The sequence below is a fragment of the Mercenaria mercenaria genome, chromosome 12, assembly GCF_021730395.1.
Source record: "Mercenaria mercenaria strain notata chromosome 12, MADL_Memer_1, whole genome shotgun sequence".
Lineage (NCBI taxonomy): Eukaryota > Metazoa > Mollusca > Bivalvia > Venerida > Veneridae > Mercenaria > Mercenaria mercenaria.
Genome location: NC_069372.1, coordinates 73,245,723 through 73,317,811, shown reverse-complemented (window position 1 = coordinate 73,317,811; position 72,089 = coordinate 73,245,723). Strand labels below are relative to the sequence as shown.

The window sequence follows — 72,089 nt, the reverse complement described above, 5'->3', positions numbered from 1 at the left end:
CCATTAAGGTGTACACTTCATTGTACCATTTAAATGCCGTCATGTATAGGGTAAAACAAATGTTTTAGAGAAATACTGGAAAATCTTTTACAGTTCTTAGATATCTATTGAAAGGGTGCAAATATCAGTTTCTTTTATTGTATGGGTCTTTGGATGAGTAATTTGATTTGTATACATGATTACGTTATAAACTGTTATGTAACAGACAAAAGATTAAGGTAGTTAATTTTAATGTTCCCTATAAAAACATACAAAAATGATTCGTTGAGCGGCCTCTCTTTTTAATATAAATCTATTGCCCTATTTATTACATGTATATAATGTTTACTTAAGCGCGATTCATGGATTTGCCGATCCTATTCTGTCGTTCATTTCACATGAACACCGAAAAAAATATTTTCATTTCTTGTATTTATATTATATTTCCTTTCCATTTGTAAACTATATAATATTATGAATTGCATATAATTTGTAGCATTTAACATTAAAATTAGCTTCCCGGTCATTCTGTTCACCAGACGGAACAACTGCAACGCCATCTAAGGAACGTTCTCCCTGACTATATGCGGACGTCGTCAAAACAGCGGTCGGTTATCACTGTATATTTGTCAATACGAAATAGTTGTCTGTCCATGTCAGCGATATTTTATCCATGTTTGGAACATACAAAACATTACTTTATAGATTAATTTCAATTAAAAATAAATTCAAGATATTTTCTCCTCCCTTTTTGTCTAGACGACTCCGAATTTTGTTTTCATCCGGTGTGGTTTCTTCAGGAATGTCTCATAATGTAAAATACTACATGACTACATTGACTAAAAAGAAATCTGCATCACTTCTGAAGATAAATACTTCTTTGAAAGTCATTAAAAATGCATTGAAGGTTAATCTAAATTCATCGTTCACTGAAACTGTTAATCAAAACGATTATCCCACCCCTATTCTTAATAGTATAACTGACAGTGTCAGACCGTCGCCACAGCCTTGCAGTTCTCAACTTGAGAGTGTTAGTCCGCAATCTCAGAGTGTGCCACGCAGCTGTCAATCAACAACTTCATCTATCTTAGCAGTCAAACATTTTTTTTTTATTATTTTCTCAATTTTAGGATTAATCGCGCTAAACCTTCCCAATTTCATAGGCAAGTAATTGCATTATTTTCAAAGAAAATCACTGAAAGTCAGTAAGACTGGTCAGAGAGTAGTATTACATCCAGTTTTGCAGTTCAGCTGCTTTGTACCGATGACGATGTTGTTTCAACTGACGTGGTAGTCATCATTTGGTTTTATAGATTTGTGGACTTTATCATTTTTTTAACTTTGTTGCCAATATAAGACAATTCGCAACTGTTTGCTTGGGAAAGAAATAATGACAAAATCTTGGTGACACCAAGTAGAACTCAATGCACGAAGTCTGGAACGATTCCTTTTACTACATTGAACCAAGGCAGTCCAAAATTAGTGAGACATACCTTTTATACCTTTTACATGCTTTGCACGCACACATCCCGCCAATACTTGGACATCACATTGCAGTGCATCTGAAATGATAACAACTTAATTAGTGAATATTTGCAGGTAACATGCAGTGCGAGACATAAGTCTGATTCATCACATATTAGACGCTGCTGATGTTAAATAAAGCCATTAGATAATTTTGGTTTTATACTAGTGTAAGAACACTTCGATGATGACGTTGTTCTACGTATAGAAGATGTTTATCAATTAGGTTTGCTCTGTGATACTGTAGGTAAGGAAAGAAGAACGTTTGATTTTTCACAGGAGAAACTAACATGTGATAAAAAGAATATTACAACATGAAATTATTAAACTTGTGGCATAAAATTTCCATCAATCGCAGCTTAAAATTTATTTAGTGTTATTTTATGTTTGAGATGTACTATTCACCACCAAACAAAGCAAAATACACGTTCCATATTCAACAGCAACACTTTTTTCTTAGCTGTTTGACTTGTCCAGCTGATGATAATGTAGCACTTTATTTATAATTGCCTTAGTAACCGTCATTGATATATGGACAGGCAAGAAAATACTAATAAGTTACACAAATTATTAAAGATTACATACTAAACATTATTACTTATTCTAACTGATCTGCTGCAATTACTAAAAATTTAAATATATATATCGCATGACCTATGAATGATCCTGCTATTAAATAAGCTCGGCTTTACATTTACCTTCTAAGATTGTAACAGAAGGGATTCTACCTCAACTCCGTTTATATACAAACTATTCCAGTGCCAAGTGGCAATAAAGCAACATTTCAAAAGCATTATCACATAAATATCATATTGAATGTGCAGGGGCAGAAACCAGACTGATATCTGCGATATTCCTAACAAACAAGATTCAGCAGTGACGTCATGATGATGCACAAGTAAAGAAACAATATCGCAACATGCTTTTTTATTCAGTAAGTTTACTGATAAATAGTTTGTGAAGACAAGTATATAAATTCTCCTCTAGTTGTGTCTGTTGTGCTTGAAGTGAATTGCAACAGCCTATATACTGAATGATAAAATTGATTTCAACAGTTAATGTGTAACTGTTCCTGGTTAGAACTAAACTAAAATATCAACTGACATAATATGGTTCTTAAGCAATAACTTTAATCACGTACACACGCACACACACACACACACACACACACGCACACCAGGGGCGGATCCAGGATATTTTGCGGGGGTGGGTGGGGGGAGGAAGTCCAAATGGAGGTAGGTGCGGGAGGGGCATCCCTCGGAAATTTCGGGGTCAACGGAGAACATATTTCGAGCGTTTTAGAGCAAAACAAAACAAGAATCTAAATCCAAAAAATGTAGTCATCACTTCGAAAATTAGAAATCCGATATTATTTTAGATCTACAAATTTTCCCATGATATGAAAACGATCATAGTGATGGAACGGATGAGCAAGGATGAAAAATTCATTATACCTATTTCTTCCGGCTCGCACATCACTAATTATAAGTGTGCAAGAAAATGTAACAATATCTTCGCACAGTGTAACCGGTGCAAGACACATACTCAGACTGAACATTACGTCATGTAAAACAAAGTATGACTTAGTAAATACCACTCCAGTATCGAATATACCATTTTAATAAAAGTAAATCATTGTTAGATATAGGGGTGTACAGTTCTAGACGAGTTAATTTATCCTTGAATTGAATTTACGATACACAGCAAGTTATGTTTGGATTCTCGGTGCCGCAGCACGTTATAATATGAGTTTTGTACTGTTTGTTCAACTGTGAGAGTGCGGCTTTAAAAGTGTTCACCATTAACTTTGAAAATTCTAGGGGGGTCCGGACCCCCTTACCCCAACCCCCACCCCCCGCTGGATCCGCCCATGCACACGCGCGCGAGTGCACGCACAATACTTGTCCATATTTATTTAGCTGAAACTTTAAATCTTGTCAGAAAACACTTGCCCTATCTCAAAATGTAGAGTTTCAGTGGTAGACCATCTAACAAAACTGTTCAAGCATATACATGTCAGAGTTATGGGACTTGATTCTGTGAGGTTGGTTATTAACCAAGAATAAAAAAAATAAGTCTCAAAGCTATATGCCTTTAAATAATAGCTATATGTATTAACATCCAAGACTGTAACCAGGATTTTATGTCTGAAAGGGGCATAATTCGGCTATAAAACATGTCAGAGTTATGGGACTTGATCCAATGAGATTGTTATTGATTTAGAAAAAAGCAAAATAAGTTTAAAAGCTATATGCCTTTAAACGATTGATATACGTACATGCATGCAGAACTTTGACCAAGGAGTGACACTGGCGCCGACGCCAGGATGAGTAGAATAGCTCATACTAGTCGAGCTAAAAAGGACTATTACTTAGCCAAAATCCATATCCTAGTTATGTAGTCTTGTCTGCATATTGAGACTATGATGGTAAACAGGTAGGCAGAGTTTCAAAGTCATAATTATGTAAAGCAATTTAAGCAAAATATTGGGTGGTACGAAACTTTTAACTGATTTCCATGTTAAAAGGAGCCAAAATTCAGCCAAATATCTTTGACATAGTTACATACCCTTGACTATAGATGGAGATCATGATGATTAACAAGTGCTCAAAGTTTCAAAGCTTTGACTTGCACAAACACTTAACCAATTTCCATGTCTAGAAAGAGCAATAATTCGATCAAAATACTTGATAGAGTTATGTACTCTTACATACAGATAGAGAATGTTAAAATAAACAAGTGATAAAAGTTTCAAGGCCATATGTCGAACAGTTTACACAAAATATAAACTGGTAAAAAAGCTTAATCAAGATTTGTAAGTGAAAAGGGGGCCATAATTCAGACAAAATCATTGATGGAGTTATGTACTCTTGCCGAAAACTTGACATGATGATAGTACAGTGTAAAGTGTTGAAAGTTTCATAGCTACATGTGAGAAAGGTTTTGTCAAAATGTGGACTGATTTGTAAAACTTTAGGTGTGACGCCGGTGAGTATGATAGGTCTCCTCATTCTTCGAATAGACAAGCTAAATCAAACATTTAGACGTCAAAGTTGAAATTATAATTTTCAAAATCTGCATGTTTTCACAAAACGTTGATACCAAACATAACGTATTCATATTTGTTCTTAAATAAAATGTTACAATATGGAGTTTCTAAAAGGGAGGGCAAGTGTCAGATAAGGATTCGAACCTGAGACCTCCCCATAACATTGTAATAACATGATTGGGGTGCTCAAACCAATTGAGCTACCTGACACTAACTGTCTACATTGTAGAAATATGGGAATTTGTAATTTCCAAACAAGTTAGGAGATCTTTATATCATACATATGGAATGACCACATTAAATCAACAACAATTTTCGAACATTACAGTATAAATTTACCATTCTGATATCATAGCATCTCCTGTGAACAGAACTGTTTAATTAAAGGTGGTCGATCAAATTTGAGCAACATTTTGTGACAAATTTTAGTATATTCTATTAGAATCTTATTCAAGGAACAAAATGACCCATTACATAGAGTTAGATCTGTATTTAATTTATAAATGTATGTTTTATTATTTTCATAAAACTTTGAAAGTACCCCCCTTTAATACGAAAATATTAATAATGTGGACTATTGCTTTTGATTTCAACGTAATTTCTAATTGTACACTTGCATTTAGTAGATATTGGAATATTTCAACAATCTGAACGAAATGGTAAGTTTTGAAACAGTGTATAGATTTGGAATTAATATATTTCGGATTCATCCTGGTTGCGCAACCAATATAGGTAAAGGGACGTAATGATATACATTTGTATTTACAAACTTGCATTTCTAATGAATGTCGGCTACATATATATTTTTCAATAGTTCTTATGTTCGTGTGCTTTCTTATGCAAATTATGTTTGTTTGTGTGGTTGCATTCTATGCTTTCAGGGGATTTTTTTTACAGATTTTACTTGTTAAATTATACATATACTTAAATAACTATATCTCTGTAGGGCAATCATTGCCAACCAGGACAGGCAAATCAAATTTAAAAATACCTACCATGTAGCGAACACAAATATGTTTAAATTGTTGAACTTTCGAGCAAGTCCATTACTTGATCAAAATTTGATTAACCACCTTAAGAATCCTATTAACTAACAAATATATAATGTATTGCTACATTTTACATGTTTAACACATTAAAAGATATCAAAGGTACCTAGGTAATGTGTTACAGATGTTTTTGTATTGATGAATAATTGATTCCTGTTTTAAAGTCTTCAGTTAATTCCTTTTTCATTATTGATGTAACCTAAGCAAGGATATAACAATAAAAATGTATTTAATCTATTGCAATACAACTTTTTTCTAGGTAAATTAAAGTCATAACACAAGTACTGTAAGGCAGTTTTTGTACTAAAAATCTTCATCTTACATGCTGCAGTGTAAAGTGCACCTTTTTATACATTATTGAAAACTGACCGCAAACAATTTAATTGGTTACCGGACGGCTAGACACTGCCTTAGAACTGAGTAAAGGCCCACCAAATCTAGTAAACATTCACAAATCAAGGACAGGCAGTCCCAGCACTGAGCACTCTTTGCTAATCTATGCAAGTGTACATTATATCATTACATGTGTTGCGACAATTCTGATAAATACACATTATCTAATGTAACACATGGTGATTCAGTGGTACAGTAAAACGTTTGGCAGTCAATCCAGAGGTTCAAGATTCAAATAATTGTCTAGATGTTGGAAATTTCTAAGGCTCTCGAGTGTCTTCCATCCAAATATGGGGACACTATTTGTTTATTGCAAGAATAGAGGTTTGCGCGAATATTACACCAAACACATAGAAGAATCAATGTAGAAAGCTATTTTAGGTTATCGCAACAGACCACTTGTACTTGCATGAATCTGTCTCTCCAGTATACTGCACCTGCCAGATAGCTAAATCGCCCCAGTCATAATCGTTGTATACTGCGCTTGCCAGATAGTTAAATCGCCCCAGTCATAATCGTTGTATACTGCACCTGCCAGATAGCTCAATTGCGCCAGTCATAATCGTTGTATACTGCGCCTGCCAGATAGTTAAATCGCCCAAGTCATAATCGTTGTATACTGCGCCTGCCAGATAGCTAAATCGCCCAAGTCATAATCGTTGTATACTGCGCCTGCCAGATAGCTAAATCGCCCCAGTCATAATCGTTGTATACTGCGCCTGCCAAATAGCTAAATCGCCCCAGTCATAATCGTTGTATACTGCGCCTGCCAGATAGCTAAATCGCCCAAGTCATAATCGTTGTATACTGCCAGATAGCTAAATCAACCCATACATAATCGTTGTATATTGCCAGATAGCTAAATCACCCCATACATAATCGTTGTATACTGCCAGATAGCTAAATCACCCCATACATAATCGTTGTATACTGCCAGATAGCTACATCAACCCATACATAATCGTTGTATACTGCCAGATAGCTAAATCACCCCATACATAATCGTTGTATACTGCCAGATAGCTAAATCACCCCATACATAATCGTTGTATACTGCGCCTGCCAGATAGCTAAATCTTGTACTTCTTAGAAACAAAATATTTCCAGTTTGGACTTTGATGATTTATGGATTTACATTTCATTGAGGATTTATATACTTTGGATATACTCAATTCAGTTCAGATTATGTGTGAAATATTTGGACTTGATACTGATTGGATTTAAGTATTTGGACTATTCTGTTGTATTATATTTGGACTTTACGGCTAGTTAACATTCTCAAGACATTTGAATTGTTACTTTTCTAAATAAACTTTGTTATTGTTAATAGTTCCTGTTACCTGTATATTTTAAGTAACAAGCAATTCATTTAGATTTTATTACCCTTTGACGAAACACAACATAGGGGAAGGACATCATTGGGAACTGCCTTGAAACCGTCAGTGACAAAACATTAACGTGGAATTTAAAGCATTTAATGGTGTGCACCAACAAGACCTGTAAATTTGTTACGAAATTTTTTCCGTAAAAAAATGTATTTTTGTTCAAAATTAAGTCGTGATTATTTCAAATTTACACCTGTAGATTTAACAAACAACATTGATTTTACAGTTGTAGATTTGACTTAACAGAAGTAAAACGACTTAAAACAGTTCGACTAATGCAAACTAGATACAGCTGTAAAAGACCTACATCTGTAAAAAATGAAAAAGTGACAGCAGTAGAAAGTTTACAGGTGTTTAAAACGGGGAATTATTTAAAGGGACTAAAGCAGAGGTACAAAAAGTTTTAGGATGAATTTTAATTCTCTAGAAATGGTAGTAATTACTATAAAAAGACAAAATAAATGACTTAGCCAGTAAAAAAAACAATATGAAATATATTTACAATGTTTAAATTGCAAAATTCAAGAGTTACAATGTAGAAACTATGCTTTAGATATTGTTTATAAAAAATATGTGTGCCATGAAAACATATTACAATGTTTTATTTTTTTCTTTTGAACTCAACAGCTTCAAATATATTGCAAATAATAAATTTCTGTGCTTATACATGTCCTTGTACGTGTAAAACTAAATAACATTTTTAAACAATTACAAAATTCTACCTGCCGTCTATGGTTCAATGCAGTTTTGAAGATGTTTTAACCGCTCTGCAATTAATTTCTCATTTTTTTTAATTTATACAGATTTAAAACATTAAGTACATGTACATACAAAACTTGAGAATTCTGATAGATTAGATAATTTATTAGAACGTAAAATTGTAGAGTTAGAGCAATACTATATTTTACCAAAGATCTGATTAAAACTAAAAATCTGGAAAGTTATCAGTTTTTCCTTTTCAAGTACTTCATGAACACAGATATCAGCAGTTCCGCCTCCAATGTCAGCAAGAATGTATTTTTGTCCTTTGGATAAACAGTCGGCTGTTAAATTTCCAGTAATCTGAACATGTTGTTCTCGGCAATACATGGAGGCAGTTTCGGGTTCCAAGACAAGTCTGAGGTGTTTTTCATCGATTTCAGCGTAATTGGCGGCAACACGCATGAACTGGCGGACTTCATCCGGCCAAATTGCAGGGATACTGAGCATCCATTGGATACGACCTTTCATTGGCCCACTTTCATTTTCGGTGCAATTTTCTCCAGAACATATGGCCAGTTTGTTGTAAACGTCAACCTTGGACAATTGTATAGTTTCATAAACAAGCCCTTTGAGTTACCATATAACCATACTGAATATTGTTAAAGCTGCAACATGCCTTCCTCTGTTGTCAATTAATAGCAAACTGCGTGATAGTCTGTTTGTTCTATATAGTTCCATTTTGAAAGTTCTGAAGAATAAGTATTTTCTCCTTTCCACAGGTTTAAGTAGACTGTAAACGTTTTCAGCTTCATATACGAACGAATTAAACGTCTCATCTGGATTCAAAAGGACAGTAGTTGGAACTCGGTCCTGTTCCAGTAGAGAGCAGTGTTTACCAGTGATAATATTTTTCTCATCTCCTTTGAAAGAAACAGCGTATCCTGTGTAAGTTGTGCCAAAATCTGTTGCGCCAACAGCCAAAATATCTTTGTCTATTTCAGTTTCTTCTTCACTGAAATGACTCGCCATTTATAAAGAATCATTTATCCTCGTCTTATCGGATGTGCACTTTAGTAGCTATATATCCGAAATAATACACGGACTACATAGATATCAAACAGAGTGTTTCTTCATGTGAGGAAGCCATCCAGCTGGCTTACGGAAGGTCGGTGGTTCTACCCAGGTGCCCGCTCGTGATGAAATAATGCACGGAGGGGCACCTGGGGTCTTCCTTCACCATTAAAGTTGGAAAGTCGCCATATGACCTATCATGTGTCGGTGCGACGTTAAATCCAAAAAAAAAAAAAAAAAATCAAACAGAGTGTAGGTATGTAAATATTAACATTGGTTTTGTTATCAAAAGAATTTTAAATATAAGATATTTATGTCATTCATATCTATTCATTTTCCAATACGCTCAAGATACGTGTTTGCAATTTGTTAATAGCACTGAAATATTAAGCATAAAGATATATTTTGTTTGGTTAATTCTTTACCTCCATGTGAAGTGTATATTCTATCGCTCTATCGCACAATGACAATGAGATGACGCACTTGTATGTTAAGATAAAGGCGTTTAAATACAAGATTGTAATAATTCAAAATATCAATGAATTGATAATAGATCATATATTTAGCTACGAATTTATAAAACGGCATACCTCATTGTGTTACCAATGGTAGTAAATCTTGAAATTACGGACTAAATTCGTTATAAACGGGTGAAATGTCATGTTGGGACATAGAAATATGTTCCTTATAACCAAATTTTCGCTACATCCGAGTTCATTAAAGGCATTTTTAGCCTATCCCGATGTTGAATTTGATGTCGTATGCCGATCATTTATCGTTTTTTTTCTCTCAAATGCATTGTAGTATACACAGGTTACTTAGATACACGGGTGTGGCAACAGGATATGTATTAGCCGGAAGCACTATACATTGTGTTACTAAACAAATGACAAAAATGAAGGTAGCAGGAAATAAACAAATACAGAAATATGTGGAACCGCATTCCTTTTTCATCATATGTGAGATACTACGTTTGAATATAACACAACGTTTAGATGAGACAATATAGAAACGATATTCGGTCGACGCGTGATACGAATAGCAAACATGACTTAGACCTCTATATGGTTGCACGAATGTCGGTCGATCGGTCGGTCATATGACAGACTGCCGGTCCGATCAACATATGGCTTCCGAACAGATACTACGACCAGCGTATCAGGTAGTTATAGTGTTATGGATACAGAATAAGTAGCGTTGTCTGTGCGAAAACTGGAGATCGAACCAATAATGGCCATCACCGCAATCGTGTTTTAAACAGTGGAAATCTATGTGTCAACAGTGGCATAGATTTACTGGAAGGGATGTTGATAGAATAAATTATTTTATATTGATTTTCTCTGTTTGTTTAAATACGAGCGGTACTATGTGCAGGAACTGGCAATTTGACTTTAACAAATATATGGGAAAGATTGATTTACTAGAATGTGCAAGGCTCTGTGTAACAATGCCGTCTAAGTCATTTTGTGAGAAAGTTGTACAGAAATCCAATCTATGTATCTGTATGAAGTTGAGTGTAAAGGACTGTTAAACAGTAATGTAAGCCGTAATGGAAAAGATTGCAATAAAATTGAGAACCTATAACTTATTAAAACAGGACTATAAAACACAACATTATTGTAAAATATTTTTGCAACGAAAATATAAATCTGCTTTTGCCAAATTTAGATGTGGTACTGGCTCCTATAAAACTTGAGACTGGTAGATATGAAAATATTAATGTTAACAGCAAAATTTGTCCTATATGTTAAAATGCAATTGAATGTGGAAAAAAACATGTTTTATTATTTTGCAACGCATTTGAACAGATACGATTACACTTGTTAGAGAAAGCAAGTGAAGTAAATCCAGACTTTGTAAACGTAAGTCGTTACGAATGTTGAATATTTCCAACAATAATATGGTTAAACTGACAGCAAACACTTGATATGATGTTTCGCTATTATAATATTTTATATAGGTAATGAATACTGGGTAATGTTTTATATACATGTAGTTTAGGTAATGTATATTTAGAAGACCAAGCGCCAACGATCGTCTTGGCATAAACCATACGACGTGCGTCAAATAACAATTCAGATCTGTGCTTAGTGAGATGAGATCCTCATTAACGTAGGTTCCAGAGTAACCGTTGTACTTGAGAATGACCTGCTTCTTATTAAACGAGTCACGTGAATGGTGAGAAACGAACTTCACTAGCAGGTCACGAGGTTTATCGTTAGATTTGATCTTTCCGACCCGATGTGATACAGCTATATCACTGCTTGAGAAGTCCAGACCAACTGCAGTGGCAATATAAAGGACTTTTTGGTCAGTGTCCTCACTATCCTCCACACGGATGCCGGAAATAAGACTTCAATGTCCACTTGCCCTTGAAATTCTAATTTCGGTAGTGATAGATTTATTCCTGGGCTTGTTAGCGTCAAAATATAACGGTTAATGCTGAGATTGCTACTGGCAAAGCAATTATTCGTTCTCTTTTCCACAAATTGTAAACATTAGTATGACGTTTCTGATTTTTGACTATTATCTGCATTTCGGGAGAAATTTATTCATTTAGATTTTTACATTTTATCTGCAACGAGGTGAGGCATGGACGGGTGAAAAGCTATCAGGACAGGCTTAATGTAAGATACAGCAATCGTCTTGGCATCTGCAGTGATAAGAAATAAGACTTCAATGCCCACTTGCCCATGAAATTCAATTTTGGCAGTGATAGATCCATTCCTAAAGAAAACAGCTAATGCTGAGGTTGCTACAGGCAAAGCAATCAATTCATTGTCTTTCCAACAAGTTGTAAGCATGAGTATGACGTTTCTGATTTTTGACTATTATCTGCGTTTCGGGAGAAATTTATTCATTTAGATTTTTACAATTTATCTGCAACGAGGTGTGGAATGGACGGTAGAAAAGCTATCAGGACAGGCTTAATGTAAGATACAACAATCGTGTTTCGTTTGTTTCTCCATGATTCAGGTATTAATGTTAAGGTCTTGGCATCTGCAGTGATAAGAAATAAGACTTAAATATGCCCACTTGCCCTTGACATGCAAGTTTTGTCAGTGATAGATCTATTCCTGCGGGTTCGTTGGCACCAAAATATATGGGCCTAAAGACCTATATGCATCGAGACTCGTAGGCATCGAGACAGTTACAGAGACGAATATAGCATAAATACTCCGAACAGGATAGAGGCTTGGAGCGCTTAAGACGTATACCGCCCTAGATACTGGTCACAAATAATTAATTATTAAAGACACAGGAATAAGTAATATGCCATAGTTCAGCAGTGTGGACCGGACAGTGATTGAATAAAAGAGCCAGAGATTCATTTGGAGCACTTAAGACGTATACCGCCCTAGATACTGGTCACAAATAATTAATTATTAAAGACACAGGAATAAGTAATATGCCATAGTTCAGCAGTGTGGACCGGACAGTGATTGAATAAAAGAGCCAGAGATTCATTTGATTTCAATAATAAATAATTATAGATAATTGTTATTGCATACTAATTATTTACAAATCATTTATCTCAAATCATACAGGCAAGGAAGCCTAGAGAAAAATCTATTATCTGTAAGTATAGTTTTAGCAGTTGTCGTGCATAACGCTTGGTGCACATTACACGACAAAACACAATATCCAATGGACATTTAAACAAGTCATGGTCGAAAAAAAGTGTTGCGACATTACGCAGTTTAAAATAATTTGTGTGGCGCGGAAGATCAGTTTTACGTCTTTTTGTGATTTTAGTTTCATAAATGATCTTAGCTGTGGTTTCAAGCTCATAATTCTTTCATAGAACAGTCACAGGACATCTGACCTACGCTGTACAAGAGACCACCAAGCGTTGAAATTTTGATAGTGACTTCGTTGAACAATTTTCAATCTGGCGTACATCAGCTATGGTGGATACGTGTTTTATATTTGCATTCTCTTTTGATGTTACATTAGTATATTTTACGTAGGTGGAGATACGATTTAAATGAGTATTTCACAACACGTCGCTGGTCAGCTCCACCCCTAGATATCAAACATTGCTAGGTGTCTCGGGTAGCTGTCCATGTTAATCATTCCAAGAGGCTTTTGGACATTCATAATTTGTGACTATTTTGACCATTTCTGCAATTTGTTCAGATTTGTCTGAAGTGTGACATTGTCTGTATATTTGTCATCAATTGTCCAATAACGTCATATGTGAGATCTTACTTTCAGATAAATCGTTAACATATACCAGAAAAGGACTTACTCTTTGGAAACTGTTGATGTAACCGGTATTATATTGTCTGAATTATCAACCTCAAGTACAACTGTCTGTGCCCAACCACTCAAAAAGGCTCGTATCCAGGACAATGTAAACCCTCGGAAGACCTTTTTATGTACAGTAAACTTTGGCAATAGCGGACTCCTCGGGACTAGCAAAATGTGTTCTTTTTAGCTGATGTTTGTTATAAACATCGAAATAACAAGTTCTTTATATACATTATATGCATAGCATACTGCTTCGTTCATTTAGCTGATTGAACGTACATAGAATTTCCTCATTCTTTTATGTGATTGCTTATTTTGTAATAATCATGGACAAGTGGAATATTAAAATCATACGCTGTTTATGCTAACTGATTTTAAAAGGGCAACTTTCTGTGATAAATTATAAACATTTTCAAATGTTTATAAATTGGTGGTTCTAATTACACTGAAATCTTAACTTGCCTCGCATTCTTTTCAGATATCATAAGTATGTTTTAAAAATATTAATTATAGCTTAAATTTATGAAATGATAGATTATTCAATGGTCGCAAGGTTGTAGCAAATAAAATCCATTGTATTCATAGAATTAGAGATCAAATAATTACACCAATTTGAAAGTAAATCCTTATGTTCCTGTATGACACCGGTATAAAGTATGCAAGTATTTGACAACCAGTTCACGGTAAGATAATTTTATTTATTTATAATTGGTGGGTACATATTTTCAGTTGCCTAATAGGTAGGGCTATTTGCAAGACTTACTACAGAGAAACTAAATTACACGTCACTATTTCAGAAGACCTTAAACTTATGACTGTTCATAAGTTTCGACACAGATTGATGCGTTTTACCGACATATTGTACTTTACACCCTTTACATATAATTAGATACATAACGTCACTGGATGTGCAGTTTCCATCGAAAGAAACATTCTGCTCTGTATTTGTCCTCGTCATGTAGTACTTCCAACGCGTACATCTGCGTCTGTTACATCTAGTTGTTTTAGAATCCAAAGCTGTGTTTTTTGCGGCGAATAAGTAAGAGAATCTTGCAGATTTGTGGGTCGTTTGTATCCCAGATCAGGTTTATAGTTAGACAAAATACACTGTTATTGTCGGACAATTTCAAAGGACGGGTTATATTGGATCACAAATGTATTGCCTGTCTTGTTATTTGCTGTAACATTTGTTATAGAGCTTATCTTTATGAGACTTAACAATTCTCAATGTATCAAATCTAATTTTACGTTACACGGTTTAAATGTCATTGAGATAGACATAAATCATGCAATTCTTAAGATTAGTTATAATTCAAATTTTCGTACATGTTATGTAAAATTCCAGAGCTTATAAAAAGTCTAATTGCCTTTTAACGTTTGACATAAGATGTGTTCATTTATAGATAAGCATTTACCATGTACATTATAACAATTTTACTTATAAAAAAAAGGGCTAAAATCGGACATTTAATTGTATAGAGTTTAAAGGTGTAACAATCGAAAACGTTTTGTGAATTTTCCTCCATCACTTCAGCAAAGCTTTAGTCTCCTAAATAATTTGACTCAACAATTTATTTGTATCGTTTAATTAGCAAAAACTTAATACAAGGACACATACTTAAGCAGGTTTCATATTTTTTTGAAATGTAAGAGTATAAATGAGATTAAAGGTATTACAAGGAAAGTGAGTTGGCAATTTTTTATAGCCTGCATAACTTCGCAAGACACTATATGAGATTGCAGTCAAATTTACAGAAGTTTTGGAACCAGAAATGTAATATTAATTCCAATGACGACATGACCCCAGTTTTAACTGTCTACGTCATGAAAATCATTGTCATATACTGCATTTATTTGAATTCACTACCAACTATCATTTCATAAATGAAATTTTCTTCTTTTTTAAAGAAATTAAAATGTTCACTTTCTATAATTGGACTTTAAATGTGAAAAAAGTAGTAAAATGCTGTGACGTCCATTCCATACAGGCGTCATTTAAGGTCTGACTTGTGCTTTCTGTTAGGTCCAATCACGCTATTGTAGCGACCGTTTGATCTTGATAAAAACTCTACCTGCTGTCTATGGTTCAATGTAGTTTTGAAGATGTTTTAACCGCTCTGCAATTAATTTCTCATTTTTTTTAAATTTATACAGATTGAAAACATTAAGTACATGTACATACAAAACTTGAGAATTATGATAGATTAATAATTTATTAGAACGTAAAATTGTAGAGTTAGAGCAATACTATATTTTACCAAAGATCTGATTAAAACTAAAAATCTGGAAAGTTATCTAAGTTTGGATGAAACATAAATTATTATATAAACAATAGTTCTGTCTTGCCACTATTTTGTGATTGTTAATTCAATGATACCCAGAATACAAGTTTTGACAGAACGGAGGCAGCCCAAGTCTGCTTTAAATTAACATTTCTACACGCATTGTAATTTTTCTTTCACGAGTTTTTGTAACTCTAAACACAGTTAAAAAAGAAATTGCAAAATTAATTTTGAGAGGACTTCATTTTTGCCTTACGAGAGCAAAGTGTCATTTTCAGTGTATATTGTTAACATAATTATGGAATTGTAAATATAACATCACATTACGCATTTACAGGCAATTATCCTATAATGTTTAACGACTGTAGGGCGAAGTGTTCCTTACTTATTGAGCAGAAACCAGTTTCAATCTAGAGGTCACTATGACCTTGAATTTTGACTTACTGACTCCTTAAACAACAGAGGTCATCTACTGACCAGCGGCATCCTTTCAAAGAAGTTTGAGGGCAACGGACAAACGTATTCTTACTCCTTTTTGTTTTGTTAATTGTTTTCATTCTCGAGGTCAATATGACCTTTTCATTTGACCTACTGACCTCAAAACAATATGTTTTATAATAATTTTACGTAGTGACCCCAGACGACCTAGTTTTGAAAATGACCTAGATTTTATAAGGACAAACATTTAGATCTGGATTCATAAAGACCAGGTAAAAAATATGGCCTCAAGTGTTGACAAAGTTTTCCTATAATAAGATCCAGTGCCAGGTTGACCTAGTTTCGGACTAGATAGAAAATATGGCCTCGTGAGTGTTAACATTGTTTTCTTTATAAATTTTGACCTAGCGACATAATTTTGTGACCCCATATTACTCAGTACCGAGCTTCGAAATACTCTTGCTAGGATCATAAAAGCCAGGTAGAATATATGGCCTCTATGGTGTTAATAAATATTTTCTATGATTTGTCCTAGTGACATAGCTTTTGATTGCATTTGACTTGAGTTTCGAACTTGACTTAGCTTTTATAAGGGCACAATGTTGACAAAGCATTTTGAAGATCAAGTAGAAAAAAATGTTGCGTCTAGAGTGTTAAAAGTGTGTTTATCTATTTGACCTAGTGAACTAGTTTATGACCAAGATGACCAGGTTTCGAACGCGTCCGAAATGTAACAGACTGATCATGCTGTTAAGGTAAATATTCTAACTAAGTTAAATATGTTAACAGTAAAATTAATGACGGCGGACGACGACGGTCGGCGGACACAGGGCGGTCACAATACCGGTAGCTCATCTTGAGCGCTTTGTGCTCATGTGGGCTAAAATGTAAAAGGGATTTAATTAAGTGTAAAAGCAAAAGGCAAAAATGAAAATAAGTATTGAAATAAAATACTTCACAAGTTTAATACTGAAAAAGAGAAAAAGGGCAGTAAAGTAGAAAAAAAGTAGAACAAAAGATAATATGTTGCCTTGAAACCCATGCACGTGTATGTCATTAATTGACATTCTATAACAGGGGCCAAGATTAGTCACTGAACTGTCTTGTTTCCTTTACATACTTTTGTACTGTCTTGAATATTTGTTAATTTCCTTCCTGCAAGAATGAACTATCACCATAAAGTAGTTTATTGTATTGAGTGAGTAAAACAATCTATTCTCTCTAATTAGTTTGACTCTTTCATCTCTATAATTTTGACATCTAAAAAATCAGCTGTGTATTCAAGTTGGTGAGTTGGTGCGTCAGTACGAAACAGATCATTGTTTGAATTACTACAAAAATTACATCAGGCAAGTGATATCAGGCACTTTGCATAGCAGTTGCATGATAAATAAGCTATTTAGCGACCCTACATGTCGTATTGCTAAAAATTGTAATGTTGTCCTGCTAAACGTCGTTTAAGCTGATAGGCGAAGCGCGTAGAACGTTTTCATTACGCATAACCGGCGCAGACTGTTATTCATCTGTCATATTTTGAAATCGACCGCTAATGTTCGCACCGATAGTTCACTTGTTTAACTGAAAATATGCAAAAATGCAGCAACTCGTCAAGGCGATATGAACCGAAAGTATGACGTCATTAAGACACGGGAGGCAGAAGTAAACAACGTTCAAACTAAGTGAGAATTGCTGTTTATAACGCATGTAATGTTGTAATAGACTTGCATATTTACTCAGATATTTGTAAAGATATATAGAGATAACTGAAATTAATAAATTAATGAAGAAGACGCCACAACAATGTTCACTTATCTGTGTAGTGATCTTTATGTGTTACAAACGATTCTCAAATTACCCAGAACTAAGGTCGAGGGAGAAAACAAAAGCTCCGTGTTTCGATGTTAACGTCAATTTGACGCCTTGGATAAAGACCAACTACTCATAGTGCAAACTCTGACTGAGATGCTTTGCATAAGTGTTCATACTGCTTAACACTATTCTAACCAATCAACTTAATATGACTAGGGTATTGTTTATCGTCGAAATATGATCACCGTGCGCCGGGGGTATTGTTTATCGTCGAAATATGATCACCGTGCGCCGTGGGTATTGTTTATCGTCGAAATATGATCACCGTGCGCCGGGTTATTGTAAGTAACTATTTTTGAGGGGGCGTAATTCCTGACTGTATGATAATAATCGCGTCATATTTGCAGTGAAGTTAGTAGAAGGATTGCGAATCATGATGGTTATTTTTGTTTTGCCTCAGTAAAATACATAAAAGCTAGAGACAAAATCCACATTATTTTTGAACATCTCTCATGTACATTAATATTATGTAAGCGTAATACGTTTGGTTATGTTGTAATATTAAAGAGCCAAATTAACCGTTCCTGTGATATTTGAAGGTGCCAATGTAAAACGAGGAAGAGTACCTGTGTACCTGTATATAAGCACTCCATCCCAACTTATTTTGACTTTATTGACCTGAATGTTTTGTATAATGACAAATCTACAGTGGTTGTCAAACCATGGACATGAAATCAGTGTCAATTTCTTTCGCAAAAATGTTAAAGGGACATACCGCCAGATTATCATCAAAATTTCAAATAAAAGGTCAGTCGATATTAGACATAAGTATTTTTCAGTGGATATTTGAGTATATATGATATAATCGAATTTCAAAATCGTGGCTATTGACAGTTTGTTTTATATATTGTATTGATTTAAACGGGTGTTTTATTGATCTTTGAAAATATTTTCTTATCTATTGTATCTACTAATTATAACAGTAATTTCTAAAGACAAAAATCTTGAGGTCGAATAATTCAAATCTATTGAAAAGCAGGCCGAGTTCGTAATAATGTGATAACCTTTGAGCCTGATCATTTACAATATATCCTTGGTGTTAGATTACTGTAATAAGGTTGTGTTTATATAACAATAAACATGGCAATTATATGACAAAGAATGCTTAAGAAACACTTCGCAATTTACTTTATCACTCTAATTATACGGCTCGTTTTTTCTTCTTTTTAAGGCAGAGTTTTATCTTTTCAGCTAGACAAAAATTTCAAATACGTGACAGACCTCTTAGAAACAAATTACACGCACCTTCAAATACACGTATTTGAGCAACTTTAAACAAAACATTACACATTTTTTATATTAAGAGCGTACCAGTTTTGTTGAAAGAAATAAGTCTATGTTACCGTTAAACGACCGAGAATGTGAGTTTCCTCTAAACCCTAACCATGCTTCCGGGAAATCTACTCTTACCTATTAACTTTCCTATTCACTTATCCATTTGCAGCCTCATTATCAATCTATTTGATCACTGAAGCTATAAACTTTTGAAACAAACATAAAACCGTACAGTACAGTCGAACTCGTTTGCTTGAATTCAGATGATATAATAATATGCAAATTTCTGAATTTGCTATCAAAGCAATTTTATGAATATACTATCAATAACGCTTTCCAGTATTAATTTATATAATTGTTCAGCGCCTCGACGTAATATGGCTGTAGACCTCTTTTCTGGATGCTTTCTGGATGTGTGATATAAAAATCGAAGTCATACATCAAATGCTCAAAAGTCACATTATAGTTTTATTGACGTACCGCTTATCCTTCATTCCTTCAGAGCAATTTGATAACTACTGCAGAGAGAAATAAATTTTAATCCTCCTAGGAGATGTGTAGTCATTATGAAAAGGCATTTTAGAGCTGTATTCTCAATTTTAGGTTTTTAAACAGTAATTGAAGGGAATACGTCTACTTGAAGGGCACATTTCTCAGAGGCAACCACGATAGAAATCTTTGAGAAAAACGAAACATTTTTGTGTTCAGCCTTGAGATAATAATTATTTCTTATTATATTTATTATCTTATTATCTAGGCACGAAGACTTTAAAATTGTTAATTCGGCTGTAATTGCATGCTCCACACTGATCATCCACTATTAACGTTTGACTAATTACAAAATATGCGTGTTGCCTTTATTCCAAAGATTTAGATTTTACTATCTCGTTAAATATGAAAACCGAAACAGTTTACAGTGTGATACTAGTATTTCAATTTGTTTGACAATTAGTTTTACCCTAAAGTTAGATTAACAAATAACTTATTGGACTACCCATTTCTAGCTGAGCGTGGCATAGACATGGTGGAAAGGGTCGTCATTGGAAACATTCGTCATTACGCTTTATCACAGTTTGAACAACGATAATTCATTAACTCTTTGGTGTAAGATATATATTCACGGATATATTTATATACTCTGAGGTAACAAAAAAACGTTTTATTGCTTTTACATCGTCTTTTTAAGAATAACGACTATTCCTTATTTTAACTATCAGTCAATTTTGCCATCATAAACAAATAAAATATTACATGTAAAGTCTGTTCCACCTATTACGTTTACCTCGTTTTTGAATTATCAGTATCGATAAAATCGTCCAAAAATCATATTTATATACCATACATCAATATCTCTAGACCTTTTTTTCATTTTTTCAATAAAGTGTATTTTAAAGATATAATCTTGGATTTTTCTTTTTTCCCCATAGGCCGTAATGCTATATGACGTTACGTCGACTTTCCAATATGGCGGCGCCCGTAGCGCCACAAACTAGGGATCAACTCAAAATTAAAACGCCCGAGTTAATATTTGAAAATACTGTGTTTGTTATCGTATTATGTTAATTCTTGGGGAATTCATGTCAGGCCACCTCAACATGAATAAATAAATAAAGAAAGAAAGAAAGAACATAGAAAGAAACAAACACAAAAATCAATGACATTCTAAAAACGAATGTGCGTGCGAACGTCTCGATATTTTAATAACACATGGGCATTCTTCTAATATTATGTTTTCTGTTGTTAAACCGGAAAATTATATATAACTTGACTTCTGTTGATTTGACCTAGATAGATATTATCTCCCGGAAGTATTTTTATGGATTTAATTAATAAAAGTGGAAACTAAACTTCGCAGTCCGTCAGGATATTCCCTTTCAATCACGTCACATTAATCTGAACGGACAGGGCAAGGAAAAAATTGTTTTAAACATAAAATGGTTAGATGTCTACTACTCGAAATAGGACCCAGATCTAATCTATAAAGAAATATCAGTTTATGTAAATGTTCCACTGAAAGGTCAAATTTTTATATCGGACCAGTGAATAGTCGGAAAACATACAGAAAAGTAATAACGTAAACACATTTTTTCTTTACGACTCCATATTTATGTTGCATGTAAACTCCTTTAGTCACCACTGTGGATAAAAAATGTAGAACGGACAATGGCCTCTTTTTCAAAGGTAACAATTTAACGTTTTATAGTGTTATTATTAAAATGATATTTAATAGCAACATTAGTTAATCTTTATAGTTAAAATTTCGATCCGCATCTTGTACATGTTTGTCCTTGAAAACGGAGAGTATATGAGCTTGTAGAGTACGAGATGTACAGGGATATATTAAACATTGCTCAGCTGGCAATTAATTTTTTGTCCGCCAGAATAAGTGAATGGTCTTTTGTGATTCAACTTGTTGTCCTTTTTGAAGTTTAACGCATAATCAAAATATTAAATTTCCGAAAGAAATTTTTCATAAACATCTAGTTACCGTCGTACAGAAACGAAATTCATTCACGCTCAGAATCGCGCATTTTCATTTGGTTAACTTACAGAACAATTCAAGATTACGTTCTTTAATAAAATCAGAATCGTTAGTAGTATAGTAATTGTTTGTTTTAGGCCAATCTGACCCCCCTGACCCCTTGTCCCTATTCTATAAGTGGACTTTAATCTTACCCTAAACTTAAAATACTAACTTGCTACCCTTGATACCCTAAAAATCTTTTAAATCTTTAGTTAAACCGAATGAAAACCTTTGGTTTAACCAAAAAAAGATTTAGTCTTTGTCCAGACTGACCTCTTGCCCCTATTCTAAAAAATCCAATGTCGGACAATTTAAAATCCACAGATTTTAAACCAACTAAAAAGTTTTAAATACATATGATACAAATGAGTTTACAAAATAAAATATATTGTTTGAAAGAAAGAAAATTTACAGATAATGTAAATCCCCACTTTGTTACAACAAAAAGCAGGAGGTTAATGATAAAAGCAAAATATAAATCTTGTTAAAAAATGAAATCAAAGTTTGGCAAAAGTATAATTTATATCTATAAAAAATTGATTTTTAAATAATTTTAAAAGAAGTAGGTAATTTAATTTATATATGGATTCAAAAAAAATTAAAAAACAAGCAAAATTAAAAACTGAAGTTAATAAAGAAATAAAAAAAATAAACAAGAAAAAATCTAAAAAAGATAAAAAAAGAAGAAAAAGATAAACAAGAAAAGAATGTTCCAACAACAAATGGAATTTCAAAAAAATTACATGGAAAATAATAAATAATTTTAAATAAATCTTAAATAATTTTTAAATAATTTTAAAAGTTATCTATAGTAAAGTATTAAATTGATTTAATTTATTTAATATTTTAAAAAAAAATATTTTAAAAATAAAAACTCAAATAACAATCTATTGAAATTATTGGACTACTATAACTTTAATTTATAACTTACATTATCTTACGTTATTTAACATTATCTTACATTATCTTTTTTTATACATTTATGTTACTTAACATTATCTTACATTATAATTTTACAAAACTTAAAACATAAAAAGATAATGTAAAATAATATTACATAATCAAATCTATATATAAAGTTTATACAAACTTAATTCTTAATTTATTTTATAATTGAATTCATATCTGGTATATAACTTAAATTTTCTATTAATTTATATTTCTTCTTTTCATCTTTTTCTTTTATTCTTTTAATTATTTTTTTTATTTTTTTCTTTGTTTCATCTAATTCTTCTTCTAATTCTTCTAATCTTTTTAATTTTTTCTTAAAGATTTTTAATTCTTGTAATTCTTTTATTTTATTATTTAAATCTTTTGTTAATTTTATATCTAAATTTTCAGTATATACATCTGTCATTTTAAGTTATATAAATTTAAATTTTTTATTTAGTTTTTTTATTTTCAACTTTCAGACTTTAACTTTATAATTTAGATTAATAGAATAGATTTATTTAATAAAACTTTTACTTTTAATAATTAAAATCTAACTTTATAACTCTAAAATCATTCCAATAATAAATCTTTTAAATTAAGGTTTAAATTTAAAAACATTAAACTAAAACATTAACCTAAAACTTAACTTAATACATTAAACTTTATTTATTCTTTATTCTTTAAACATTAAAACCTTAATTTAAAAACATTAAACTAAAATATTAAACTAAAACTTAACTTAATATATTAAACTTAAATCCAAAATATAATTAAAAATATAATCCAAAATATAAACCAAAATATAATTCAAAATATTATCCAAAATTTTATTCTCTAAAACTGAACTTAATATATTAACTTAATATATTAAACTAAAACATTAAACCAAAACAAAAACACAAAACTCAAAAGATAAAATCAAAAACATTAAATCTTTATTCTCTAAAACTTAACTTTATATTAAACTAAAACATTAAACTTCATTTATTCTTTATTCTCTAAAACATAAACACAAAACTCAAAAGATAAAATCAAAAACCTTAACTCATAAACATTAAACTAAAACCTTAAATCTTTATTCTCTAAAACATTAAACTAAAACCTTAACTTAAAACCTTAACTCACAAACCTAAAACATAAATTTATTTATTCTCTTAAACTCTCCTTATCCTTTTAATAAATTAAATTTAAACTTAAACTTAATTTTATAAATTTAATTTTATAAATTTAATTTTATAAATTTAATTTTATAAATTTAATTTTCAGAAATCACTTTATAAATCACTTTATAAATCACTTTATAAATTTAGTTTTAAAAATTAAAGATTAGATTAAAATATTAAATTAAAAGATTAGATTAAAATATTAAATTAAAAGATTAGATTAAAATATTGAATTAAAAGATTAGTTTTATTTATTCTTTTATTTATTGAAATTTACTGTAGATTTATTGTGAATTTAAAATAAATTTATTGTAAATTTAAAATGTAGAATAACTATTCTTTAAAATATTTAAAAAATTAAATTCATTTAATTTTAAATTTAAAAAAAAAATATTTCTGGATTTGAAAAAATTAAACTTAAAATATATAATAATATATCTTAAAGAATTCGCGTGAAAAATCTTTAAGATATATTATTATATATTTTAAGTTTAATCTTTTCAAATCCAGAAATATTTTTTTTTTAAATTTAAAATTAAATGAATTTAATTTTTTAAATATTTTAAAGAATAGATTAAATTAATTTGCAGTTAAATCCACAATAATTCCCACAAATAATTCTACATTTTAAATTTACAATAAATTTATTTTAAATTCACAATAAATCTACAGTAAATTTCAATAAATAAAAGAATAAATAAAACTAATCTTTTAATTTAATATTTTAATCTAATCTTTTAATTTAATATTTTAATCTAATCTTTAATTTTTAAAACTAAATTTATAAAGTGATTTATAAAGTGATTTATAAAGTGATTTCTGAAAATTAAATTTATAAAATTAAATTTATAAAATTAAATTTATAAAATTAAGTTTAAGTTTAAATTTAATTTATTAAAAGGATAAGGAGAGTTTAAGAGAATAAATAAATTTATGTTTTAGGTTTGTGAGTTAAGGTTTTAAGTTAAGGTTTTAGTTTAATGTTTTAGAGAATAAAGATTTAAGGTTTTAGTTTAATGTTTATGAGTTAAGGTTTTTGATTTTATCTTTTGAGTTTTGTGTTTATGTTTTAGAGAATAAAGAATAAATGAAGTTTAATGTTTTAGTTTAATATAAAGTTAAGTTTTAGAGAATAAAGATTTAATGTTTTTGATTTTATCTTTTGAGTTTTGTGTTTATGTTTTGGTTTAATGTTTTAGTTTAATATATTAAGTTAATATATTAAGTTCAGTTTTAGAGAATAAAATTTTGGATAATATTTTGAATTATATTTTGGTTTATATTTTTGATTATATTTTTAATTATATTTTGGATTTAAGTTTAATATATTAAGTTAAGTTTTAGTTTAATATTTTAGTTTAATGTTTTTAAATTAAGGTTTTAATGTTTAAAGAATAAAGAATAAATAAAGTTTAATGTATTAAGTTAAGTTTTAGGTTAATGTTTTAGTTTAATGTTTTTAAATTTAAACCTTAATTTAAAAAGATTTATTATTGGAATGATTTTAGAGTTATAAAGTTAGATTTTAATTATTAAAAGTAAAAGTTTTATTAAATAAATCTATTCTATTAATCTAAATTATAAAGTTAAAGTCTGAAAGTTGAAAATAAAAAAACTAAATAAAAAATTTAAATTTATATAACTTAAAATGACAGATGTATATATTGAAAATTTAGATATAAAATTAACAAAAGATTTAAATAATAAAATAAAAGAATTACAAGAATTAAAAATCTTTAAGAAAAAATTAAAAAGATTAGAAGAATTAGAAGAAGAATTAGATGAAATAAAGAAAAAAATAAAAAAAATAATTAAAAGAATAAAAGAAAAAGATGAAAAAAGAAATATAAATTAATAGAAAATTTAAGTTATATACCAGATATGAATTCAATTATAAAATAAATTAAGAATTAAGTTTGTATAAACTTTATATATAGATTTGATTATGTAATATTATTTTACATTATCTTTTTATGTTTTAAGTTTTGTAAAATTATAATGTAAGATAATGTTAAGTAACATAAATGTATAAAAAAAGATAATGTAAGATAATGTTAAATAACGTAAGATAATGTAAGTTATAAATTAAAGTTATAGTAGTCCAATAATTTCAATAGATTGTTATTTGAGTTTTTATTTTTAAAATATTTTTTTTTAAAATATTAAATAAATTAAATCAATTTAATACTTTACTATAGATAACTTTTAAAATTATTTAAAAATTATTTAAGATTTATTTAAAATTATTTATTATTTTCCATGTAATTTTTTTGAAATTCCATTTGTTGTTGGAACATTCTTTTCTTGTTTATCTTTTTCTTCTTTTTTTTATCTTTTTTAGATTTTTTCTTGTTTATTTTTTTTATTTCTTTATTAACTTCAGTTTTTAATTTTGCTTGTTTTTTAATTTTTTTTGAATCCATATATAAATTAAATTACCTACTTCTTTTAAAATTATTTAAAAATCAATTTTTTATAGATATAAATTATACTTTTGCCAAACTTTGATTTCATTTTTTAACAAGATTTATATTTTGCTTTTATCATTAACCTCCTGTTTTTTGTTGTAACAAAGTGGGGATTTACATTATCTGTAAATTTTCTTTCTTTCAAACAATATATTTTATTTTGTAAACTCATTTGTATCATATGTATTTAAAACTTTTTAGTTGGTTTAAAATCTGTGGATTTTAAATTGTCCGACATTGGATTTTTTAGAATAGGGGCAAGGGGTCAGGCTGGACAAAGACTAAATCTTTTTTTGGTTAAACCAAAGGTTTTCATTCGGTTTAACTAAAGATTTAAAAGATTTTTAGGGTATCAAGGGTAGCAAGTTAGTATTTTAAGTTTAGGGTAAGATTAAAGTCCACTTATAGAATAGGGACAAGGGGTCAGGGGGGTCAGATTGGCCTAAAACAAACAATTACTATACTACTATCGTTTCTGTTGATATGAAACCATGACGGCAACATGAAACTTTATGTTAGTGAACCGTTGAGCGCAATATAAAAAACACGTGCAGTTTTCCCGCCAAAATAAGGAACAGATAGAATATAACAATACATATATATAGACAGATTAATTCCCGCGGAATCGCACGACAAAAAGCCTGTATGATTATTTGACATATATTTTGCATGAACAAGGAGAACTGTGCTTTTTAATCATCTTCTGTCCGATTTAGGTCCCCAACGTGCATGTTTTTGTTTCGGTTTCCTTTTTATTTCTGTTAAGGTCTCGGCGTATATATGAAAACCTTCGTCAGTTATAAAGCATTCTATTTCTATCAGGTTCAGTTTTGGTATAGATTTTCTACATAGTTATGTTATAAATCTCTCTCTCAAAGTTCATTACACTAAAACAACGTTTCTATAATCTTTGGAATATTTGCGTTGCACCAAATTCTTATATAAATGCTCTCTCAAATGGGCTTTTTCTGTTAATTCTAGGAAAAAACCTCTTGTTTTAATTAAAAGTGCGGGAAACGACGAGGAGGTAAGCTGGGGGTGGGGGCAAAATACATGCTGTACACCAACTCAGTTGTGGTTGTCCTTCAGGTCCCGCTGCTCCTACGCCTATGTTACACTTTCTGCTTGTCATTTTGATCATTCTATCATATTTTCTTCGATTGCGCGCCTCGTCACGTGCCAAATGTTACACGTGTGAGCACCGGCCGAAAGAAAAAGAATTATCAATTTGTCTTCGTGGACTTTATTAACAAGATTTTGTGCCAGAGAGAATAATTAATCTGTGCTCGTTTAATCCAGAAGAAAACTGAAGTTACGTAACACTTGCGGCGATTGCGCACATACCTTTGTGGAATTTAAAAGCATACTCCAGACTGCAAATTCAACAGGAATATACGATATATAAAAATAATGATTAGAAACGAATTGAAAAAATCAAACCTTTGTTAAAAAAGCCTGACTGGAGTAATGTAAGACTAAAGCAAAACTTTAACGGAAAGAAAACAAGTTTCAGCTCGCATTAGCGTTAATTATTCATGAATGATTTGAAAACAGTTTGTAAATATTTAAACTGTTTCTGGACATCGTAGCTCTGAAGGACAATAAAAGTTGATAAAATGATAATTCGGGGATATTTTTTTTATAATTGAAATCGGCGGTTATAAATAACAATATTTTACGTTCTATGACTGCTCTCTGGACTTCTTACCAGTTATTTAAGTCAAATGTAAATCTGGCATAATAATGATAATAGTAATAATAATAATTTAATAAAAAGAGATAATGGGTTCACGATCCGATTTCGCTTTTAAAGAAATCTAAATTAGCAGCCTTCGGATCAAGAGTAAGTAACGGGCTTAAAATGAAATGCTTCCATATAAACAGCAACATTATAAAAAAAATAAAACAGATAGGTTGACGAAATGATAAAGAATAAATCATTGTTTAAATATATATTTCAAGAAGTAAAGTATAATTCTAGCATGACATACGTCAAGATTTCTATCTTCTATCGGCTGATTGTACACTTATGTAATTTTCCCTTGTGCGCCTCATATAAATCTGCATAGTGCCAGCAATACTACGTCATTTATCTCATACGTCATAAGTTTCTTTCAAAGATAAAGAAGCATACACAACCGGGACTCGATATGGTGAATATTGTGTTTTAAAAACTGACCATTGTGAAAGAGATTGGATATGTGGCGGACTGTAAATACTTCAGTAAGGATGCTAAAGTACAGGTTATCTTTGAACCATGCGTTTGGAAATGATGTTAAATTGAACAAGTCATCGTTTCAAGGGCATGGTGCGATTGATGCCTGAATTTCATCGATGTGTAAAGAGCTTGTTTGTTTACAACTGATTCATTGAGGTTTGGATAGAGCTAATGAAGACTTAGAAGAATTTTGGAGAGTTTACAACTTTGATAGGTTGAAAGTGAGTCAATTTACATTTTTTTCTAGATCTAAATAACACGTTTTTAAACACAAAATTTCATTTCACTCATGCATTCACTTGTAGGGAATTGTAAACGAAATGAGTTTTGAATCGCTCCCGATAAAATTCACGTGAATTTTCCCGCAATACTTTAAATTTAGAGAGCAAACTCCAATGGCGACAAGAAATTACAATGGGAGACTGCCGCTGAAAATATAAATTTGTCATTTATTTGGATATTTGGCAAAGCAGAAAAAAATCGTTAAATTTCTCGAGGGTGACTTTTTTTTTAGTTTATCAAACATGTTTACTTTGGCGGTAAGTGTCGTAGTTTTGTCATATGACTCCAAAGTTGGGGTAAACCTTTGGAATGGAACAGACTTTAGTATAAATTTCTTTTCCGTTATTGCAAAAATTTGTAATACGGCGCCTAAACATAAAAGTATCATCACGAACTGACATCTGCATTGGATAAATCTGTAATATCTCGATCGCTCTATTCATTATATGTATGATAATCATGATTTTGATACAATATTATGGGACACATCGGATACTGAGCATTTTTAGAAGTGTTACATTCTAAGAAAAAATTATTTGACGATATAACAAATCGTTTATCCACAGGAGATATAGAAATAAATATGTGTATCTATAATTTTTCTAAGCTTGTATACGACACTTCGTTTGAATGTTTTGGCAAATCATTTACAAATACACCAAAACGTAAGAAGAAGAAATCATTATTGTTCAATGATGAATGTCGTAGAAGTAAATCTATTTTTCTAGAATCAAAATATTTTTTTGTCTTGCAAATCTGATGAAAATAAATTAGATGTTTTGTTGAAAAGGAAACATTACGAAAATAGTAAAGGGCGTGCAAGATGGAATTTTCAAAATAAAGAGAAGAGCAAGTTGTCAAAATTATGTAAATCAAGTATTTCAATAAAGTTAAAAAGTCCAGCACTGTAAATACTGATGTTGATATTCAGAGCATTTGTTTTTAATAAAGAAGAAGATCTTTCGGGTACTTATAGCCATGATGACGTAGAAAATAATACGGCTAACATTGAACAAATGAATACAAAAAATTCAATAGAAGAGGTGCAACGAACTATTTCTAAACTAAACCGGTATAAAAGTTGCGATTTTGAAAACAAGTTGCAGTCTTTTTCCCATTGATTAAAACACATTCATATCTCCGTATCTTTGTCTAATTTTTAACCATATATTTAATTCATGTGAGTAACCTATATACAAAAAGGAAGATAAAAATAACCCTTGCAATTATCGGGAATTACATTTGTTAATATGATAGGTAAAATATTTTCATTGCTTTTAAGAACCGTATAAATAAATGGTGTGAATTGGAGCATATTTTCAATGATTCTCAATTTGGTTTTCGTGATAACCGTACTACGACCGACGCCATATTTCTATATGTGTTGATGATGTTAGGCTGAATTTGTCTGAGGAGTTAAAAATAGTTTTGTTAAAGCGGAAATTCAAGCAGTCAGACACTTTTTGGCCAGCAAGTGTGTAATAAGGTACAATCAACCCTTATCTGTGGGTACCAGGACTGATATTTCGTTATATCTTACTTATCTCTATTACAGAAAAGATCATTTTCGTTTATTTTTCGTATCGTCGTATACAGGTTTCAAGTCCAAAATACGAAAGCCATGGGGTGTTCCTCTTCAAAATCTGAAACCACACCAAAACCGAAAATAGAAGACAGTGGTTCTACTACCAGCATCATTAAGATATCAAACGACGAAATGGAGAAAGCCTACACAACTGTTGAGGATGATGACGATGTCAACCCTGGTGAACTGGAAATATTTCGGAAGAAATCTAAACAGTTTTTGAAAGGCTCAGTGGAGAGCATTGTAAAAAAGGACATATTTATTATTAAGAAGGAATCACAGCTCCAAGACATCGCAAAAAAATTGAAAATCGTGGGAAATCTGTGTGATGTTCTTGAAAACAAAACAAAACAGAGTCGTATGGAACAGTATCAAATGCAAGTAGTAGATTGGCTTTGTGAAATTAAACTGGACGAGCTATGCTGCCGGACAATCAGTAACTTTTCGAAATACAGGGAAAAACATCCGGATGTATTTGAAGATGGTTCTGTTGTCATTGAGATAGTGAATTCATGCCTCACTGTTCTTTGGTCCTATTGTGAGATATCACAAACCTTTGCAGTCAAGATTGCAAGGAAGAAAGATGTTCTCGAATTCGTAAAGAATATGCTTCAAGAAAATCACAAAAATATGGTGAGTAGTTGCGCTTACACTCGTTTTATAAATAAGGACTTGGATATAACTCTGTTTACGGCATCCAATGTTGTCTGTAGGTATTTATATTAGTGCTGATGCAATTAGTCATGATCACTGAATAATATTATCGTTTGTACAGCATAAATTTCTTTTCGCGACATTTCAGTCTAGACCAATTTCTTAGTGATTTTACCTCCCCAGAGCAGCAACATCTCTGCAACATATTTGAGTTGGTATCGCATCAGAGAAATTACACAATAATTATATGAATGGTAAAACAAGTGCGGCTCTATCCTCAATATTCAGTACACTATAGTCTCTCTCATCTCATTTTGGACCTCAACTTTGATCTGACATGACGTAACGAAATGAGATCAAAGGACATAAAACATGTTTATGTGAACTAAAAATGTCATTCGCGTGAATTTCAAGGATTTTTGCATAAATCATCTGATTTTCCCGTGCGGCTGAATTTCATTTTCTCTATGGGAACTCGCTGTTGTTTATTGCTGGTCGCCATTGCCAAAGACTTTCTATTTTAGAGATTTACGGGAAATTTCACGTGTTATGTTATGAAAATCACATGCAGTCCTCGGGGATGGTTAACACTTATTTTTCTTACACTCATTTTTCTTTCCACAAAAGAGGTTTTTGAATACAAACAACAGGCCAGGAGAAAAGCTGGAACAGGACCTACTTAGCACTAAAGAATCCTGCATTATTTATTGTTACACATTTTGTTAATCCTAATTCTTCTAATCCCAAAATCCTACAAATTGATGTCCATTTCAATGAATATTTTCCAAGTCAGAATTTTCACACATAAATCCATCACCCGAAAGCTTATCCAGTCAATCAGCGACAGTGTCTCGAAGAATTTCACGTAGACAACCGAAATACCCTCAAAGGACTCAATGCCTCGGGGATAAGAAATTATCGTTAACATTGCAGACAAAATATTAAATAAACCAAGCTTATACGCTAACCTGGATCAGTAAATCTTTTTCCAATATATTGCATCATTTTTCATAAAATTTGAAGAAGAATCCGATATATAATAACTTTTTAACTAAATGCACTTCTGACATGTAATATGGTCCTAAATCCGACGATGTCATGTAGAGGAAGTAACTCTTGTTAAAATTCAATTCAGACACTAAGAATAAATTATGTGGTCATTATTAGTTGCACTGCTTGTTGGTGACAGGATACGGGATATACGATTTCGAGACAGCGTATATCACGTATCCTGTCACCAACAAGCTGTGCAACGATTTTATCTTGCCGACTATCCTTTACTTCCATGATATAATCAACACATTTTGTAAATTAACAAAGCTACTTTTAGTGCAGACTGGAATCCTGCAATTATCTTTTTTGTTTATAGTTGATTATTACCAGTATAAATAGCTCAATGAACTGTATTTTGACTGAATCACACAACACAAAAGCTCGTTTATCCAGGTTATGAACTGGTTTTGATCAGAAACACAAAAAACTTTCTGTTTCATCCTTTCGAAAATCATAAGATTTCACAATGTCAGAAATGTCTTGAAATGTCGGTTTTCATCCCGTTTCCTGTTAAATCCTTTATCTTGCACGTAGATGAAATGATCCTACAACAAACTGCTGAGTAACAAATATGCTAATTCCTTTTAACTGAAAACAAGATTTCAATGACCGTGTCTCCCATACATAGTTATCGTTCTTCTATTTCCGCTTCTCGCTAGTTTCACGAGCCTAAACTAGATAGGAGAATGAAAACGGCAAGAAAACACTAAATGTACTCTCGGAAAAAATATCTATAGCTGGGTCCATTATAATCTGACTTAATTTAATTACGCCAGCGATGCGGCAGCCATTTTGTTTTAATCAAATTTCATATCGGAAAATTACCTAGCAGGATATGGAATATATCCTGTCTCCACGTGACTCTACTGACCAATAGAAATGCAAGAAATTTGTAGAAAGCGAGATAAATGGTCATATGGTCCATTGCCAAAATATTTTTTTTTTTATTTTTCAATTTCTGCAGTATGAAATGAATCAAGTTTTGTAATTTTAGTATACGCTCAGAGCAATTTCTTGCTGAAAAGATAACAAAATCGAACTATGACAAACGACTTCAACCAATGATATAAAAATCGCAAAAATACTCCTAAATGTCTCAAGTTTTCAAATGAACGAAAATAATGAAGAAAGAAAATGATAACAAACACAGACAAAAACGTCTTTTTAAAGCGTACACTTAACCTACCCCTGCATTCTTATATATGATATATTCACTCGTTTTATAAAAACACACTTTTTTGTTACTTTGAAGGTGGTCAATCACATCTGATCAACATTTTATTACATGTTTTCACATATTCTGTTAGAGATTTATTTAAGGAACAAGAAGAGTCATTACATAGAGTTAGATCCCTATTGGAAATGCATGTTTTATCATTTTTTTATGAAATTTTGTAATTACCTTTAACATAAGAATATATAAAATCTTTACTAATTCTTATAATTTCAATATAGTTTTAAGTTTTACATTTGCATTTGATAAATATTGCAATATTTCAACTATCTGAAACAAAAGGCAAGTTTTAAAACAGCATGTAGCTTCAGAATTAATCCATTTTCAATCTAACTTGGTTGCGCAACCGAGATAGACAAAGGGATGTAATAATAATGCATTTTCAATTGATTTTGGCAAAATATGTAATTGTCAATGCAAATCTTTGACAACTTTAATACAATTGTGCTAATCTTCATATTATTCCTAAGGCAAAATAAGTTAACTAAATTTACACTTATGCTAAAATAATGCTACCGGTATCTTGGTTGGGCAACCGGGATAGGAAAATCAGATTTTATAAATACTTTAATAGAGAATCAGATGTGTAATAAAATATTATTGTACACAAATAAGTGTAAATGATCAGTTGATTAAATTTTGAACTAATCCATTAGTTGACCAAGATCTGATTAACCACCTTTAAATGGTGCGAGGCAGTAAAATAAATAAAATTATAGCACTGCATGATGGGGTATTTTTGAATGTTATTAAGAACACAGTGTTAAATTTCCAAATATTTTTTAACATACATGTATTATGCAATACGCTTTGATCTATTTTCATTATAATGTTATTCTTAAACCAGTACTGCTACAAACACCTTGGTCAGAAGCTTTCAAAATAAAGAGATTTCAATTACATTGTTTTCCCGTAAATCGATATATACCAATATAATTATATATTTGATCACTAATTTTCAAATTTAACGATTATATTTTACCATGCCAAAGTTAAAATGTGAATTTGTATTGTGTGGTTTACGGTTCTACAGCTGTTGAATACATTATTTTATCTCTGACAAGAATGACAAAATTGGCACTGAAGAAACCACAAATGAAGTGAATGAAAGTACACTGTCCTATCAAGATCCAGATGGTGATGAAAATGCAGAGGACGATGGAGACGAAAGATCTACAGATGTTGAGGAAACTGTTGAATACAATGAAGAAACAGATGATTATGAAGATGTTGAAGATTATGAGCAAATTGAAGGCGATGAAGATATTGAAGAAGACGAACAAGTTGAAGACAATGAAGATTTTGAAGACGATGAACATTCTGAAGGCGATGAAGATTTTGAAAACGATAAACAAGTTGAAGGTAATGAAGATTTTGAAGACGATGGACAGGTTGAAGAGGATGAAAATGTTGAAGACGAAGAACAAGTTGAAGGTGATGAAGAAGTTGAAAGCGATGAGAATGACGATACAGAAGCTTCATGTTACGACAAAATGATTAAAAACTGCCAGCTCTTATTATATCACATTTCTTTATATGAGGATAACGTTGCTCGACTTCGAAATCTCAAACTGCTTCCTGTTCTTTCGCCGTACATGTCATCCGAGCAAAGCGATCTAATAGCACTGGTAACCGTGGCAAACATAGTCAATGAAAAGGAATGCAAGATTATTAACAAGGAGTGCGTGAAGTCGTTATTGCAAATTCTTGAGAATTGTTTGAATAGCAACACTGGAAAAGAAGGCGGATGGTCGGCGTATCAGTGCGGTTTAGGTAAGTTGAGAAATTTCTACACTTTTGGACTTTTCGGATATGACCTCAAAAACATAATATAGAAATTAACAAAACTTATCGCATACAGATTCCTACTTTGTTTTATAAATAGAATAGCTTATTTATTGATTCATCTCATTTCGTTTGTTATTTTGATAAATTTAATAGTTGTGGCAATTTAGATGAAAACATGTTTTTCTGGCATGTTGTTCTCCTCAACCCGGGGCTAGAGGGCGTGGACGATAGCTTACATTTCCACTATCGTCCATGAACAGGCTCAATCGAACCGAGCCTGCAACCACAACCTCCTCATTTATGCCGTGTCGGGAGAACTGTGGTTTACCACTTTTTCTATTCTGTTAATCCACCCTATTATAGTTTCAGGATTGGATAATTTGTTATTTATGAGAATACAAAAGGGTCTTGTTTTAAAAGTCCATACATCATATTTTATTCTTTATATATATATATCTCTATATATATAAAGAAAAAATAAATAACATTACATGAGTTACTTAATATTACTCATGTAATGTTATTTATTTTTTCTTTATATTTTACTTGATCCGGCACAGACGTTTATATTATATATGGCAAAGTGTCTAGTAGAACAAACGAGCGTGTATATTACACAGCAAGTCTACTAACCCAATAAGATTAGTTTCGATACTTCTTTTAATTATATACACGCCCGAATCGTACTACACATTCGTACTGGTTCAACATTTGCATATATTTATACTCAAATCTCTGTAATTATGTCTCACAAATCAGCAGTGACATTTTAGTCGTTTTTACTGACTGGGACCAGAGAAGCTATATTTCTCTCTCTGAAAGTTAACTGGATCTCGAGGTTACACTGAATCTAAAGAGATAGTTTGCATTTAGGGATATAATAAGATTCAGAACAGTTGACTTTCCCATACGTGAGATCCGCGAGGATACAAGTTCGCAATGTAAATTATTATATAAGTAGAGAGAATTTATACGAACTTATCACCACTACAATATACCAGACCAATTACGGCAAAGCGCCTAGCAGAACAAACGAGCGGGTATAATACACAGCAAGTCCACTTACCCAATAAGATTAGTTTCGATACTGCTTTATATACACGCCCGAATCGTACTACACATTCGTACTGGTTCAACATTTTTAACATTAACATATAACCTGTGGGTTTTCCTATTTCTATTTTAAATCTTTTTATCTTTATTTTTACATGATCTAACCGTAAATTCCTTATTCTTGATGCGGGTATCACATCGTTTCAAACTTTATGAAGGAAGTGTTTTCATGTAACCAGTATGATCAAAATATATTTATAGATAATCAAGACTATGTTCAATAAGATTTGTTAAATTAATACATAGTCTAACGATATCAAAGATTATAGCTGAAATACAACTACATTGTTTACGCATATTTCTGATAAGTTGTAAGCTAAATGTTAAAAGCATTTGTCCCATTGATATGATATAAAAGCTAACAAAATGAGACAAAGAAATTATTTCTAAAAAGATCAGTATGCTCGAGAATAATAATATGAATTGTTTCGAAAAACCCATTAATTGCTATGTGATTTCGGTAACAAATTCAAAGAAAACATGATAAGTTGATATAATCGTTAAGTTTGGGGAACCAGAATGTCTTTAAAATGTATTGCCTCCTTTTAATTGAAAGTTTGAGCACTAGTACTTGAAATATTATATATTTTAGGTAGTTATCTAAAGGTACGTTTAGCCTCGATTTAAAAAAAAATCAAAATAATTGTATAACTGAACATTCCTTTTCGATGTTGATGTAATTTTATAGTGAACTGCATGGACGAACAGCTTAAATCATTATCAATGATTTACTATTTAGTCTCCTTGGAGGTATATATTTTCCAAATCTGCATCAAAGAAATGTAAAAGAATGCACAAAAATGAAACTGATGCAGGACATTAACGACGCGTTTGTTAAAACTGTGAAATGCTTATTAATGATAGGCTTGGGGTAACTGTTTTGCTATTATATTTAAAGTACAAGAAGCAATACCAGGCATATCATTTATTTATCTGTATCTATTCATGAGAGATAAAAATGAAAAGTGCACATCCTTTACGGCTCGAGCCTCGGCTTACGCAGAACTCCAATTGACTGGAAAAAGTTGAGTCTGATTAATCAATAATCATTAGAACGGCTGATTTTGACATCAATTCAATTGAGTAGATTTCATTAGACCAAATAAATCGGTAATAAGCTGTCAGCAGCTCACAGCAGGAGAAGGCGAACAACCGACAAGAACTCTTTCCATTCTGCGTAGCATCGGATAATTTGCACTCCAGGGCCTCGTACGAAGTGGGCACGACGACAGCAAAGCGACTCAATGCAGCGTAATACGCTTCACGGAAACACCAACCCGTCTTTCCTGTTGTGAATGGAGAAGAAATCCAACAAATACACGTCAACCGTGATCCAGAATGAAATGTTACAAGTGATGGCACTATGGATTTTGCGGATGGTAGCTAGTAACATTAGGGATGACGGGTTCTTCATCATCACGATGGACGGGACAACAGATGCATTAAACTACAAACAGGTTGTACTTGTAGGTTGTACTTGTACTCAGTCACGCGGACAGTAATTTAAATATTTAAATATGCGTGAAGATTTCATTGGATTTTATATTATATGGTTTCCTCAACAGATGCACAAAACTCTTATATCAATCATTGATGACACTTTGATTAGAATGAACATTCCTCTCAAAAAGTGCAGACGTCATTGCTATGACAGTGCTAGCAATATGTCATGGTCAAATATAGGAGTCGTGACGAACATCTCACTGAAGGAGCCAAGGCTATGGGCTGTGTACACACATTGTTGTGGACATGCGCTTAAACGGGTTGTCAAGGTTACAACACGTGGAAGTAAAGTGTTGATAAATTCACCAGACACAGTGCATGAGTTTCATAACTTGTGACGTATTCGCATAAGAAAGGGACAAATAAGTCTGACACCTGTATAAGGCAATAAACCCAGACACGTCTGGAATAAAAAATTGTATATCCCACAAGATAGACTTTGCGGGTTGCTGGCCGTAAGAGACAATGTTCTTCGGTCTTTGGGATTTGTGATATGAAATTTCCAAAGACTCAGAAATCCTTGCTAGAATGATCGGTATGAAAACCCATATGGCTACATTTAACGTCCTTTTCAGTATCTCGGTGGCGCAAAATATCTAAGCGATATCACCGTTAATGCGACCTATGAGTACCACCAGACGGCGATAAATGTACTACAAGGAACCTGACATGCATATCGTTTATCTACAACAGATTTGATAGAACTTCCTAATGACCGGGCTTTCCCGGAACATGTTATCATGTGAACAACGTTATCTGACGAAGATCATTGTGCATTTGATTAACTTCTACAAAGAGGACTTTGATAGAACTTCTCTAGTGACGCAGGTCGTGTCTTTGCGGACACTTGTTAGTAGCAAATGTGAAAACGCTGTATCAGTGACTGTAAGTTCTATTGTGCATTTGTTCAAGGGCATGAAACTGAACTTTATTGTGAGGTTCTCTGATATAGTGACTGCCCTTTAACACATTCTTGTGAAGCCTACTACAGAAACTACCAGCGCTCATTCTCCGTGCTTCGCAGACTGAGATCTTACCTGCGCAGTAACATGGGACAGGATCGCCTGAACTATCGCGGCGACAGTGTTAATCACTTATCTTCACCCCTGGTAAATGCAATGTACTGAGTGGTCATTGGAGGACTATGCCATTATTAAAAGGGGCTGTAACATACTACAGGACTTACACTAAAGGAATTGTGCATAGATAATTTTATTCCTTGCCTCATTCGCCCCAAGAGTTATTGCGATATTCTGACAGTAATAGTATTTTGTGAGTATATATATTTTGAAGAATAATTCTTTATTTTAAAATGTTTTAGCTCAGAAAAAAAACACATTTCTCTTAAATACTCTCAAGAAAATAAAAAACGCAAAATCTATTTATGCAAAATATTTCAGTCGTGCAATTTGTTTGTAAATATACTGAACAGCAAAAGAAAATATCCAGATGTATAACTGGGGTATTCTTTTAACAAAAAACTTAATTTTTTAAATTTGACTTGTTTTCTTCATACCACATTACACTTGAAGAACTTCACGTGTTAAATTTAAACAATCGATCAACCGTGAAGTCAGTAGTACCACGTTTTGTTTGAAATTCTGGCTATATCTTCTGTGCATCTTTGCATTGTAACATCCCAATAGGACGCTCGCGCTTAATTTGATTCAGTCGTGCCATGCAACCAGCAATATTTTTTTAAATTTTATGCTGTTTTTCGAGTGAGTCAATCATCAGTGTTTCCAATGACAATAAAATTTTACAAAGAAAATCGTTAATTACACGCGCACATGAATTTCGTGCAAAACGGCTATTCTGGGACTACTGAGTCATTTCAAATTGAAATACATGCAGTCATATGCACTGACCAATTTACTTGTCACATTGCAAAATGAACGAAAAGACTAAATTCGTAGCTATAATAAATGCCGCATTAGGCTTGATGCAAAGCAGATATTTGATGAATTTTGTAGTATATATGGACCTCAGGCCACAGGATGCGCGATTGTAAGTGAAAGATTTAACCAGTTGTACTGGCATATCAGAAGGCAGTGTGCAAACAATTCTGAAAAAGCGTTTGGACCTGAGAAAGGTTTGCGCTAGGTGGGTACCTAATTTGCTCACTGAGGAGCAAAAGAAACAAAGCCTTAAATGAACCCGGGAACTTTTGAAAACATACAAAGGCTGTGATAGTCGGGTTATTTCTAACTTGCTAACAGGTGACGAAACCTGGATGCACATGTTTGAGCCACAGAGAAGGGCTGATAATAAGCAATGGAAGCGAAAAGATCAAAAACGCCTGTATTGCCAAGAAAGCCATAAGTTTGAAAAAGATATTGTACGCAATGTTCTTCAATTCTAGTGCGTCAGTCGTTCAAGTACCTTGTCCATCTGGTCATAAAGTCACTTGACGATTCTACAAGAACTCTGTACAGAAGAAAGTGAAAGAGTTTTACAATAAGAAACGTCCAAGACAAGTATGGTCAGGAGTCCATCTTATTCACGACAACGCCTCCACTCACAAGTACGAGGTTGTCTTTTTTTTGGCTTCTGAAAATGATGAAAATGTAAACCATCCGCCTTATTCACCTTACCTGTGTTCCTGTGACTTCTTTTATTTCCAAGGCTTAAGAAAATGCTTTCTGGAAAGAAATAAAAGTCCAGAAGTTCCCTTGGCAGCGCCATTTATCAGTGTCTAAAACAGATACCAGAAGTAGACTATTTATCTGCTTTTCGCGATTGGGTAAAAAGGTTACAAAAATGTGTTTCGATAAAGGGGGAATACTTTGAAGGTTTTTAATAAAAAAATTTGATAAAACGTAGCACTTAAGAAATCCGACCCCAATGACAGAATATTTTGCAGGACCGTCATTTGTACTGCTAGGTGCGTTGTTGTAATTGGTTTAGTATATTGTGGTGGTGATTAGTTCGTATCAATTCTCTCTACTTATATAATAATGCGAACTTATATCCTCCTGAATCTCACTTATGGAAAAGTCAACTATTCTGAATTTAATTATATCTCTTAATGCAAACTATTTCTATACATTTATTGTATCCTATACACAGAAACCTGAAATAGAAATACTGTTGTAAATTCATATTCAATAGTTGCCCAAATTATATATTTTACCTAAACTCGTGTTTGCGTATTCTACACATGTGTGTGAAAATGAAATTTTGGACACGGTGATAGGGGTAAAACTATAAAAAAAAGGACTGGGTAAATTCATTTCGAAGATTGTTCAGCCTTTTGATAGGTGTTTGTCTGGTATGCATAGAAATATGCAGAAAGTATTAAGTGTAAGCCGGTGAGAATATTAATTTTGCAGTACAATCAACCCGGACCTTCACCTAGTAGTTTGTCACTCCTTTTTGCGCGTCTATGGTGAAAATCGCGAAAGAGGGAAAATTGCCCTTTGAATCAGAAACATTTACATGCTGTAGCTTCTGATTGCCTATGGATGACAAATGCCGTACAGCATCTTCGGCATTTTCAAATCGTTGTTTGTACAAGATACAAGCAATGAATCTTTGCTTTATTTTAGAATTACAATTCTAACACGATCCGCAGCAATTGCTAAAGACATATACCGATATCGTCTAAACATGAATCTACGATAAAATATAGCTGTTCCATTTCACCCTATGATTTTAACATGGTTGTTTCCGTTATATGGACTCTTTCAGTGCTAAGTAGTAGTAAAAAAAAGAACATCAAATTTCCTGAAACAAGCAATTTCTAACTGATGAATCTATTTGTTTCAATTTTTACAGTAAGAAAATGTTTCAGCCAGTCTAGACAGTACCGAGTTTCCAGTTCAATATCAGGGCATCCGTGTATTTTACAATTTCTGCGTTGTAGGCATCACATGTCAACTAGATTCTTCTATAACAATAAATAACTGATAATCCATGTTTCAATCTTTCAGACTCCAGTGTTTACGTAGGTTATATGCCGCAATGTTCTGATGTGTATATTGCAGTGTCATCATAAGTGACATGTACTATTCTTAGAAACTGCATAGACTACATAAACTTTGAATAAAGTATTACTTCTGATTTCTTTTATATTAGACCTGTTGTTGATAATAACATTTTCACAGCAGTTACTACTTAGTAATTCAATTAAATTTACTGAATATAGGAAAATTCCGTTATGCACATTTTCAAATCGTGGGGAGGTAGCATATGACAGCATATGGCTCGCCGAATGACGTATCGATCTTAAATATATTGCTGTAAAACTGCGAAGAATTTGCGCGGTTGTAGTCGAAATAATAAATATGTTCCAATAATTTTATCAGTTAATAAAATATAGGGACATATTTATTTTTTCTTAACTCAAAATACATTTTTTTACAATCATTAAAAACAAAATGACAACTTCACAGGATTTATTCAATGCACAATCTATATTGTCGTTTTAAAGCAAATTTCGTGTCACGGTGAAGCATTTTTGTCATGCTCTTGAAGTTTTATATGGTTTGAATGACATTATATGTCACCTTACAGTTACATAATATTGAATATAATGAAAACTGACAATACCACCCGAGACAAAGCAAACGTTTTAACATTTTGCGCATCCAAAATACATTGAAGGTCTGGGATGAAGGAATGATTTCACTATCATTTTCTTTATTGCTGTTTCCTGAATCGTGGTTTTGGGAGAAATTCTTATTAAAATATCCCGCGGTCAAACAAAGGAACACCATAGAAATGTTATAGACTGAGAGTGAGACATATGCAGATTTTCTATAGATAGCAAAACGCTCACTAGTACGTTGAGTTTTATGCGAATTTAGCCATACGCAGTCCTACATGCTATGAAAAGTATATACATGTTTGGAAAATAGAAGTGTTCTCTTATCCTTTGCAGCAGTTAGACGATTGGCCAGGAATGATCAAAACCATAAACTGCTGTTAGAAAATAATGTTCTGCCATTGATTGTTAAACTTGCTTCAGATGGCAAATCAGAAGAACAATTAGGTAAGTAACTCAACTCTACATTTAGCTACATACATTTGCCGAAGACATTTAGAACATGCGATAAATCATTTTAGCTCACCTGATCAAAATGACTTTGAGAGGTCTGCGACATTTATGCAAAGGATGTCGGTCGCAATTTCATAAGCAACTTGTCCTAATCACATACAATATTTTCTGTCGATTTTGGTTTGCTTTGTATCCGCTTCTGAATTTCGTTTAACATTTCGTCTTTTCATCACTCCTTAGTAAAACCCCAACAAGTTCAATTTTCAAATGTGTGTTTTGATATATCCGTCTAATTATATTTTCTCCGAATATATTATTTTTAGAGAAATTGTAAAGGATGATACATCTATTACTAGGATGAAACACGCATTGTGTGTATTAACCTCTGCAAAAAACCTAGGAATTATTGGATGCTTAAGCACTAATTCCTACTATTCCTGTATTTGTAGCATTTTCCGGAGCTGTTCCCTCAGTAATTACTATTTTCTTAACAAACTCGAAGCTTGAGATAAGAAAACTGTTTAAAAATTTTATCATCACATCATAAAATAAAACAACTAATAACCCAAGCTTGATTGGACGTGTTAAATAAGAAGACAGGAACGTTATTGAAGATATTTATTTATTTATTTATTTGTTGGGTTTAACGTCACACCGACACAATAGTAGGTCATATGGCGACTTTCCAGCTTTGAGGTGGAAGAAGACCCCAGGTGCCTCTCCGTGCATTATTTCATCACGAGTGGGCACCTGGGTAGAACCACTGACCTTCCGTAAGCCAGCTGGATGGCTTCCTCATATGAAGAATTCAACGCCCAGAGTGAGGCTCGAACCCACATCGATGAGGGGCAAGTGATTTGAAGTTGGCGACCTTATCCACTTGGCTACCGAGGCCCCTTATTGAAGAAACTTACAATACTTTTAGAAATGCAGAAAGAAAAAAAAACATATTCAATGCCTCTTGAAAAGTATATGAAGGAATATATATTGAATGGATACAGTGATAATGATAAGACTAAGGAACCCTGAGAGAAAGAGTTATAAGAATACCTTAAACTATATTTAAAATATATTCAACGTGCGTTTCTTATATACTTTTTCTCTAAGTGTAATATAAAGAGATGGTTAACAGACATTGATTCTATGACAACAACAAAATTAGTTTGCACATTTACTGAAATGCTTCATGAAATTTCAAATTAAATATCATATATAAAGATGAGAATTTTAAAAAATAGAAACATTATTAAATCTAAACTTGAACATATATCCAGCGATGAAATAAAAGAACAGGTGATTGATGAATAAGAAAATGTTATGGATCCTTATCTTTTAAATGAAGAACCATTTGAATGGAGTTGTAGTTGGTTAATACCAGATCAAGAAAGTACAAATAGGACAAAACGATGAAAAATAATAAGTTACGAAATAACTCTAAAGATGCAATTGCAACAGAATGTGGAACAACAAATGAAAAAAAAATATATAGAAGCACTTATGCAGCATCCAAAATCTTGCAATAAATTCGGGGTTAATAAAAATATGTTGTGAAGGTAAAAATCGAGCAAAATGTGGAATATCAAAAATTGGTTGAAAAGATAAAAAATTAGATATTTTCAATAAGAGAGTAAGTTTTGCTGAGAGATTTTTTTTCATATGAATATATATTATATATAGATGCCTGTGAGAGAAATTGAGGAATCTCCAAGAAGTAACTTTAAAGATATTGAAATTAGAACTTCAAACAGACTTGACCCAAGAAAACATATACTTTTTGATCATTAGACTCGTTTAACATTCTTAATTCTGAACTTAGAACTTTAAAAGGTATAGAAATAAAAGTTGTTTCAAAATAACATTTGCAAAATCTAGCCGGTCTAGCCGGTCTAGCCAGTCGTCTAGCTTGTCCATAACTATATATAAATCAAGTTATTTTCAATCAAGGCTTTATTTATGATTAATACGAATGAAAGAAAATTCACTTTACGTCAAGCATTTGATTAAATTATAAATATAATTGGTAACTGGATTTCAGAAGGTAGTGGATGGAGAATAGTCAGAAGATGCCCTTTAGATACAAAGATATAAATATAGTTCCTTGGCTAGTTCAAGTTATTTAGAAATACCAAGCCATTACAACATATAAAACAGGAATGATAAAATATAAAGAACGATAATAATGAATGTTTTAGATGGTTCCATTTAGCTTACAATTTTTGTTTTGAAAAAGACCCCAAAAGAGTTTCAAAATATAAAAAATACGTTGAAATACTTGACTACATTTGGGATCAAATTTCCTGTAACATTAAATCAAATACCTAAAAGGAAATCTCATTTAATATTTCTTGTCATGAAAGCAATTAAATAATTTCAAAATTTCAATATAAATAAAATGAGATATGTTATTAATTTATAAAGATAAACGCACTTTCACTCACTATGTCTGGATTAAAGACTTACAGATCCCCTCTCTAAATTCCAGTTTATTAAGTTCTGCCCATTGTTTTTTCGTTTAGGGCAAAGCCATTATTTTATCTGGTGACCATATGCCGCTTTTCATGAAATTGCACTTTGTGCGTCATTGAATGTTCCATGTGCACCGCCGTATGAATACATCTGCGGATGTCTCTAAATTATATCAAAGTACTTATAACATGTGTAAATGTTGAGTTCTGCTTAATCCGGGACTAGAGGGCGTGGACGGTAGCTGCCATCCCCACTACCGTCCATGAAGAGGCTCAATCAAACCGAGCCTGCAACAACATTTTTGTTTATGTCGTGTTGGACGAGCTGTGATTTTCCTGTTTTTTTGTTTTAATAGATCAATTTTTATGCAACAAAAAGTAAAATTTAGAAAAAAGAAGAAATTTATGTTATTCCTAACAATATGGAGAAACATACGACGTTAATGATAAATGATTTGGTTGTTATTAGTAGTTTTCAATATTTATGTTTCAATAATTCTATAACTTAGTAAAATATATTCCTGAATTTAAGTATACTTCACAGAAATTTGATAAAAATGAAATTGATCTGCTAAAAACAAAAGATGTTTACCCATATGATTACATGGATTCACTGGTAAAATTCAAAGTAATTACCCCCATCAAATGAATTTTATTCTATCTTAAATGAAACCCAAATATCCGACAGTGAGTATAGGCATGCTAAAAATATTTGAAACAAATTCAAAATAAAAACAATAAGTGAATACCATAAAACATATTTAAAAACTGATGTTTTGCTTAAAGCTGATGTTTTTCAACCTTTTAGGAAACTGTGCTTGGAATATTACAAACTTGACCCTTGCCATTCCTTTAGTTGTCCTGGGTTGGTTTGGGATACAATGTTAAAAATGACTGCAATTAGTCTAGACTTAGTATCAAATATTGCCAAAGGATTGATGGGAGTAATAAGTTACATAGCTTATCGTTACAACAAAGCAAATAACAGATACATGAAAGACTGAAATCCTTAATCAAAACATAAATTATCGAATAACCTTTATGGATGGGCCATGAATCGACCTTTGCCCCTCTGGAAACTTTAAAGGGATCACCGTAAAACAGTATCTTCGCTTATTGAACAGATCAGACAAACTTTATAATTGAATGTGATCTTGACTATCCAAAACAACTGCTTGAACTTCACTATGATTATCCTTAGCGCCTGAAAAGATACTCGTTGAAGATCAGTGGCTTTCAAAGTACAGCAAAACTATCAAAATAAGTTTGGAAAAAAAGTAATTTTCATAAGCGTATTCCAACTTTACTGAAAACATAAAACTATATTGTTCATAAGAGAAATCTTAAACTTTTTTCAGGAATTAGGCTTGAAAGTGACAAAAATACATAGAAATATAACTTTTGATGAAAGTCCTTGGTAAAAAGGCTTTATTTATTTAATATCCAAAAAGATCTCAAAAGATCCGTTGGATATTCATCCTTGTTCTTTTGAAATGGACTTTTTGCGCAGGTGGTCGAGGGACGAATAACACATAACTGATATTTTTTCTTGCATATCGTATAAAGAATAGATAAAGCAAATAGAAATACTTTCAATGTAGAACTCTTTCTTATAGTACAGTATGTACAAAAAGCGCGTGAAATTAACGTCCGTAAGCAGAAGTGACGTCATGACGTTTCAGTGACGCACAATAACAAAGTTCCGCTTTAATTTCAACGTTTGTAGCGTAACGGTATGTTCTTACCGTAAAATAACGAATTTTGAATCGAGAAATACCTTTATATGCAGTAGAAAACTCAATGTCAATATCGTTTTGTTTATGCCTCGTCACAAAACGTACGATGTCCTACGGTTTATAAAAATCATACGAGCCACCAATTTAGGTCCTTGTCTCTGTACAGTCGTACGTCTGTCACAGTAACTACAGACCTGTATGATCTTTAGAGGATGCATCGTAGGTTGAGATATTTATTTTTTGTAATACACAATAGGTATTAAAATTGTATTACGTAATACCTTTATATGTGCTCAGTAGATAAATGCTCAATGTCAATATCTGTTTTTGTCTTATGCCTCGGTCACAAAACCGTACGATGTCCGTACGGTTTTAAAAAATCGTACGCGTCCACCAATTTTAGAGTCCTTACAGTCTCTGTACAATCGTAGCGTCTGGTCACAGTACCTACGGACCCTGTATGATCTTTAGAGGATGCAATCGTAGGTTATCCGCACGGACATCGCAGACAAGTCGTGCGGAGCTCGCAAGGAGCCCGGTCGTACCTCGTACGGTGCACGTGGGTTCGTTTGGTGTCCGCACTGTGTCGGTACGACAAGAACAAATCAGTTCGGCGACGTCTGAAAAAATTTCCATTTTCAATCGTAGGATATTCTACTGCTGTTGCAGCAGTGCTATGGGTATTATGTCATTTTTGGCACGGGCCTGGTGCAGCGCGAGCCGCAAGTGCATCAATCTGAGACGATGTGGCTCCATTCTGTACCACGCCTCGATAGAACTTGGTGGAACTTAAAATATATTCCTGTTTTTTACCACCTTCAATCACCAAGAAAGTCGTACGGAGTCCGTACGGAGATCGTAACGCCCTTCGAACCCCGTGAGGACATCGCATGTTGTCCGCAAGGTGTCCGCAAGCCTCGCAGTTTTCCGAATCCGCATGGACACCGTGCGATGCCAGTACGAGCCCTTCCAGGGCCCGTACTGGGCTTTTGCGAGCTGTTTCCGACTTCGAAATAATCTATGAGCTCGCAGAGAACTCGGGATCTCGATGAAACATTTTCACCAAGTTTCTGAGTCCTGTACGAGTTCATGAAATCCGTACGGCGCTCGTACGAGTAAACGATGTCCGTATGGACGGCGTACGAGTTTTCCAAAATTCGACTGTAAACCTACTCGTACGGAGCTCGTAGCGATCTTGTGACCGGGGTATAATATCTGAAATGCTTCAAATTGCCCTATTTATTATCAGATGATTGAAATGATAGAATTGCTTGCGTGACTTGGATAGAGAAAACGACCGTTAGTTATCGGTCAGTTCTTATTTGTTTTAATTTATGAATTGTAAGTACATCTGTATATAGAATAGTCTTTTCAAGAAAATTGATCTAAAAGGTAGAATAACAGCAAACTTTTAATTAAGTCATGAGTCATCTTCCACCTGTCAACTTTTGTCATTAGTTTTCACGGTCTGGTATAATGATTTTTATCTCTCCTTTCTTCATGTGCATTGTTTTTGTACGTATCTTGGTAGGATATGGTAGTGTGTAACTTCACTATAAATTCCATATCTATCGTTGTTCTTGAAATTGTTTTGTTGAGCTCATTGAAGTCATGTAATAATTTCTATCTTTTATTTTATCAATAAAGTTACTAAAACTTGATGTTAGGAATGGTTCCTTTCTGATGGGTTGAACTAGTAGGTTATTTTTTTGGAAAGAACTGAATATAGATTTTTTGTTCATTCATAAAAAATTCAAAATGTGGTAACACTTAAATTTAAGAATTTGTTTAATTGGTGGAATCATTATTATTCAGAAGGCGCCACAGCTCTGCGGTATTTGGCATTTAACAAAAAAGCCAAGAAGAAAATTGTGAACGATCAGACACTCGGAGTGGTAGAAACTTTGAAAGAGTTATGCAAATTAGATAACGACAAGATCAAGGAAGAAAGCTATGGAGCCTTATGGACTTTAAGGAGTGATCTTGAGAAGAGTCCGGTCAAGGAATATAGAAATATAGGTATGGGTCATTGATATATAAAAGTGAACTAAGTGCTATTTTGCCAGCCGCATATTAATACAAAAATGTATATTTTAATAAATCAAATAGCATAGCATTTTATGACGAAAAATCCCAACTGCCTGTGGCGGGATTCGAACCCGGTGTAATAGCCCAGTTCCCCCCTCCACCCCGAGTTTTTCCCACCATTCATATAAACCCCCCGCCACCGGGGAACCAACCGGTTAATTTTTTCTACCTAGATGGTTTCTTCCTCCCGTCATTATTATACAAACAAGGCAGTCTGAAAGACAGCTACATCCCCCGTCGCTGTCATGGATAATGAAAGGATTGATGGTACTGGGAGGAAGAATGGACGAGTTTCACGGACGTCCTGCAAAGAGTTTAAGAGATACAGAGCGGACACAAAATGGAAGGCTAAAACCTTTGACCTTGAGTTGTGACCCTGACCTAGAGTCAACATGGCTGACTCATGCATTCTGCATATCGTCATGATGAGGTGATCATTTGACCCACGTTTCATGAAAATACTTTAAGGGGTTTAGGAGATACAGAGCGGACACAAAAATAAAAGGCTCAAACATTCGACCTTCAGTTCTGACCTTGACCCGATATGACTGACTCATAAGTTCTGCACATCATCTTAATAAGGTGATCATTTGACCCAAGTTTCATGAAAATCCTTCAAGCCTGAAGGGGTTTAAGTTATATGAACGGACACAATTGTTACGGACGGACGGAAGGACGGACGGAGACCATTCCTATAATCCCCCACCCCCGACACTCGTGGCGGGGGATTAAAAAGGGAAAAATCATAGCAGTTGGTTTTTCTCCCTCTGGTTATCATCCGCCCCCCCCCCCTCCACAGTTAGATTTTCCTCTTAATTTCTTTGTGCGCAAAAATGAGAAAAAACTAACCTATTGATTTTTTCTCCCCCCTGTTTAGTATTTTCACCCTAGTTAAAGGGAGAAAAAACTTACCAGTTGTTTTTTTATCCCCCCTCCTCATGGTAATATACCCTCCCCCCCCCCCAGTTCAAAAATGGAGAAAAAAACAATCAGTTGTTTTTTTCTCTCCCCCAACCCCTCCTCTTTGTTATATACATTTCTCCCCTTTTTAACACAAAAGTTATGCTAGCTGTAACAATGTCATCAGGCAGACTGATAAACAGAAATGGTGAACTAAGGGCAACATGTTAGCACTAGAAATACCAGTGGATAAAGAACCAACTTGTCAGTTTCTTCCTCCTTCCCTCTATTATTGTTCAGGTATATTGTCATATACATACTTAGGGAGAAAGTACAAACTAGTCAGTTACATTCCCCTTTGCCGTCTATTTTTCAAGTATGCAGATATATACAAACTAGGGAAGAAATAACTAACTAGTCAGTTTCTTCCCCCGTCAAAATTTATTATTCAGATATGCAGATTCATACACACTAGGGGTGAAAGAACCAACTAGCTAGTTTCTTCCACCCTTCACTGTGTATTTTCAGACATGCAGATACATACATACAAAGTGGGAAAGAACCAATTAGTCAGTTTCTTCCCACTTCACCGTGTATTATTCAGACATGCTGATACATACATTCTAGGAGGAAAGAACCAGCTAGTCTGTTTCTTCCCCCTTTATGTACCGTGTATTATTCAGACATGTAGATGCATGCACACGGGGGGGGGGGGGGGGGGGGGGGCGGGGGAGGAACCCACCTGTCAGTTTCTTCCCCTTCCCTGTGTATTATTCAGATATGAATATACATACATACCAGGGGGGAAGATTTAAAACCAACTAAAAGTTTCCTTCCCCTTCTTTGTGTATAATTCATACATACATACATAACTACGTGGGAAAGAACCAACTAGACTGTTTCTTCCCCCTTCACTGTATATTATTCAGACATGCAGATACATGCACACGTAGAGAGAACCAACTAGTCAGTCTCTACCCCCTTCACTGTGTATTATTCAGACATGCAGATACATACTAGGAGGGGAAGAATTAGAACCAACTAGACATTTTCTTCCCTCTTCTCCATGTATTATTCAGACATGCAGATACATGCACACTAGAGGGGTGAAAGAACCAACTAGTCTGTTTCTTCCCCCTACGCTGTGTATTATTTAGACATGCAGATATGCACACTAGGGTGGAAATATTTAGAACCAACTAGACATTTTCGTCCCTCTTCACCATGTATTATTCAGACATGCAGATACATACATACTAGGAGTGAATATTTGGAACCAACTAGACATTTTCTTCCCTCTTCACCATGCATTATTCAAACATGCAGATACATGCACACTACGGTGGAAAGAACCCCCTTCACCTTTCACTAATATTCAGACATGCATATGCGCACTGGGGGTGGGGGTAGAACCAACTTGTCAGTTTCTTCCCACTTTAATGTATATTATTCAGACATGCTGATACTACATACTAGGGAAAAGAACCTAGTCAGTTTATCCCCTTCACTGTCTATTATCATTCAAGTATGTAGATATATACATACTAGGGACGGGGGCGAATAACAAACTAGTCAATTTTTCCCCTTTCATCATCTATTATTCAGACATGCAGATACATAATTACATATTAGGAGAGAAAGAACATACAAGTCAGTTTCTTCCCCCTTCATTGTGTATTATTGAGACATACAGATACATGCACACTAGGGGTGAAAGAACCAACTGGTCAGTTTCTTTCCCCTTCAGTGTATATTATTATTCAGGTATATAGATATATCATACTAGGAGGGAAAGAACCAACTAGTCAGTTTCTTTCCCCTTCACCCTGTATTATTTTTCTGGTATATAAATATATTCATACTATAGGGGAGGGCGGGGGGGGCAACATATACAATGTACATATACAAAACATATACAAAACATTCTAAGAAAGGTAAAAGTGTTGGACCACAAGTTCATATAACATTAGTAGTTCGGTCCGTCCCCGAAGGTATATTTCTGGTATGTAGATTGTAGATGTATTCATACTAGTGGGGGGGGGGGGGGCCGGACTGTATTATTTTTCTGGTATATAAATACATTCCTACTATGGGGGAAAAAGAACCATCATGTCAGTTTCTTACCGCTTCACCCTGTATTATTTTTCTGGTATGTAGATTGTAGATGTATTCATACTAGTGTGTGTATGTGTTGGGGGGGGGGGGGGGGGGGAAGAACCAACTGGTCAGTTTTTTTCCCCTTCAGCGTGTTTTTTGTTTCCTGGTATATTAATATATTCCTACTATGAAGGAAAGAACCATCACGTCAATTTCTTACCCCTTCACCCTGTATTATTTTTCTGGTATGTAGATATATTCATATTAGGGGCGAAAGAACCATCTAGTCAGTTTCTTACCCCCTCACCCTGTATTATTTTTGTGGTATGTAGATGTATTCATATTAGGGGGAAAGAACCAACTAGTCAGGTTCTTCCCCCTTCACACTGTATTATTTTTCTGGTATATAGATATATTCATACTAGTGTGTGTGTGTGGGGAGGGGGGGGTGGGAGGGGGGAGAACCATCTAGTCAGTTGCTTCCCCCTTCACCCTGTTTTTTGTGGTATGTAGATGTATTCATACTAGGGAGGAAATTCTATAAAAATCAAGTAGCACTTCCGAGCTAGTCGGATAAATGCGACAGAACAAATCGTTTTTCCCCAGTAATCGTGGATTTTTCATGGCTTATGTAAGCCTAGTTCTGATTTTATTTCATTGTTGGCCTATACTTAACATTTTGGGAACATTTTCAAGGATATGTTTTGCATTTTTGATTTTTTGGTAGTTATACCGGTTTTCTCATGGAAATTGTTCGTTAAATGTTATTAACGTAATTCGGACTTAGTGCTCAAAGTGAAAAGTTGTTAAAGACTCTTCTGTGACAAGGTAATGCACAACCTGATTTGTATAAACATGGGACTTACAAACGCTGTAAAATGTTCGAGCATAGCCTTTTGCGACCACCATTTATTTAAATCTTCAAACGTATTTTTGCAAGAGGCTATACCGTATTTTTCTGACACACACTGTATGTTTAGTATTCAACCCTTTTACAGCTAATCACTACGCACTCGTGATTTAATCATTACGCATCCTAACTTCTGTCCTTAATTCATTAACTGATAAAATATAGGAATAGATTAATAATGTTTTAATCAAAGTAATAATTGTAATACATGTAATCACCACAGATCTGCCATACATACATTTTTGAGAGACTGTTTTGTAAATACCTGGCTATTAGTCTTGGTGTTTATGCTTTATGAAATTTTGAATAATTGATAGACAGTATTATGATTGTATAGATATGTACATTTAAAACTTCTTTGGGTAGGTAACTGTAAATTTGGCTGATTATGTTTGTAGCGAAAGATCTTGAGAAAAGTAAGTCCTGTAAAGCAGCATCAGATGGAACTCATATCATGATTTCCTATCAGTGGGATGACCAAGAGCTTGTAAAAGATGTAAAAAAGAGACTGACTAAGGCGGGCTACAAGGTTTGAAATTACAAAAAGTTTATTTTATCCGAAAATGAATATAGGCTTTCCACGTGAAGACCTGAATTAGTAACAAAAATCAAAAATGAGACAGCAAAATATTTAAGAAGAACATTCTTTTACCTTTAAAATCTGAAAATTGAAGAATATCATGTATTTTTTAAGTCCTTAATGCTTATCACTTACTAAATATCATACATCAGTTTCTAACGATTGTTCTGAAAAAAAAAACCAACCTTTGGTTTCGTCACAGGCCTTTTATCTAGACACCACTATTTTTTCATGATGGTGCTTTGGAATTTCCGTTGCCGTGACAATTTATTTGTAAAATGTAGTGGAATTTGATTTGCCTTAGATAACATAAGAAAAACAATGATTTTTTATGTTTTTATGTAATAATTATATCATGTCACTAATTCATCTTTTCTCATAGAACGGCCCATATACATTTGATATATAACAGAAATTTGAAACAGAAATAAGCAAATGGTGAACCAGTATGAATGTGTAGCATACCTCGGGGGATATAAAAAGCAGCATCGAAACTAAAGTCATTTGGTTATTGGACTTGCTGTGGAGCACGTGTTTGCTCGTTTGTACTGCTATGTGCTTTGCCTTAATTGGTATGTAGATTGTTGTGATGACTGGTTCGTATAAAGTCTGTCTACCTATATATATAGGTAGACAGAATATATATTATGTCACGTTACATTTATATACACTGATGAGCCGATGGGCGTAACTAGTTTGTATTTTATTTTTTGTAATTAAATACTGTTTGAAAGGCATGTGAAATCGTTTGATTTACTTAATTTATAGACTTCCGTCTTGTGTCGAGTAACTGTTACTGACAACCTTTTACCTTGTTTATTGAGCCAAAACATTGTGCCAATAACATAAGGTCGTATCTGTTACTTACGACCGAGTTTTTGGTAGGTTTTAGAAACATCTACTAAGAAAATGTCGTATCTGCCATTTACAACCTCTGAAGACTGCATATTATTCATTTTGGATACAATAGTATAGAAAATAGGAAGCAAGTAGCTCTTTTGTTTTTGGTTCGTTGTGTTTAACGCCGCAACGACACAATTATAGGTCATAGAGAAAGACTCCATGTGTCCCTCTTTGCATTATTTCATCTCGAGCACGGAGTAGGCACCTGGGTAGAAGCACCGACCTTCCTTTAGTCAGCTTGGTGACTTCCTCACATGAAGAATTAAACGTCCTGAGTGAAGCTTGAACCAACATCGGTAAGGGCTAGTGATATGAAGTCAGCGACCTTAACCACTCGGTCACGGAGGCCCCTCGTAAGTAGCAGATACGACCTTTCATTATTGACAACTGTTCAAAGGGGTGTAAATAACTTCTTAAATATCATCAGCTCAGTCGGTTCTTTAAGAATTTAAAAGCTTGCGCTATGATGTTACAATACAGATGCGAACAGTTTCGGTTAGAAATCTGTGAAACAAAAGATTTAGTGTTTTCCTGTTTGATGAAAAGTATTACTTTTCACTTACGACCTTTTGAATCTGGGACGTAGATATAATAAAAAAATAAGTTGCAAATTTTATTAGTAAGAATTATAAGACAGTGAAGTGTCAATACTAACAAAGGATGAAGTACACATGAGGGCTGTGATCACCCCAGATTTTCATAGCCTGCTTGAAAAGTTTTGGTACTTGGTCAAACAAGGAAATATAAATGGCGTTATTCTGCAAAGCGACAGTGTTTTCTGACAAAATTATCGTAAAAACGTTTCCACTAAATACAGGGGATGATAACACAAGACAGAGATAAACTCAACAAATAATAAAACAAATTACCCGTTAGACATTCTGACAATTTATCATGAAGATCAGAAATAAAATATGGTCTTTTGAGTGTTAACAAGGTTTTTCCTAGTGACCTAGTTTTTACATAGATAATCAATATTCAAACTTGTCATTGATTTCGTAGAGACGGACATTCTGACAAAGGTTTATGAACTAGAAAATGTGGCATCTACAGTGTTTTGTCTATGATTTAACCTAGTGACCTAGTTTTTGACTTCAGGTAAACCAGTTTACCAATTTTGGAATTGACAAAGATTACATAGAGCCAGACATCCTGAAAAAGATTTATAATGATCAGATGGAAACTGTAGCATTTTGAGTGTTAACAAAACATTTTATGATATGACCTAGTGACCTACTTAATGTCCGAGGTAACCAAGTCTAGAACGTGATAGAGATTTTAAAGAGACAAGTATTCTTACAATATTTTCTGATTGTAAAGAACGTTAAAAATGATTCTCCTATGATTTGTCCTATTAACCTAGTTTAAGACCCCGGTAACTTTGTTTACGATTAAAAACCTGTAAAGAGTTTTGATGATCAAATAGAAAATATAACCTCTACAGTGTTGTTGTATGATTTGACCCAGTGATCTAGCTAAGACCGTTATGTAACACACTTTTGACCTTAACCTAGATTTCAAAGAGACAAACATTCTGACAATCTTTCCTGAAGATTAAGTAGAAAATGTGGCATCTAGTGTTAGCAATGTTTTTCTACAATTGTATCTAGTGACCTAGTTGAATTATTCAGGTAACTCAGCTATGAACTTGACTTAGACTTCATAGTGACAAACATTATGACAAAGATTATGATGATCAAATAGCCAATATTGCCTCAAGAGTGTTGAAAAGGTTTAGCTATTATTTGACTTAGTGACCAAGTGATCTAGATTAAAATCCTGGGTAGCTTAGTATTTAACTTGACCTAATCTTCATAGAGATAAACATTCCGCTTTTTTATGAAGATTAAATAGAAAAAGTGGCCTCTAAAGAATTAACAAGGTATTTACAAAGTGACCTAGTTTTTATACAGCTTCAAACTTTTTGTTTGATTTTGTTTGCATAAATATTTGACAGATATTTACAAAGATCAAGTAGCAGATGCAACCTTTTTTTCTATGATTTGACCTACAGACCTAGATTTTGACCTCAGGTATCCCAAGTTTGAACTTGGCCATTATTTTATAGAGAGAAACATTCTGACAATGTTTATAAAGAAAGGCGAGGTAGAAAATGTGATATTTTAAAGTGTTAAAGTTAAATTGTTAACGACGACGACTGACGACGGACACACTTTATGTTCGGATGAGCTAAAATTAGGTCAAATGCTAACAGCCAAATACCCATCCCAAACCCCCAGAAAATCATTCAGGAGTATAACAAGAGCACCACAATGCGGAGCAATATACGCCCGAAGGTATGAATTTGACCCCTAAGTGTGACATTGACTTTGAAGCGATCCATCCGAAACATACGCTCTGCACGTCGTCTCGATGTGGTGAACATTCGTGCCAAGTTTCATTAAAATCCTTCAAGCAGTTCAAGAGTTACATGACGGACACGAAACAAAGTCATATGACCTTTGACCCCTAAGTGTTACCTTGACCTTGAAGCGAGCCATCCAAAACATGCCCTTGCACGTTGTCTCAATGTGGTGAATATTTGTGTCAAGTTTCTTCGGAATCCTCAAAAGGGTTCAAGAGTTACTGAGAGGACACGAAATTGCTAACGGACAGACAGATGGAACGGACAGATGGACGGACCGGAAACGGAGGACGTACAACAGACAAAACGGAACACACCGGCAGTCACTAACATATTTGAAAAAAAATACTAACGTCTCTTCGGGCGTATAAAAGTAGATTCATTTAGATTTAACAAGAGCTATCTTATGACAGCGCACTTGACTTGGCTTTTGTCAAAGAGATTTTCGAAACAAATCTTTAATCTACATATGAAAAACCAGTCGTGCCGTATGTTGGCAATGTTTATGTGACCAATGCTTGGCAGAGGGTCACCTAATGATTAGGTCACATCATATTCGGACTTTAAGCAATGTTTCAAGAAATGTTATAATAGTTCCAAACTTAACATGCATTTACAGCGATAAGCATTCTGACTAGGTTTCATGTATATCAGGCTTCTTAACAAAAGTTTCAAAGCCTCGTCTTAGTGACCTAATTTTTTACCTCGAATGATAAAGTGTTTTTAAAAATCAAGTCTTTTGAGTGTTAAAACTTTTCTTTAAATTAACCTGAGTTTCTACTAGTAGTTTCTTAGTACAAACTTGGCCTAGTTTCATAAAGACAATATCTCTGATACGATTTAAAGGAATTAAGTAGTTAATGTGGCTTTTGGAGTGTTTACAAGGTTTTTCAATTCAGCCTAGTGGCTTAGCTTTTAATCAAAGATTACCTAGTTTTAAACTTTTCCTAGTCCAGACTTAATAAAGTTAAACATAACGCCAATGTTATATGTAGATCAGCAAGAAAATGTACTCTCTAGTGTGTTTGTCGATGTAGCCCCATCGGCAATTATTTGTTTGGGTTCATGATTGTCCGTCTGGCCGAATAGATAACTGCAAAATATTTATAAATATCCTAGATATTTATTATCATATACTGATATAGCAACGTCACTAAATACATCAATGTCAAGATATCAAGTGCCATGAGACTACATCAAATATTATACATAAGGTTAAAATACATGCATATATGATAATTACGTAATGAGTCAAGGCTTTGTGTACAGATTACAGGTAAACAGGTAAGCATATGAAAACTAGCTTATGTTTGAACCATATTACTAACTTAAACTCTGAAATGATACTTTATGGTTAACAGAATGTAACAAAAGTATAACTAACCTGCAAAATATTTATAAATATCCTAGATATTTATTATCATATATTGATATAACAACGTAACTAAATACATCAATGTCAAGATATCAAGTGCAATGGTGCATCACACAATATACCCGAACATCGGAGATTTAGTTACGGGTGACTGGTTAGTAACTGTTAGTACAGGTAGAAGTAGAAGTAAGTAAATAGGGCAATAACGGGGCATTTGGTCAAGATCAAGAATGAGTAACAGGTAGTTCATCTGATATTTACATTTCATATTTTATTCAATAGCTTCAACTGTAATGTGACAACAATTACAAGGCCAAAAGAATTAAAACGCGTTTCGCATTCTATGACATATTAACAAAGTATTTATATGGTTTGACTGAGTATTTTTAATTTAGACCCAATATGGAATAGTTTCGAACTTTACCTAAACTTCATATTGAAATTCTAAATTTTTATGAAAGTAGGATAACAAATGAGGTATCTGGACTCTGTTAACAAAGCTTTTTATTAGACCTAATAACGTGGTCTCTGATCTTAAATGACCCAGTTTCAAACTGGACCTATATTTCATATAAACATACATTCTGATCGAATTTCATGAAGATCAAATTAAAATGTGACAGCTACAGTTTGAGCAAGGGCCATTTTTAAGACTTAACACAGTGATTTAACTTTACTAGTCACAAACTTGTTTAAGACTTTATACAAACATTCTTGTCATTTTAAAAGATCAGGTAGAAAATGTTGCCTTTAGCATAAACACGGTTTTTCAATTGTTTAACCTAGTGACTAGCTTTTTTAATTGACCTGAAATTCATAAATACAACCAATCTGATAATTAGGCATTTTTAACAAGGTATTTCTAAGGTTTGACTACGTAACCTAGTTTCGGACATAAACTGACCACGTATTGATCTTGTTAAATGATGAATTTATGACTACGAGGCACACATCCTAATAAATTTCTATGGTGGCTGATTTCTGCCATTTCGCGTTTTCGCCCCGCGACCCCGCCGAGCGAAAACACGAGAATTAACAAGTTAAAATGGCGGGGGCGCGGGACGAAAACTCGCTATTTAGCGTGGGCGCGGAGCGAAAACTCGCTGTTTAGCGGGGTCGCGGGGCGAGATTTAGTATCTGGTATGTCGGGGTCGCGAGACGAAAACACGATAACTAGCGCTGCTTAAACGTCGAGTTTTCGCACCGCGCCCCGACATTCCAGTTACTAAATCTCGCCCCGCGCCCCCGCTAATTATCGTGTTTTTGCTTCGCGTCCCCGCTAAATATCGAGTTTTCGCCTGGCGCCCCCGCCATTTTATTTTGTTAATTTTCGTGTTTTCGCTCGGCGGGGTCGCGGGGCGAAAACACGATAATTAGCGGGATCGAGGGGCGAGATTTAGGAACTGGAATATCGGGGGCGCGGTGCGAAAACTCGACGTTTAAGCAGCGCTAATTATCGTGTTTTCGCCACGCACCCCCGACATACCAGTTACCAACTCTCACCCCGCGACCCCGCTAATTATCGTGTTTTCGCTCCGCGCCCCCGCTAAATAGCGAGTTTTCTCCCCGCGCCCCCGCCATTTTAACTTGTAAATTCTCGTGTTTTCGCTCGGCGGGGTCGCGGGGCGAAAACGCAAAATGGCAGAAATCAGCCACCGTAAATTTCAGTAATGATTTCGACAAAATTATGTCCTCTGAAGTGTAAGCATTAGGATAGTTTACGACGAAACACGACGATGACGAACACAAGGTGATAGCAATACCTTACCTTAAATATATATATATCGTGCACAAACTGTTTACCTTGACCAGTGCTGATGAAAAGAGATGGGAATGTATACCTTATGAACAGCAAGCGGGTGACTTCCACTCTTGTTCCAACATTACTCTGTATATTGAGACCATATATAGAGACCCAGTGCTAATTTATAGGGATCTGTGACTGAGATATCCGAAGATATTTTATGCTATGCATGCTGCATCTACATTGTAGCCATCGTAGGCAGGGGGCAAGTAAGGTCTACCATGCACCCCCTAGACAACTTTTCATAGGTACCAAGTTTCTTGGCAGAACATATGTGACTTATAAACATGTTCCCTTGATTATATTATTATCATTATAAATGATTTTTAATGATTCCATGGCACACGTTTACTTTTAATAACGACAACCAAATAGATAAGAATCCATCATTTCTTGGTCAGTGAAATATAAAAATTGGTACTGAAATATAGTTTAGACATTCACCTTTCATAAGCAATATTTCTATTTTCATAAACTAATTTGCATATTCATGAATAATAGTAAGAATGTTACAAAATGACAAAATATTGGTAAAAATAGCATTTTAAATCAATTTTAATGTATCAAACGGTTAAAGTTTGGTCTTAAAGATCATCGGCATTTTCTAAAATAGTACTTTGTTACTCTGAAAGTAAATAATTTACTCCATATTAGGTATGTTTAGCTAATCTGTAATGAATTATCAAATGCTAAAACGACGAGGGAGAGGGTACACCTTACTGTCCCGGACCTTTGCTTATTTTTATGCTGCGTTTTTAGCTACCTGGCAATTCTAAAGCAATACCTTTCGATGCAGATGGATTTGTCAAGAACGGAGGGGGCTAAAGACTTGCGGTTGGTCTCCTTTTGTCACTTAAATACCTAAATAAAGTAGATAATTCGTTTAATTTTCTCTCAACCGAATGAGGAAAAAGGCCTATGCTCCTAGATTCAAACCTTCCATTTCGAGTTTTTCTCTTTTGTATATAATTTGACAGAGAGAGAGAGAGACAGGGAGAGACACAGAGTGAGACAGATAGGTAATAGATAGGCATCCAGATAGAAAGACAGGCAGACCGTCAATAGCTAGGTAGGGTAGGGTAGGGGACGGGAGACAGGGGGAGGAGATGGGAGGTAAGTAGATATGTACGTAGGTAAGAAAAAGAAAAACAGACAGATAGATTAATTGACAGACGGAGACAGGCAGACAGACAGACATATGGTTTGAGGTGAAGAAGTGTATCCATATAAAAGTTTTCAACGCATAGGTACGCTTAGAAAATGAATAGCTTGTTTGTCGCATAAGACCTTTGTATGATACTTGCGACGTAAAATACAGCTGACTTTAATTCTTATTGTTTAATTTTCTCGTCTATTCAAAGACTCTCACCCGTACGTCGGCGTCGGCTTCGGCATCTCGATTTGGTTAAGTTTTTGTAAGTAAGCTGGTATCTGGGAATGGATTGAAACTGACTTACACTGCACAGGTTTCATAACTCTTTTTTGCGTTCTTTACAAAATCATGCCCCTTTTTCGAAATTTTTTATTTACAAAGTTATGCCCCTTTTCCGACCTAGCAATGTTTGGTAAGCTGGTAGCTCAGTACCTACTAATGGGAATGGATTGAAACTTCATACACTTGTTCACTGTGATAATCTGACATTCATTGTATAGAGCTCATATTAACTCTTTATTGCATTTTTACAAAATTGTGCCCCTTTTTCAACTTTTATATTAAATTAGATGACAAGCCTGTTGAATAGTCAAGCGTTGCTGTCCTCCGACAGCTTTGTTATTTTGCATTTTTTTCTCTGTGTGTTTTGAAAATGCATAAGCATTGCTCATACTTCATTTAACCAAAGTGAAACATATGGAGTTCGTTTTGAAACTCTTTTTGCAGGTATGGCTCGATATTGAAGAAATGAAAGGTTCTACATTAGACGCTATGTCATCAGCTGTAGAAAGGTCAAAGGTTGTCCTAGTATTCATGTCCCGAAAATACAAGGACAGTCGAAATTGTAGATCAGGTAAATACACTTATCACAAATCTCCTAACACAATACTTACAAGGTACCAATATCCTTCAAATTACTTTATGTATACTTTTGGGAACTTAAAACACTTCTGCACTGTAGAGTAATATATTGTTAGGCACTGTAGTTTTTAATGTAACGTCCGTCGACAATTTATCTAGTCTTGGAGCTGCTTCTTAAATCTGTTTAGTTTCGAGTTTCATTCAAGTTTAAAGTAAGATCATTTAATGCTGTGTCATGCTACTCCCATCTCTATGAAACTGCTTTATTCTTGTCTTCTAATTACTCTGCTTGCTTGTAAATAATGTTTAGATTGGCCCGGAATACTTCCTTTATCTTAGCGTCTGTCACATCAGATTTCCTTTCAAGTTATTCTATTGTGTCAGGCAATTTCTTTTCAACTTTACCTTGTAACTGAATTATTACTTTTTTATTGTTTCTTATGTCTTGTTTATTCTTCATTATTGTTGGCATCTGTTTCAAGTGTCTCTTGAATGCTTTTAATGTTTTAAAGATTGTAATCTTCTAACTTACTTTGAAATTTTCTTAAAGACTCTTCTTGTCGCGGCACTCCCGGACTTATCTGGATTCTCTAGATTAATGGTTTTCGATACCACCTATATCTAATGGTCTGTTCATTGTGTTGTCCATTATTGTTTTTGTTTTTATAGAGGTATAATTTTATTTCTCTTTTAAGATTTTTATGTTGTTGCTTAGAAGCATATTCTCTTAGGTCGATATCAAATTTTATTTTGTAAATACTATCAGGTGCATTTATTTTACTTGTTGCATAAAAAAACTACAGTTAAATATATAAATCAAATTAAATAAAATTTTCCCTGAAAAGTTTTTCTTAAAAATTTCTTGGTTTGTCAATATATAAAAAGCAATACTTCTGTTTTAGCATTATCAAAATATTATGATCTATATTCTTTTCCCTAAAATTATATGGTTTTCATTTTTACACTTTTATTAGGACTTTCAAATTTAATATAATGTGAACAGGTGATGCGAATGTCTATTGGTGTTTTGCAGTAAAATATTAAAGGTAAGTTACGGTAGATTTTCAGGAAGCAAAGAGCACCCCAAACACAGCCACACAGCTATGCATCGCGAAGTAGACCCGAAACAAAAAGAAGTTGTAACGGAAAAATATTTTAGCCGGGTCGCTTCAAAAATCCAACAACAAATACTTCTTAATTATACGCAAAATACAGAAAAAGGATGGAGTTTGTGGGGTGTGGGTAAGGCTTAGATAGAATGGTTGGGTGTTAGGGAAAGTGGAAAAAAAGCAAGATGAATATTCGACAGGGAAAGCCATGTTCCTAAAACGCAGTCTCCCTACTCTGTAAGACTGACTTAAATAAGTAACAGAGAACTGTGACTTCATTTGATTAAGTACTTTCTAATATCATTTTAGATTTTTTTCATCACAGACAATGGCCCAGTTGTTCGAAACTTTCGTTAAATTTAACGAGGCGTTAAGTTAACGTTTGTTAAATTTTGAATTTTACGTTAGCTAACGAATTGTTAAATTTTCAGTTGTCAAAAGCGCTGTTAAAATGTGTTTGCTAACGAAGCGTTTAATCCTTTAACGAATCGTTAAAAATTTAACAAGGACATCACATCCCATCAGACACCACTTTGTACACTTCCTTTTACAGCAATGAAAAAAAATGCTTCAACACAAAAATTGTGTTACCTGTTATGTAACTCATATGACACTTTACTCCATAAACAAAGTTTATCTTTTCCCTAGTCAGAGCCACAGACACATAACATGTTACCATATCCAGTCACATTATACTGACACCGGGAAATATGATGCTGAACGCCCAGCGAGGGAGCTACTAGTACCATTTTACACGACTTTGGAACGACGCGGCCAGAGAACGAACCCACGACCTCCCGCGCTCTACCGCTTTGCTACTGAATCGGTTTCGCCTAAATGAGGGGAATTACATTACTAAAAGTTAACATGATTTCCCTTATTATAAGATTTTGTATGGATAATTAAACTTTCAAATTAATAAATCAAAACTGTTATGTCTAGAGGATAATATTACCGGTTGAAATGAGCAAGAAATCAAAAGAAAAAAATTACATTTTGAGTGCTGGTGCAGGAAAAGGTGTTGATGGGACGGAAGGGTAGGAATACTACAAAATAGTATCAAGAAACACTATAAGCCTAAAGGGTTACGCAACGTTGTTCTCGTGTTTATTCCGTCTTCTAGGATTTTTTAAATCATTTAAAGAAGTGAAAGAATTTTCAAAATCGGCTTAAAAATGAGAAAGTTATGAGCATTGGAGTATTTGATAAAGAATAGCGGCCATTTTATTTCCATGACAATAAAAACAAAAAGGCGGATTTATTAAATTTCTAGATACATATTTAAACTGAATTTATCTATTTCTGTAAAATAATTTCTCTACTTTTTCCAGCTATAATTAAAGAAATTACCATGTTTCACATCTTGCACTCAAGAAACCTATGACATTAATTTATTTAAAAAGTTATTTGCTAAATAAATAACTCAGTAGTGTGTAAATGACGTCATAAACACACTAAAATGGCTGCCTCCATGATAAGCCATTTTCTTAAATTTCAAATTGCCATATCTTTTTCAATAATGGTCCGTTTTTAAAAATTCTTTCAGCGTTATGAAAGGCTTGAGGATGGCTTTCATATAAAATGAACTTGTTGCCAGGCTTTCCTTGCCCTTTAAACGGTAAACAAAACATTACGTTATAATTTCATATGATAACGTTCCTATTTTGGTTGATGACACTTGGTCGAAGTCTGTTTAAGGTATGCGCGACACAAATTTTGTCGGATAACTGATATTATATAATATTTTTGAATTATACTATATTTTATCATATTATACCAACTTTATATGACAAATACGTTCAAATGTGCTTTAATGACAAAGGCAACCACCCAGGGCGCTAAATCCACTATTATTGACAGTGACCAGAGAGACAGAGCAGTAATAAGCCTTAAAACATAAAGAGAAATGCTCAAAGGCCAAGGTCACACTTACGCTTCGGTTTAATTTTATTATCATCAAAGTGCCTTTAATTACATGACACGCACTCTTGTGTCCTGACATAATATAGCAGAAGCATCCGTGTTCACATTTCGAGTATTTTTCCTGTTCATATCATTTTCTTTTCAGAAGCTGAGTACGCGCATCAAACTGAAAAAAGTATCCTTTTTGTAAAGACTAAACGGGGATACAAAGCTGATGGATGGCTGGGGATGCTGCTGGCGACAAAGCTGTACTACGAATTCAGTGAGAAACACCCATTTAAAGAAACAATAAATAAATTGTTAGATGCAATAAAAACAGAATACAGCAAGTAATGTCATAATATTTGGGTACCGTTTTTAATTATGTTGGTAATTTTGCACTAAACCAAAAAACGATCAATTTTAAGTTAAGCAGCCGGAATGTTGGGTTACAGTAAGTATGAAGAAATTTATAGTGAGCTCTTGAAAGTTTGTGAAAAGATACTGAATGTAAATATGAGAACTTCAAATGCAGTCGTTTACGGTGAATTTGCACGTTACCCATTGTTTATAACAAGATATATTAGAAAAATAAATATTGGTTGGTATTTGTTCCATAATGATTGTATTAATGGTAAAATTACTAAGTTAACTAAAGTTAAAATGTATAATGTCCTTAAGGTTTATATGATGTTTGTTAACAAGGAAAGTAACTTTTGTTTTAAGCAGTAAATACAAATCTCTCTTTTTCTTATGAATCATAATCAAATACATTACAAAGTAATTTTTTTCAGTTAAATGAAAATGTCGTCTGACATTTTACATATTCATGAAATAATGGACGCTTGGTCTTAAGTTATAGAATCGTTTAATATCAAATATCACCATTGCAAGGATATATATTTATGAAATGTTATCTGTCTTCCAGAACATACGAACATATACAAAAACTACATGTACGTTCTTTTCTAACAGCTATGTGTAGATACCGTATAAACAGAGTTATAATAAATGAACGTTATTGTATTTATTTTAGCAGTAGGGATATTAATGCAGACTTTAGCAGTATAGATATTAATGTAGATTATTTATGTACATTTTAGCGGTAGAGATATTTATGTATTAATGCAGACTTTAGCAGTATAGATATCAATGTAGATTATTTATGTACATTTTAGCGGTAGGGATATTTATGCAGACTTCAGCAGTATAGATATCAATGTAGATTATTTATGTACATTTTAACGGTAGGGATATTTATGCAGACTTCAGCAGTATAGATATTAATGTAGATTATTTATGTACATTTTAGCAGTAGGGATATTTATGCAGACTTTAGCAGTATAGATATTAATGTAGATTATTTATGTACATTTTAGCAGTAGGGATATTTATGCAGACTTTAGCAGTATAGATATTAATGTAGATTATTTATGTACATTTTAGCGGTAGGGATATTTATGCAGACTTTAGCAGTATAGACATTAATGTAGGTTATTTATGCACATTTTAGCAGTAGTGATATTTATGTAGATTTTAGCATAGAGATCTTAATTTGGATTAGAGCAGTAGAGATATTTATGTAGATTAAAGAAGTATGGATCGTTATGTAGATTATAGCTAGTGACTTATTATGGAAGCTTTTCATATAGCGTTATTTAAGAAATAATAATTTCCCAAACGTGGTTTATCGTAGAATAACCCGTGGTTTGATTTCTTATGCGTAAGAATATATCATGAAGGCCGTTGGCCTGAGTGATATATTGTTTCGCATAAGAACGAAAAACTCGGGTTATTCTACGATAAATCACCCTTGGGAACTTATTATTTCGATTCTAACACGACATACTAGTATCAACAGTGTTAGAAAAAATGGTAACTACTTTTTACGACCGTGCTACGCACGTGGATCGGATGACGTCATTGCACGCGATTTGTTTATTGTAGAATAACCCGAGATAGATTTTGCTCTACATGTATGTAGGTTATTTGCTGGTCGTGTTAGAATAACAGATCTACTTTTCCGCGATTTTGACAAAATATATAAGAGGTCTTATTACCGTATTTCTGTGTATTTTCCGTATACTCGTATATGTTTATTTTGCACCATATAAAGCTTTCATAATTCAGTTTTTTATAATGTTTGTTGAAAGGAAATGACTTTTACTGAAGATTATAAACTGCTGTTACAATATCTATGTTAAGTGTCATTCATCTAACTAAATAGAGTTCGGAAGCGACATGTTGGATGTTAATGAATGAATGTTTTTGATCTTTTTCTGATGAGGAGAAATGTTGTATATTATTCACCGCCAAAAATATTGTAAAGTAGATAGCCAAAGATATTTGATATTATGAAGACAAAGATACTTTTTATTTAATTGTATATATTGTTAACGTGATTGTAACGTTATCAGATGTATTTTAGAAAAATAGTATGAAGAACAACACATAGCACCTCATAATATGGAATGTTTAGCCTACACCATTTCAGACGTTTATAAAAAAGATTAGTGCTATTTGTGGTTTTTTTTTCTCCGCGCCAACAGGTGCGAAATATTAATGACGGCTTTTTATCAGTGCAGTGTATGTCGTAAATGCATGATCAGTCCATAAAGTCACTAAATACAACAATAACACTCCTGCTCATACTACAAAGGCAATGTTCTTTCTCCAACATTCAAGAAACCCCATCAAACTGTCTGTTTTCCTAGGGTCTACAACAAAGACACCAGTATCGTTGTATCATCTCCTTTTCTATCAGTACTACGTACACTGTATTGTTTGGCGCGAGTTTCCTTTAGCTGCATCTTGCAGCAACTTTCGTACTTGTTTGACATATACTTTAACATTTGGTTGATTTTGTCAATCTGTAGTTCATTTATTTACATATATCGTTAATTTCTGACAGACATTTGATCACCCTACTATACACTTATCCTTTTATTAAATTTTTATTTAATTGTTTTGAAAGCTGCAAGCATATTGCTTTGTGCTACACCAATGTGCGTTGTTGAACAACAATTCAAGAATTCGGAAAGGTGAATATATTAAACATAATTATGAATGAAAATTTAAATCTTATAATATATAAAGGATTGTTTTTTCACAGCCTGTAAAACAACGAGAAGTGCTATTTCGAGAGTTAGTTTAATTCATATTCATGTTTATTGTGTGCATTACATACTGTATTCTCTGTCTACATTACCCAGTATCATATAATGAAAATCTCACTTCTTCATGTGGTTAATGCCTATGTTTTATGAAAAGTGTGTTAAACTTGGAAGCTCTGTTTCAAAGCTTCTGTGTTAAATAGTCTATGTTTTGAAGGTAAATACCACATTTTATACAATGAAATTTATCATATATTAATCATCAATTCTATTGCGTTAGCTCAAGAATTAATTCCCCTGACAAGAGTTAACTACCCTGGCAAGGTATTTAGTCCAGTGTCGTAGCTTTAGGTATTCGTTTGCTAGTTTGTTTTGTTACGTAAAGCAGATTCATTTGGAAAAGGTATAAAGGTATTCGAATTCCACTTTTATATTACATCCGCATCATATTTTGTTATTTCTATGCCATTTTGCAACTAAATGGATTAATAGACACCATTCCAGGAAATATCGAACTTTCTAAATAGTCATTTTGTTGCCATCAAACTTTGAATTGTTAAAACAAGTTATGTTCAGCTTAAGTCATGTAAGTTGTGGTCATACTATTACCTTTTTTGGTAAGGGGAAGGGGAAAATGTGTCTTCTAAAATATGTTTAATTCTTTTCTAATAACAGTACTTGTAGAATTATCTAATGTAACTTATTTACTAAAACAAACTAATACAGCAGACACATTTTTGTTGCAAGGTAAGGTATGTGCTTTAGGCACAAATAAACTGTTCAAGTAATCGAAATACATTCAGCATTCAGATAATATCAATTATTAATTGGTTAAAAAATAGTTCAAGTTGTTACATATACCTCAGTTTTAAAAACAAAAGAAAGAGGAAAGTAGACAAATGTATTTACTTTTAAAGTGGTCTAAAGTTATTTTTCTAGGAATATGATATCTACTACTAGTACTTCAATAATTAAGCCATGTTTTGTCAAACAGACGAACAATAAAACTGTGTATCACAGGTTATAGTCATCAAGAAAATCTGAAGAAAACTTATGATAAACTTGGTATAGTTATAAATGGTAGAGAACAAACTGATATTAAATATTTCGATGGCTGCACTGTTATTTGCGATGTAACCATGTAACGAGTTTGTGCTGTATTGCCTTCTCTTCTTTTGACATTATTGTATAAATGTTTTATAACATACAAAATTGTTGTCTTCTTTTCTTCCTAGTAATTTCTTTACATATACAAGCTCAGCCTTTTACAATCTGTCACAACTGAGCATGCTTTAGGAAAAAAACTAGTCAAAAATGTTTTTAATTTGTTATTTACCCTAACAACTACCTTTCAGTTAGTTACCAGTAACGTATCTGATTTGAAAATCGTAGTTCTGAAAAAAGAACACAAATTTAGTTGGTCAGAAACTAAGTCAATTGCGGTAAATACCTAAGTCAAATTATATTCTATGTGCCATAATCGACATGGTTTTTACTGAAATCATGTCAGAATGTCTGCCTTTATGAAATATATAGCTGTTCCAAAACTGAGCCACCAGTGTATTAAAACAAAATCAATGGTTCAACTTAGAAAAAGAAATTAACACTCAAGAAGGTACATTTTTGACTGGATCTTCACTAAACCTTTTCAAGGATAAATATTCAAAATAATTTTGTACAAACATTCACAATACAAGCCACTGGTGTGATGTCATCTTCAATTGCTTGGAACAAGAAGGTTACGAACAATACTATTCATAGTTATCGGATCAATTTGAGTTATAACAAAACCAATCTATCTATGATCTGAGCTATATTTACAATTGGCATCATCCTGAAGAGCTTTTCGACTAAGTTAAAATTGAGGTTTTTTCCTCAGTTTTATTTTTGTTTTTTGTTTTGGGTTTAACACCGTTTTTCAACAGTATTTCAGTTATGTAACGGCGGGCAGTTAGTTTATACTAATTTGTTTTAGCTCGATTGTGATGAAAGCTTCAAGTTTATTGGAACCACTCTCGAGTCCGCTTCCTGGAAAAACCAGTACTGGTGTCATATGAAAAGTCATGGTCGTGACCCCAGTGGGTCTCGAACCCATGACCCCTGGATTGAGCGGGCAGTTAACCTAACCAGTGTTCCTGGATTCTGTATCAGTACAAACCTGTTCTCCGCAAGTAACTGCCAACTTCCCCACATGAATCAGAGGTGGAGGACGAATGATTTTAGACACAATTTTTTTTATCAAATCGTCACGGAGAACATACATAAGTGGCATTCGTCTTGTCCTAAATCAATGGCACTCTAGAAAGCATATCTCAGAAAGTAACGGAGGCATTTTAATGACATTTTGAAGACAAATGGATCTCAGTGAAAGGAAGTACAGAGCGCAAGAATCATTATTCTATCTGAATAACTTGCAAATTATCTCACTTTTATACTAACATTTTACTTTTTGAAGCATGACACCTAAGGTACTGATCAGAGATTCGAATGACACTTGAAATTTACATAAATGTTAAACAGAGGAAGTGAAGAGTGCAGAAGCAATACCTCTATCCTGAAAGGTTTTCAAATTATCTTCATTTTTGTCCTCAAATTTTATAAGCCTAAAATGAAGTATAATGGAATGGGCTGGTCAATGTTTCCGCTAAATATTTTCCAAACGCTTTGACATATGATCCACAAACTTGATAGACACATTGCTCATGGCAGTTGATTGATTTTGAGGTCATTTGACTAATGGTCAAGAATAAAGTAACAGTTAATGTTAGTAAAAATAAGTTTTTTTTGCGGAATATCTTGAGAACGCCTTGACAGAGTATCCTTAAACTTTGCAGGCATATTGCCAGTAGGTAGTGAATGACGCTATTGTTTGAGGTCAGTGTGTCAAAAGTCAATGGCCACAGTGGCTGTACAAAAACCGTTTCTGCTTACTATCCTTAGAGCGCCTTGACCTACAATCCCCAAATTTGAGCAATGGATGACTCTATTGTGTTCAGGTCTGTGGGTCAATGTCATAGAAAACGTTAGTGCAAAATCACATTCAACATTAACCGCACTTGATTTTGAGGTTTTCTCGTCATGGTCCTGCTACATGTCACTATACCTCTTAGGGGCATAATTAAATGAAAAGGCAATGTTGTTCTTATGTTAATTCTGTCTGCTAGGATTTCTTAAATCATTTAAAGAAGTGAAAGTCAAAATCGGCTTAAAAATGAGAGTGTTACGTGCATGAGATTTTTAAGGGTTTCCAAGACAGTACGTGTATGAAATAGTAAAAGGTATCCAAGATAGTGCGTGTATGAGATAGTATAAGGGTTTCCGAGATAGTGCGTGTATGAGATAGTATAAGGGTTTCCGAGACAGTACGTGTATGATATAGTAAAAGGGTATCCGAGACAGTACGTGTATGAGATAGTATAAGGGTATCCGAAACAGTACGTGTATGATATAATATAAGGGTTTCCAAGACAGCACGTGTATGAGATAGTATAAGGGTATCCGAAACAGTACGTGTATGATATATTATAACAGTTTCCGAGACAGTACGTGTATGAGATAGTATAAAGGTATCCGAGACAGTACGTGTATGAGATAGTATAAGGGTATCCGAGATATTACGTGTATGAGATAGTATAAGGGTATCCGAGATAGAACGTGTATGAGATAGTATAAGGGTATCCGAAACAGTACGTGTATGATATTTTATAAGGGTTTCTGAGACAGTACGTGTATGAGATAGTATAAGCTTATCCGAAACAGTACGTGTATGATATATTATAACGGTTTCCGAGACAGTACGTGTATGAGATAGTATAAAGGTATCCGAGACAGTACGTGTATGAGATAGTATAAGGGTATCCGAGACATTACGTGTATGAGATAGTATAAGGGTATCCGAGATAGTACGTGTATGAGATAGTATAAGGGTATCCGAGATAGTA

The 72,089-nt window shown here is 33.3% G+C and overlaps 1 protein-coding gene across 2 annotated transcripts; it reads left to right on the top strand.

The window, feature by feature from the left end:
• Nucleotides 1–20,174: 20,174 nt before the first annotated feature.
• Nucleotides 20,175–69,346, top strand: LOC128547449 (uncharacterized). 2 transcript variants are annotated; one of them, XM_053520327.1, is made up of 8 exons: nt 20,178–20,413; nt 30,455–31,076; nt 34,449–35,157; nt 42,671–42,781; nt 48,804–49,007; nt 53,382–53,512; nt 61,890–62,016; nt 65,202–69,346. In XM_053520327.1, the coding sequence occupies exons 2-8, from the start codon at nt 30,480–30,482 to the stop codon at nt 65,387–65,389; spliced, it is 2,067 nt and encodes a 688-aa protein (XP_053376302.1). In that variant the 5' UTR covers nt 20,178–20,413; nt 30,455–30,479; the 3' UTR covers nt 65,390–69,346. The 2 variants fall into 2 exon arrangements, 1 of the variants encoding a protein (XP_053376302.1); XR_008366561.1 differs by lacking the exon at nt 53,382–53,512 and having other exon boundaries at nt 20,175–20,413; nt 65,202–65,336.
• The last annotated feature ends 2,743 nt before the right edge of the window (nt 69,347–72,089 follow it).

Coding starts and splice junctions, on each gene's coding strand:
- LOC128547449 (XM_053520327.1), top strand. CDS start 30,480: ATGGGGTGTTCCTCTTCAAAATCTGAAACCACACCAAAACCGAAAATA. Junction 53,513..61,889: donor TGACTAAGGCGGGCTACAAG/GTTTGAAATTAC, acceptor CTCTTTTTGCAG/GTATGGCTCGATATTGAAGA. Junction 62,017..65,201: donor CAGTCGAAATTGTAGATCAG/GTAAATACACTT, acceptor TTTTCTTTTCAG/AAGCTGAGTACGCGCATCAA.